This window comes from Xenopus laevis, chromosome 9_10S (assembly GCF_017654675.1).
Source record: "Xenopus laevis strain J_2021 chromosome 9_10S, Xenopus_laevis_v10.1, whole genome shotgun sequence".
In the NCBI taxonomy this organism is placed as follows: Eukaryota; Metazoa; Chordata; class Amphibia; order Anura; family Pipidae; genus Xenopus; species Xenopus laevis.
This window is the reverse complement of record NC_054388.1, coordinates 104236938-104309026: the sequence shown is the minus strand read 5'-3', so window position 1 is coordinate 104309026 and position 72089 is coordinate 104236938. Positions and strand designations below refer to the sequence as shown.

Genomic DNA, 72089 nt, shown 5'->3' with positions numbered 1-72089 from the left:
GCCAGTAAAACACCTGCCATGGCCAGAGCCGATATTACAAATTTACCGGCAATGCAGTTGCCGGTAAATTTGTAATACCCTTAAAAAAAAGCCCTCGGCCCACCCCCAATTCATTTCGAACGTACCTTTTTTTTCGGCCTTCTGGCCATCGTGCGACCTGGCTCCGCCGCCTTTTGCGGCACTGCACGTGGCTCCGCACCCTTTGCATCATGGAACACCCATTTTGTTCCCGCCCCCCCACCGGCCTGCCTTTGAGAAAAGGTGGCAACCCTACTAATCGCTGATTGCCACATCATCAGTCCAGCTTCCAGCCCCTCGATGCCCCCACGACTCTGACATCATCCACCCTGCTACTTTTTCTGGCCCCAGAAAAGGTGCCAACCCAAGCAAAGCCCCCACTCCAGTCTATAAATTTATCTCTGATAATTAACAGCGAGTAGAGAATAAATCACTTTAGTAAGCCTAAACTGAAATATGTACCCAGCCAAATCATTGCTGAGTGGCCGTCGCCGGCACGAAAAAACTTTGATGACGGCGTCAAAACCACCAGCGAATTTTCACTGCAAATTCTCAAATTTATTTGCCGGCGGTGGGACAGGCATATTTGCTGCGAATTTGCACCTGCCGAATAAATTTGCCACTCACTATTTTTATAACTTTTCTGATGTAACGAGCGACTGGTCATGTGACATAAATCTATTCATTAGCCGGTGGACTAGGCAAGTCTGCTTTGGGCTTTTGTCGCAAGGTTATTTGAGTCCATAGCAGGAATCAGGTTGTTATTTCTGGGATTAAAAGTACAAATATTTTATTTAAAAAAGTAAGAGGAAAATAAATGGGGGCAGTGGTGGAGTGAGCGCAGGAGTTGTGCTGTTTGCAGTGGGGGAGCTAATGCGCCGACTATAAACCCTGGATCAAAAGATCAAGTTGGCGGCAGAAATGCACATGATAAAGATAAAGACACTTCACCCGGGTGCACCTCTCAGAGACATGGGATTAGACTCTAGAGGATGAAACAAACAGGCCAGAACATGGGCCCAGGAACTCCATCTTTTATTAACCATACGGTGGGGCGAGTATTGGGGGAGAAGAGCCAATGGTGGGCTTCCTCTGTGCAGGGAAAGGCTACTAAAAAAGTTTGGGGGTGCAACAGGGGGCAGCGTCCCAGCAGCAAAAAGTGGGGTTGAGCAACAGCGTTTAGATCCCTTTAATTGTACAGTGGTGATTTAGCCTCTGACAACATGCTGCAGAATAGTGGGAGTTGTAGTTCAGCAACATTAGTATGTATGGAAGGCCAGCATCCCAGCTATGTATGTAGTATGTAAGGCCAGTATCCCAGCTATGTATGTAGTATGTAAGGCCAGTATCCCAGCTATGTATGTAGTATGTAAGGCCAGCATCCCAGCTGATGCAAGAACAACCTCCAGTGAGATTCCTGCCTGATCTGTGCAATGCTGCGACTCTATCCATGCAACTGTAGCTGAAAGCTTTAACCCCTGATAATATGTTGGAGTACGGAGTATTGCCAAAGCAACAACACCTGTCCCTTCTTAACCCAGAGCCTACCCAGCCCAAGTCCAGGAAGAGACTCAAAATCCCAAGCCCAACCCACCCTAAACGTCAGAAATGCCAGTAAATCCACTATAGAAAATGGGTACTGAGCACTGCATTAACCCAAGACATACCAGTAAGATCACTGCAGACAATGGATAATGAGCAGTGCACAAACCACATAAAGGCCAGTAGAAAATGATACATTAACTCTATACATACCTGTAATATCACTGCAGAAAATGATACATTAACCCTAGACATACCAGTAAAATCACTAAAGAAAATGATACATTAACCCTAGACATACCAGTAAAATCACTAAAGAAAATGATACATTAACCCTAGACATACCAGTAAAATCACTAAAGAAAATGATACATTAACCCTAGACATACCAGTAAAATCACTGCAAAAAATGATACATTAACCCTAGACATACCAGTAAAACCACTGCAAAAATGATACATTAACCCTAGACATACCAGTAAAATCACTGCAGAAAATGATACATTAACCCTAGACATACTGTACCAGTAAAATCACTGCAGAAAATGATACATTAACCCTAGACATACTGTAACAGTAAAATCACAGCAGAAAATTAAACATTAACCCTAGACATACCAGTAAAACCACTGCAAAAAATGATACATTAACTCTAGACATACCAGTAAAATAAAATCACTGCATAATATTATACATTAACTCTAGACATACCAGTTAAATCACTGCAGAAAATGATACCTTAACCCTAGACATACCAGTAAAACCACTGCAAAAATGATACATTAACCCTAGACATACCAGTAAAATAAAATCACTGCAGAATATTATACATTAACTCTAGACATACTCTAGACATACCAGTTAAATGATACATTGACTCTAGACATATCAGTAAAATAAAATCACTGCAGAATATTATACATTAACTCTAGACATACCAGGTAAATCACTGCAGAAAATGATAGGGCCATTCAAATCATTTAGAAAATAGTTCTCCATCATAATCATCATGTTTATTAAACCAACTGGCGCAGGACAGGGGAATAAACCAGAGACATTGGAGACCAGAACAAATACTGGGGCCTAAGGTGGCCACCTTGCCCTTGAGCCGGCCCAATATGAGAGCACAATTGTCATTATAGGCCGTGGTGGGCCATACTGAGCCACACCCAAGCTGAATCTGAATATTGGTGCCCATTTTCAAATTAAAACCATGTAAAGAGGAATGCTGGGATTAGCCAAGACTTGTGGTTTAGGCAAAGGTCACACATGGAATTCTCCACTAACATCAGCGTCCACCAGAATTTTCATGCACATTAAAGTGCAGACGCCATTGGAGTGAATTTCAGCAGAAGTCGGCAGTCACAGGTGGCAGTAGCAGTTTCTCCACCAGCATTTTTGTGATAAAATTGATTTGGGCAACATTAGCCTTATTCCCCTTTTATTAGTCCAACAGAAGAGGTAACGTACAGTTGTACAAGTCAAGTATTGGGCGGCTGTCAATGTGCAAACACCAAGCCAAGGACAGTGACTCACCAAAGGCAACTGCTTAATAAGCGGGTTTAACGCTGCCCATTGCTTTGTATCAGGCCCTTGTGCTGACCGCTAGTTTTTTATCCCTCCATATGGATTATCCACTATTTACATGCTAGAGGCAGTTTATAAACATCTCCAAATGGCATCTCTTTGTCCAATTAAACCGTTAAGGGGGAACCACATGTTCACAATGAAAAAGCGCAGAAGGTAATCAGAGCGCGGACATCTGTGCCGGAGAGATACACAACTCTGAGCGAGTGAAGCCATTAATCAAAGTCTGAATTGCTCCATATTTACATGCGTGATAATTACCTTGCAGGAGGGGAGGCTAAATGGAAATATTGGGGGGGGGATGAAGCTCTCAGATGCACTATGGAATCATATATATTCCAGAATGTTCATTTTTACTAAGTTTCCCAAAGGCTCTAAGGGGGCAAAATAATGATCCTTAGGGCTTATTCAATAAAGGCTTCTGTCCATGGTCGGGCTGCATTGTGCACCAAACGGCGGATAAAATGTAGGGCCTGTCGGTGCTCCCAAACTTGTGCATTTGACTTACTTGTCTCCACCTGCCCAAACTTTACTAAGTTGTTGCTGGTAGTGATGGGCTGCACCATTCAGGAAAAGGTGACATTTTTTTTCGAAACGGCGAAAAAATTTGCGAAACTATGAAAAATTTGCGAAACACATTGAAGTCAATGGGTATCAAAATTATTTTGATGTGAAACAATTTTTACACGAGCATGACTATTTTGTCCAAATGCATTAAAGTCAATGGGCGTCCGAACAATTTTGACGCGCACCAAATTTTTTTGTGTTTTGCAGTGAATTTTTGCCTCAGTTTTGCGAAAACACTTGCAGGCAGTGAAACACAAAAATTCACTAGTGATGGGCGAATTTGCGCCAGCGAAAAATTTGCGAAACGGCAAAAATTCGCCCATCACTAGTGAATTTTTGTGTTTCACTGCCTGCAAGTGTTTTCGAAAAACTGAGGCAAAAATTCACTGCAAAACACAAAAAAATTTGGTGCGCGTCAAAATTGTTTCACATCAAAATAATTTTGACACCCATTGACTTCGATGTGTTTCGCAAATTTTTCATCTTTCCGCAAATTTTTCATCTTTCCGCAAATTTTTTCATGGTTTCGAAATTGTTCGGACGCCCATTGACTTTAATGCATTTGGACAAAATAGTCACGCGTATAAAAATGGTTGCATTCGTTTTTGGTGCCGGTGTCCGTTTTTGTTGCTGGACGCTGGTGCACATTCACTGGCGAAAATGATCTGGTGTCCCTTTTTTTTTTTGGACGCCGGAGCATTTTTACCGCAAATTCGCGCCCGCCGAATAAATTTGCCCATCACTAAAATTCGTCCATCACTAGTTGCTGGACTATAAATCTCAGAATAATATAACATATGGTAATGGTTGGGACATGCTGGGAGCTGTAGTCCAGCAATATTGAGGTTATATTCTTAAAGGGACACTCAACCCAACCATTAATGTGTCCCACTGCGCCCCCTAGTTTTCTATAGAATTTGAGAAAAAAAACATAATTACACATGGAAACCAATTCACCAATGAGAATTCTACTCACCAAAAACTTCATCACAGATGCAAGAGAATCAACCAATGAGAATGCTGAGTCCAATCACTATGTCAGGCATGTTGTTGTTATCTTACATATACAGATAATCGTGTCTCTTTTTTTCTTCATTATATGACACTGGAATCAAACATGGGGATAAAGGACGGACTTGTTCAGTGCTGGGAAACTCTGCTTTAGGACAGACACACACTCAGATTTGGGGAGATTTAGTCGCCCGGCGATAAATCGCCTCATCTTCGGTGCGACTAATCTCCTCAAACTGTCTTCTCCCTGTTTGAATTGAATTTGCCGGCGTGATGGCACTCGGATCGCTTCGTTTTCCGAAGTCGTCCCAAAGCTTCCTCATGAGGCAACTTCGGGCGACTACCGATTGCCACCCCGCCGGCGATTTACATTCTAGCCAGCAAGAGCCAGTTCGGGGAGATTTAGTCGCCACGAAGAAGAGAAGATTTGTTGATGGATGACTAATCTCCTAAGCGTGTGCCCTTAAGCTTCCAACTCCAGTTGCAGGAACAAAGAACATGGAGCCAGATTGATACAGATCAGCTGCGATTCTCATTGGATGATTTTTTCGCATTTAAGGGCGTGTAGGCGCCGAACGCAGGTTGAGACGCAACATGCTGCATTTTTCCTGCGTTTGGTGCCTACAGGGCCGGCCTTAGGCCAATTGGACCAATTGGGCACAATTGGGCCCCGCACCTCTGAGGGCCCCGCACTGCCCCTTTCCTTTCTATTTTGTGCCTGTATGCCCTTATTTTCCTAAATACTTGCTGTGTCAGTAGCCAGCAACACTTTGTCTAGGGGCCCCGCCAACATGGTCCCAATTGGGCCCCACATTTGATAGGACCAGCCCTGGGTGCCTACATGCGCCTGTGGAGTACAGCCCCATTGGAAAAAATGTAATGCGTCTATTCCTGCGCTCCCCTGCGGCTGAACGCAGAAAAACGGAACGCAGGTAAAAACGCTCGTCAGTAAGAGCCCTTAATGCTGCCCTGGGTTCCAGAGAGCTGGGGGACAGTTTTATTGTGCAATATTGCTTTAAGAATACAACCCTGATGTTGCTAGACTACAGCTCCCAGCATGTATTAACCTTTATAATACGTTCAAGTTTTCTGGGATTTGAAGTCCAGCAACAACTGAGTAAAGCGTTGTTTTGTGGCCCTTAAAGGGGAAATAATATTTTGTCAACTCGTTTGTAAGATGTAAGAATCCTAACCTTAATTACGGATGCAAGACATTTACCCATAGGGGACCTGAGAGGATTATAAATGCCAAGGGACATTCTCCCATTTTTTAAAGGGCCATTATGCCCTTTCATTTTACTGCAAAATTCTGCTTAGCAAAGGGGAATACCAGCGCTCCCATAGATTTACAGTATTTTCTCTTATTAGATGTTGGGAGAATAACATTGGGCATTGTTTCTGCTATGGAGAGCGCCAATGGCAGCCCCTTCCAGCTAGCCACTCCCCCACTGATGTTATACTGCCACGCCCACTTCTGTCTTATTGCTATAGGATTATAAACACAATAGAAGTTCAATGGCAATAAGAAACTTGCGGCCAACAAGCCACCAAGGCAACTTCTGCTTAGGAAAAGCTAAAACCGAAGGGCCAAGCCTGGAATATCACATAAGCTTAGGGATATAAATATGCCCTCAGCTCTCAGTATTTCCATTAGGCAAATCCACGGGGAAGAAAAAAAATGCAGGTGAAGTGGCCTTTCAAAACCCGATAAAAGCAGCACAGAACGTGCATTTGATTGCCCTATAATACAGTAACATATATATAGATATACATAGGAACCGTGCATGTGTCATATCCAAGTAGCTGCCCCATTTTCAACAGTAAAGAAATAACTGAAAAAGAGAATAAGAGATAGGAATATAATATACTACATCCACTTTATGTAACAGTCTGCAATCTAACAGCAGTAATTCATTTGAGAAAACACAATTTATTTCTCTATGGCAACCCAATTAAATCCATCGCTCAGCAGAGGTAAGCTTCAAGTCAGGGGGACAAAGCAGAATATATCTGAGCTGATAAGGATCCAGCTGTTTGGTTTTTATTAGACAGATATAGGAGGCTAGTGAAACTGCTCGGCTCTCTGACATTGGAATTGTATTTGCTCCCATCCAGCATCTATTTGCTTCGAAAGTGGCGTAACTACATGATATTGGGACCCACAGCTAATTCATTTTAGGGCCCCCAACATATCCAGAGGTTAATCTTATTTACCAATATATGTTGAACCTGCTCTTTATTTGTACCATCTGGGGCCCCTGTTTCCTCTGTAGTTTCACCCCTGCTTAGTAATCTGGAACAGCAAAAGGACGGAACTGATATTTCAGCTGATCTGTGGGGGCCCCTGGAAATGATGGGTCCTCTGTTGTCCTAATGGTAATCCACCAATGATCAAGCCTATAATTTAAGAAGATAAAGAAGCAGGGCTGACTGGCACTCAAACGGATCCACAAGACCAGAGATATTCATTCATTCGAGCCCATGACTAAGCACCCTGAAGGGTGCGAAACGCGTAGGGTGGATGGAGATGAAGCTATATTTTTAATTTTTCTACCAATAAATGTATCTTTTAACTGAATATCTCTGGTCTTGTAGATCCGTTTAAGTGCCGGTCAGCCCTGCTTCTTTATCTTCTGCTGTACCGCTCCCCGAAGCTGGGGGTCTCGGGCTGGTGCACCTGGACCACTTTCACTGTTTGGTGAGTAACCTTACAACTAATTCTGGAGCACCTTGTCGTCCTCTAACCATTTGAATTGAATAAAGCCTATAACGTAACATCTTTATATGGGCATCCATAATGGATTCACCTCACACATTTAACCTTAAGTCCCCTTTAAAATGAGTCCTTCTAGAAGAAGCCCATAAACTCCACCAAATATTCATCATTCAGTTTCAGTTCTAATTTCAGTTTTCTAAATGGAAGTGCCGTAAAAGTCCACTATGCACATTCAAATTGTGTTCATAATTCCCTGTCCCTACAGGAGATGTAACCTGCCCAAAATGTTTTCCATTTGGTCTTCAAACGTAACTACAAAATACAAGAGGATTCACCAATAAGAATAAACCATAAGACCAAAAGTATGTGGACACCTGTCTCTCCAACAACTAATTCCCCCATGACCCTCTACTTTTTAAGAAGTCTTTCCACTAGGTGATGGATCATTGTTGGTGGGATTTGCTTTCACACTGTATGGTCAGTGGTGCATTAATGACATGTGGGGCCCCTAGGCTATATCAACACAGGGCCCCCTTCTAGGATACTGCTGGGTCCAGATGGTCCATCCGAGCACCCAGAAAGTGTGCCAGACTGAACCCAGCAGCCCAAATAAAATTGAATATTAAAAGAAAGAAAATAGAAACGGGCCCCCTGATCACATAGGGCCCCTAGGATACAGACTAGGGTAACCTATGCACTAATCCACCCTGCATATAGTATTTAAGAGGTTGAGCACTGATGTTGTGGATCAGGCCTGGCTCAGTTGGGTTGAGGTCAGGGTTTAGTCCAGTCAACTCAAGTTCCAATATCAGAAAAACTCATTCTATATGGACCTGGCTTTGTGCATTGGGGCATTGTTGTAAGAGCCTCCACAAACTGTTACCAGTATTTGCCAAGAATGTCATGATATAAAGTGCCGGCATATGTGCCAGCAAGGGGTGTGGCTTTAATAGTCAATTCCAATAACTAGCGTCCATATAGTTTTGGCCATATATCGTAAGCTGAAGTATGGTGCTAAGTTTGAATGGAGTACCTGTAACAATTTGATTACTTTTAGCTATGAAAGCCCAAAAGTTAGGCATTATTTTGGTAAAAGTATGGGACCAGGATGCTAGGGAGATAACGGATCTTTCTGTAATTTGGATCTTCATACCTTAAGTCTACTAGAAAATCATGTAAGCATTAAATAACTGCAATAGGCTGGTTTTGCTTCCAATAAGGATTAATTATATCTTACTTTTTGACAAAGTTCATATTTGGTGAACGAAACGCGCGTCAGGCGCATATTGATCATTTCTTTTAACTTTGTTAGGCAGGGCACCGTGATACACCAGAAAAATTGGGGCAATCACCACCACTGGGAGTGTGACACATTGTGGGTGAAGGGGTTGGTGCGGCTGTGGTGCTGGCATTGGCGGCTCTCTAACTCACGACGCTTTCAGTGGCATTTCCACTTGATAGAACTACGCTCATAACAGAGACCAGTGGGTGAAGGGGTTGTCCTGGCAAGGTCTGGAAAACTGCGCCGAGTTACCATGTACTATTACCGCAGGCAGCCTGGGTGCTGCACTAGCTAAACACAATTTTTGGGTCTATGCACAGTAGCTAACTAGAATTTAAGTGTAAAATACACTGTGCACAGCAGTCATCATTACACATGCGTTTAAGACGCTATGTATAGCAGATTACAACAATAATTTTTGCACAGTTATACGCTGATACCAGTACCCAACACACCACTTTTTTTTATTGTGGAATTGCCACATATATTTAATACCAACCCGCTACCTCTTGGTATTCAGCCTCCCTGTATTTTTAATGGTGGCATACTGGACCTTTACTTATTTTATTCGTATATAATAAAAGTTATGTTTTATATTCGCCATGTATACACACACCACTGGGTTTCTGGACAAGGGTGGATGGGAAGGTGCAACTTATAAGGTCATTTCTTTTTCTCTTCCTTCTCCATAATGATTTAAATTCTGAGTTTGCACACCATCCATTGTTTATCATTTGATGGTAGGTGCTCCCCAACACTACTTACTACTTAATTATATCTTAGTTTGGATCAAGTACAAGGTACTGTTTTATTATTAGGGCTCTTACACACGGCCGTTCCGACCTGCGCTCCCCTGCGTTCCGTTTTTTGGCGTTCAGCCGCAGGGGAGCGCAGGAATAGACGCAAGTCATTATTTGAAATGGGGCTGTACTCACTAAGGCGCGTGTAGGCGCCGAACGCAGTAAAAATGCAGCATGTTGCGTCTGAACCTGCGTTCGGCGCCTACACGCGCCTGAGTGAGTACAGCCCCATTTCAAATAATGACTTGTTTGAATGAATGTTTGATGCAAGTGACATCAATATGATGTTTATAAACTATGACATCACTAAGCAGCATTTATATGGAAAACAATAGGTTCTATATGGCTCTCATCAGAAATGTGGGTTGTTTGGACACCTAACTAGGGATGTAGCGAACCGCCGATAATGTGTTCGCGAACGATCGAAGGATTTTAATCGTTCGATTTTAGCGATCGAATGGTCGAACGATTTTGACGCGAACGCCTATTGGCGAACGTCGCGCGACGTTCGCGAACTTGCGGCGGACGCGAACAGCCGATGTTCGCGCGAACAAGTTCGCCGGCGAACAGTCCGCGACATCCCTACACCTAACGATGTTGTGTCAGGGTTCCTAGGGTTTACTAGAGAACCTGTAATCTAGGGCCCCCTGTAAGAACCATTAGATAAAATCTAACTTTAATGCTAACTTTATTAGCATGACATGGAAAATACAAGAGGACGGAGATGGGACTTGTCTTATCTGATGGGACTGAATCTCTCTCAGGCCAGTCTGACTGTCACCCCAGAACAGGGAATTGTTGACTAAGTAACTCATAAAACCAATATTGATGGGGTAATTGTTGTTTTGTTGCAACAGAGATAATATAAGAACATTTCCAGCAAATTCTAATCGTATGTGATGTCACAGACTGGCAGAAAGGGGTTCTGGACAGCTTGATAGACAGGCTATGGTGATGGCAAGCTTTTAGAGAATAGTATTAAAGGGATACTGTCATGGGGAAAAAAAATTTTTTTTTGCAGCTCCAGCAGAATTGTGCACTGAAATCCATTTCTCAAAAGAGCAAACAGATTTTTTTTATATTCAATATTGAAATCTGACATGGGGCTAGACATATTGTCAGTTTCCCAGCTGCCCCAAGTCATGTGACTTGTGCTCTGATAAACTTCAATCACTCTTTACTACTGTACTGCAAGTTGGAGTGATATCACCCCCCTCCCTTTTTCCCCCCAGCAGCCAAACAAAAGAACAATGGGAAGGTAACCAGATAGCAGCTCCCTAACACAAGATAACAGCTGCCTGGTAGATCTAACACTCAATAGTAAAAACCCATGTCTCACTGAGACACATTCAATTACATTGAGAAGGAAAAACAGCAGCCTGCCAGAAAGCATTTCTCTCCTAAAGTGCAGGCACAAGTCACATGACTGGGGGCAGCTGGGAAATTGACAAAATGTCTAGCCCCATGTCAGATTTCAAAATTGAATATAAAAAAATCTGCTCTTTTGAGAAACAGATTTCAGTGCAGAATTCTGCTGGAGCAGCACTATTAACTGATGGGTTTTGAAAAAAAAAAATTTTTCCCATGACAGTATCCCTTTAAGGACAGTTTCCTTTAACACATCTGCTGTTTGCATTACAGACCAAGATGGTAGCAAATGTGGATAGGAGAGGACTGATCATTTGCATGTTGCTCTGGGGCCCGTATAATTATCAGATAATGCTTTAATTAGCAGGGACACTTTGCAGATTGTAGAGGTTAAATGGCTAAACTGTTGGGTTGGATACAGATGGGATAGTTTCACATGCTACAATATACATGTTATAGTGGCAATTAAATGGTTCATCCATGTCCATCTTGCCAGATGCTGCTGGGAATCACACACCTTTGTTCCACTATCCTATACACGGCTCCATCCAGTCTTGCCTTCTCTCTGAGGGTGATGGAGTATATCATGGAGTATATCATTAGATGTGATTGTTACCAAAATAAATGTGTTTTGTTGGGTTTTCCAAAGAAGTATAACAAAGCTGCTTCCGGTCAGGACCCAGCAAGACTCTTATGAAACGGGGAGCTCGTTTTGTCTCATTAATGTGCAAATTATATATTTACGTGTCTGCGCTGAAGAGCGCGTGGGATGCAGGAGGGGCTGTTTCAGGGTCAGCGGCAGCCATAGTTTATTTCATTGTCAGATGAACAAAATAAGGAGAAAAAAGGGATCCAGACAAAAGAACATAAGCCTTTACATTACTTTTACACTGCACTGGTGTGTTTGCTTCAGCAATTCTAATATAGTTAAATAAACCAGCTGCTGTGTAGCCAATGGGGCAGCCATTAGAGTTGCCACCTTTCCACGCTGGGAGATCCAGGCAGGGGGTGGACCAATGACATCAAGGGGGTGGAATGACAATATTTGGGCGGGGCAGTGGCGCCACAAAGGCAGGTTGGTGGGCGGAGCCATGATGTAGTGATTGGTCAATCGCTGTGTCCATCTTAGGGAATCCAAATTAGGAAAACTGGGCAGGCAGTTTTTACCTGGGCAGCCCTCCCAAAAACCGGACTGTCCAGGTCAAATCTGGACAGGTGGCAACCCTAGCAGCCATTCAGTCTGCAAAAAGGAGAAAAGGTACAGGATGCATAGTAGATAACAGAAAATATCTGTAGTATACAATGGGATTCTGTCTGCTTATCTGTGTATGCTGTGCTTGAATGGCTGCCCCCATGGCTACACAGCAGCTTGTTTATATAAACTATAGTAGTACTTATCTGTTATCTACTGTGTATCCTGTGCTTGAATGGCTGCCCCCATGGCTACACAGCAGCTTGTTTATATAAACTATAGTAGTACTTATCTGTTATCTACTGTGTATCCTGTGCTTGAATGGCTGCCCCCATGGCTACACAGCAGCTTGTTTATATAAACTATAGTAGTACTTATCTGTTATCTACTGTGTATCCTGTGCTTGAATGGCTGCCCCCATGGCTACACAGCAGCTTGTTTATATAAACTATAGTAGTACTTACCTGTTATCTACTGTGTATCCTGTGCTTGAATGGCTGCCCCCATGGCTACACAGCAGCTTGTTTATATAAACTATAGTAGTACTTATCTGTTATCTACTGTGTATCCTGTGCTTGAATGGCTGCCCCCATGGCTACACAGCAGCTTGTTTATATAAACTATAGTAGTACTTATCTGTTATCTACTGTGTATCCTGTGCTTGAATGGCTGCCCCCATGGCTACACAGCAGCTTGTTTATATAAACTATAGTAGTACTTATCTGTTATCTACTGTGTATCCTGTGCTTGAATGGCTGCCCCATGGCTACACAGCAACTTGTTTGTATAAACTATATTAGAATTTCTGAAGCAAACACACCAGTTTTACCAGTGCACATCAACAGTACTGTATATTTTTAATACTTTAAAACACTTCCATATTTTGGCATTATTCATCCTAATGATGTTTTTGGCTGGACTCTAGAGGCTCCACCAGAGGACCTCAAGAGGTGGCAAAATGTTACTGTTCCCCATCACAAAATATTTAAGCGACCCCGTTTCCAAAAAAAATAAAAAACATGTTGAAGATTAACTTTATTCCACTGCCATGAGGCCTCATATACTCATATACTCCATGAACCCCTCCAGGGACAGCCTCTGGGTCTGTTAAATCTATTCTTATGCATGTATGGGATCCATTATCCAGAAACCCATTATCTACAAAGGTCTGAATTAAAGAAAGGCTGCCTCCATAGACTCCAGTATAATCTTAAAGATTTTTAAAGATTATTTCCTTTTTCTCTGTAATAATAAACAGTACCTTGTACTTGATTCAAGCTAAATTGTAATTAATCCTTATTGGAAGCTAAACCAGCCTATTGGGTTTATTTAATGTTTACATGATTTTCTAGTAGACTTAAAGTATGAAATCCAAATTATAGAAAGATCCATTATCCAGAAAAACCCCAGGTCCCAAGCATTCTGGATAACAGGTCCCATACCTGTGCTCTTTTGCCTAACATTAGTGGGGAAAGTGCTTAGGGCTTCATGGTGGGACATATCACATAATATAAGAGAAGTCGTGTGGGTGGTGGAGCAGGGGTTTAGGTTCGGGTCATCACCATCATCATTATTAATAGGCTTTCACTATGTATTACTATAGGAGTAAAAGTGAAATACTGGAAGACAGGATATTGCAAACTATTAGAACTAAAAACTTTTTTTTAGAAATGTGTTTTTGGATGATGAACTTTGGTTGGTGGAGATGAGTCTTTTCCAGCTTTCAGAGATCAGTTAAAACCTTGACATATCCCTTCCACCCAGGTCCGGACTGAGAATTAAAATTGGCCCTGGCATATACAGATATACAGAGGCCCAATCAGCCCACACAGAGGCCCAAATAGCCCCCACCAGCCCACTAAATACTGACTTTCTATGGCACCTTATAGCAGCCCATCTGGCATTTGCCAGAACCCACAGATTGCCAGTCCGGGCCTGCTTCCACCTGATCCTATTTACTGAGTGCTTGAGTGCTAATTCCATAAGAAAGTCAGCAGTCACAAATTTCTTCAAAACTCCTGAACTGTGCACTTTATGGATAAATGGACACCATTGTGAACCCCTATCTTGACCACCTACGCCACAGATTCACAAAAAGAGAAATTCTATAAACTAACCATAAAAAGCATTTTCAAATCAAATTCGGTTATAATCTCAACTTGCAGAAGAATGAAGACAGGTGACTCGGTTTATGTAAAACTTGGTTGTAATGACGAATTACACAAAGTTATCGCCTTCCCGAGATTTGTCTTTGTTCCCTGTTCAATAGGCAGAAGAAACTTCTCCACTTGTGATTATGGTCTTGTCAATGTCCTTATTTAGATGTGCAGCCTTGGTTCTATTATTTCTCAAAATTATACCTTCTCTGAGATTTCTGGAAGAATAAAGGCTTTCTTTAATGTTGAAAAAAAATTGTATTTTACACAAAAGTTTTAATTATGTGCCAAAATTTCTGTTTTTGCCTACAGCTCTGGCAATCTTAAATACTGTTTTATGTAGACAAAGAGCTACAACAATAGAATCAACAAGGTTTTGCAGTAGCTTTAGTGGATAGAGGACCTTTCTACAAGTGGCAGCATTCCTGGTCGTCCCAGTTACTGTGTCTTTATCATCAAAAAGAACAAAGTTTGTTCTTGTGCCTGAAAACAATGGACCACACACACTCACAATGCAGAATATTTTTCAACAATTTCAGCGTCATTTTGACTACCTCTAAATCTAACACATACTCCTATGTGATTATATGAAAACAATTCTTGTACCCAAATTTAAATCTTGCATAGGTTGTATGTTACAACAGAAGTCACTGTCAGGTCATGGTAGAGGTAGGGTTGCTAGCCAGCCAGTATTTCAATAGTCTAACTGGCAAATCACAAGTAATATATTTAATGGTAACCCTACCTTTAAATCCCTCCCTCCACTGCCCCTCTCCATGTCCAATCATTCCCTTTAGTCCATCTGTAGCTCTATCCACCCATTCTCACGTCTAATCCTGGCCCTGTAGTATCATCACCCTGACGATATCACCGCCGCCCCTAAATCCAAAGGCCGGTATTGCCAGCACAAAAAGGTGGCAACTGTAGGTGGAGCACCAAGTAAACCCTGAACTTGATGCTAAGGGAAGTTTTCTTAAATATCCAATTCAATTTTTTTTATCCCTTAGGAACACTGAAAATGTGCACTGGAGGAATAAGTGCTTGGAATCCTGCAAGACAATAGATTGAGACCTCCTTCCAGTCCATCACTAGAGACAATAACTTTAGCTCCAGCCTCAGTCCCAGGAGTTTCTAAATCTTGTAGGCCTGGGACACTTCATTGGATGAATGGCTCAAATATAATAATATGGAGGAGACCTAAAGGGTTACCAATTCACTACTAACCATAGTAACCGCTATGCTCTGTGGACCGATGGTATTCCCATTAACCCAGGAGTAGTTTAGCAGTTGCTGATTCTCAGAGGGGACAGGTGTTTAATCTTTTTCTTAGAAGGGAGGTGAATGTGCAATAGGTTCTGAGGTGAAGGTATGAGAAGAATCTAAGCCCTAAAGTAATCACCTTAGTGAAGCTGGAAATACTGGGACCCTTTGAACAAGACTTTGCAAATGACAGAGACTGTGCCCAGTGGTGTAAAATAGTCAGGGCTAGTGGGCAATAGCAGTCCTGTGCTCCACCAAAGAGAATAGTGAGGAGTTGGTATTCCCCAGGAGACACCACCTTAGTGCAGGGACCACAGCTGGAGTGTGTCTCATCATTGTGGTCCCCATCCAGTTGGTAAGACTATACCTTCTATCTATCATCTAATTGTACCAAGGCGTACCTTTTTCAGGACTATGCAGATTTTCATTCATCCAGGTCATGGTATATCTAGTATAGGTAATTCTAAAAACAACTGGACTTGTAATTATTGAAGTTATAGGAGTTGCATGACACATTGGGGCTAGACATTTTCTCAATTTCCCAGCTGCCCCAAGTCATGTGACTTGTGCTCTGATAAACGTCAATCACTCTTTACTGCTGTACTGCAAGTTGGAGTGATATTACCCCCTCCCTTCCCCCCCCAGCAGCCAAACAAAAGAACAATGGGAAGGTAACCAGATAGCAGCTCCCTAACACAAGATAACAGCTGCCTGGTAGATCTAAGAACAACACTCAATAGTAAAATCCCATGTCCCACTGAGACACATTCAGTTACATTGAGAAGGAAAAACAGCAGCCTGCCAGAAAGCATTTATCTCCTAAAGTGCAGGCACAAGTCACATGACCAGGGGCAGCTGGGAAATTGACAAAATGTCTAGCCCCATGTCAGATTTCAAAACAGAATATAAAAAAATCTGTTTGCTCTTTTGAGAAATGGATTTCAGTGCAGAATTCTGCTGGAGTAGCACTATTAACTGATGCATTTTGAAAAAAACATGCTTTCCGATGACAGGATCCCTTTAAAATATAAAAAGATGAAATTGATATATTTGATATGCGGAACACTTAACTTGCTTTTTGTCATAAACTATTGATAGGATATAGGGCTCCATTTCATGTTTGTTAATTAGATCAATACATCTGGTTGTTGTGCCACACACACATATCAATATTTGCCTCATAAGCTTTACAGGGTCCCTCTGCCGGAACACTTCATTCTGTCCCTGCAGATATTCAATACTCAGGGTCAGCTCGTGACTGTCACTTACTTAGCGTTCCTGCCAGAGTCTCTCATCTGTCCTGAAAGCACAATGTTTTTGAAAAGAAAACGAAATAAAGTGAACTCTGAAGGGCGCCGTACGCAACCCACAACATTGTCTGGAATTGTGGAATAAAAAGGAACCGAGTTAAATAGTCTAGACCTTTTGTAAGTACTTGTACCATCCGCTTTTGTTGTGAGCAAATGAAAGAAGCGCGTAGGCACCTGAAGGCCCCAGACAAACAAGAATATTTCTGTTATGTGCACATACCAAACTTTAAACAAAACCAGAAGGGAAAATGGTCACAAAATATGTTTTTATGTATGAAGGATTTTTACTTCCATAAACCTCTCCTCCCTTACTAACTTGTAGGGGGGTCCTGACCACCAATGTTGTTTGGGATTTTTTTTCACTACCATCGAAGGCCCTGACCACCCTACCAAGTTTTTTTTTTCACTTTCATCGAGGGCCCTGACCACCCTACACCCTACCAAGTTTTTTTTTTCACTTTCATCGAGGGCCCTGACCACCAATGATTTTTTAAACTTTAACGGGGCTTTGGCCTCCAATATTTTCTTTAACTTGAGGGGGAGGATGGCCATCAGTGGGGTTTTTTTAATTGTAGGGGAGGAGACCCTATCCAACAATGGGTTTTTAAACTTTGGATGGGACCCTGGCCACACATGGTTTTTTTTAACTTTTTGGGGAGGACCCTGGCCACTAATTTTTTCTTACTTGAAGGGAGAGGGTGCTGGCCACTAGCGATGGATGAATAAATACACCAGACACAAGTTCGTGGTGGATTTCCGCATTTCGCGCAAGCAAATTAATTTGCAAAACTGAGGCGACAATTCGTCAGGGAAAAATTGTCCATGTCAAAAAAAATTATTGACACACATCAAAATTGACGTGTGCATGAAAATTGCTGAATAAGCAATTGAATAAATTCGCCAGACACGAATTTGAGGCAAATTTCAGTGTTTCGCTGAAAGTGAATTAATTTGGAAAACTATGGCGTCCAAAAAAAATGGCGTGCATCAAACTTGTCACGCACATAAAAATAGTTTCACGGAAAATTCTCTCATCACTACTGGCCACCAATGTTTTTTTTAACTTTTGGGGGGGCTGACCACCAGTGGGGTTTTACCCAGTAATTTTACTGTATTTGTACTTTTGTTGTGCGGGGACCCATGAGGGTTTGCCACTAGTGATGGATGAATAAAAAGTTTGTCGTGAATTTCCGCATTTCGCGCAAGCAAATTAAGTTGCAAAACTGAGAGTACAAGTCGTCAGGGAAAAATTATCCATGTCAAAAAAAATTATTGACGCGCATCAAAATTGACGTGTGCATGAAAATTGCTGCACGTTATTATTATTCTGATGCCCATTGACTTTAATACATTTGGATCACATAATCTCAAAATAGCTGCTCGCGTCAAAATTGAATTGCGTCAAAATTATTTTGACGCCCATTGACTTCAATGCATTTCGCAATTTTTTTCGAATTTCACGGTAAATTTGCCCATCACTACTGGCCACCAATGTTTTTTTTTTTAATTAAGGGGGGGCTCACCACCAGTGGGGTTTTACCCAGTGATTTTACTGTTTTTGTACTTTTGTTGTGCGGGGCCCCATGGCAGCCCTAGAGGAAACAGTAGTTTTTTTTAAATAGCACTCTATTGAGTGATCTGCCCCTCCCCCACACTGGCAGCCCCCTCCTGGTATGGGCAGTCATGTTGGTGCACGTACCCCAGGGGCAGTCCTGTTCTCCACTAATGAGATATAGCGAGAGACCAGGCAACACCTACTTTAGTGTAGGGACCGCAGCTGAAAAGGGACTCAGACTACACTTATCCCTGAGAATCTTCCAATGAAGGGGGTCCTTGAGCGCTGTTATCCTGTCAATGAAACACCTTTGGTCTATAATCTATGCAAGCAGGGCTGCCATACAACAAAATTTTCAGGGCCCCCTTGACCCTGCCCACCCTGGCGCCTAAGCTCCACCCCAGACCCCGCCCACTCCACATCACAGTTAAAAGACCACACAGACATCAGCGCTAAAAAACTAACCCTCCCACACACACAAGCAGTGTCGGACTGGGACACCAGGGGCCCGCCTAAAAAACCTTTGACCAGGGGCCCACCAATTATTTCTAGACAAGTGGCCCACTCTTAGTAGTATTATTCTTCCTCTCCTATTCTCTTAGTCTCTTTTATTTAACATACTTTAATATATTATTTCATGTATTTAGCCTCTTTGTTCTCATAGAAATAGGGAATGACCATGAAATAGGCCAAATGTTTAGCAGCATGAGGGCCCACTGACACCTGGGCCCGCCGGGACTTTTCCTGGTATCCCTATGGGCCAGTCCGACACTGCAAACAAGTTATAAAAAGCTATCGATGGTCAGGCCCCCTAAAAACATTGGTGCCAGGGCCCCCCATAAAAGTTTTTTTTAAAAAATCATTGGTGCCAGGGCCTCCCCTTACAAGTTATAAAAAAAATTGGGGCCCAAAGAATATTTTTTAAAAAAATTTGGCGCCAGGGCCCCCCTTACAAGTCAAAAAAAATTGGGGCCCCAAAATTTTTTTTTTAAAAAACATTGGAGGTAGGGGCCTATAGAATATTAAAATAATACATTGGTGGCCACGGGATTAAAAAAAAAAAAACCACACATACTGGTGTTCAGTAGAATTGAACTCATGGCTTCAGGACTTCAGCTTCGCCTCCTTTCGTGACTTTGGGTCTTTTCTCCGCTTCAGGACTTCAATTTCGGCTGTTTTCATGACTTCAGGTCGTCTCGTCGCTCCGGGACTTCGGCTATTTTCGTGGCTTCAGGTCTTTTCGCCGCTTTGGGACTTCGGCTGTTCGGCTTTTCTGCACTTCCGCATTTCGGCTGTTTGGGACTTCAAAAATGGCCCCAAAGCTTCGGCGCTCTCAAGGGGGGCCCAGATCTTTCAAAAGTGCAGCACTGCCGGGCCCCCCCTTCATGCCCGGGCCTGGGACACTTATCTCTCCTGTCCCCCCTGTATGCAAGTAAAGATCAGCAAAAAGTCCTCTACTAACTCTATCATACTACAATATTTTCAGACTGACCATAAATTTTATCATTCTTTGGAGCCTTTTGCTTTTTCCATCCAATCAACCAAATAGTCAATGTAAATTGTAAAGGAATATTGAGTCATTCGCTATAGACTGTAAGTCTGTAGCCACCCTAATTTTTCAGTTGGGGCTGATCTGGAATAGCATTGGCCAGTGAAAAACACAATTGCCATGAGGTAAATAAATAGACACTTCTTTATCATTTATACATTATAAAAAGTCATGTTTATGCTGCGTGGTGTGAAATAGGAAATAATAGATCCACAAGACACAGATCGATTGGACTCGTTCCCAGGTCCATTTATGCTTTCCAGGTAATCATATTGACAAGAGAAAGGTGACAAGCCTATTTCACTTATAATGCATGAGTCACATTCTTGACCTGCCTACTTTGAGTAGAACTTCGTTTTCCGAATTTGCCTCACGAGGAGACTTCGGAAAACGAATCGCTCCGAGTGCCATCCCACCGGCAATTTAGATTCTAGCCGGCGGGAAGGCTTTTCGGTGAGATTAGTCGCCCGAAGAATAGGCGACTAAATCTCCCCGAATCTCCACATCTGTCTCTGCCCTTAGGGTAGACACACACCGGCAATTTGGGGAGATTAGTTGCTCAGCAACAAATCACTTCTTCTTCAGGTGACTAATCCCACCGAACTGCCTTGTTCCATTAGGATAAGGGCACACGTGAAGATTTGGGGAGATTTAGTCACCCTGCGGCTAATCACCTCTTCTTCGGGCAACTCATTTCCCTGAAAAGCCTCTCCACCGGTTAGAATCTAAATCCCCGGCAGGATGCCACTCGGAAAGTTACGTTTTTGGGCGACTTTGGAAAGTCGAAACGTTCCGAGTGCCATCCCACCGGCACTTTACATTCTAGCTGGCGGGAAGGCAGTTCGGGGAGATTAGTCGCCTGAAGAAGAAGCGATTTTTCGATGGGCAACTATTCTCCTGTAATAGCAACGTGTGTCTCTGCCCTTATGTCAATAAAAGCTGATTACTGGGTAGAAATATGTACCTACAAAGTTGCTTCCCCTACCAGCCATCAAGCTCAGGGGCCACCCTGCTTTCTAAAAGGTAAAGATATTTTTGTTATTCCAGCTGCAGTAAACAAATAACTGCCATCTTTTATACTGATAGCAATTGGCTACTAGAGATAAAGCCATCTTTGTACCCATTGCCAGAACAAATATTGGCTCAATCACCACACAACGCGAGTTTTCATCTTGGCCAATGATCCAGATAAGGTGAGAATTGGTCCGTTCTCATGTGGAGCGAAATTCAAAAGATTAAATTCCAACACCAATGGCCATTTTCTGGTTGTAGGACCTCCTGCCTGTTTCTTTGTGTGTTTACATGTTCAGATGCCTGTACTTGCTCAAAGTTACTTGATTCTTGAGCTTGAGCTTTTTAAAGGAACAATAACACAAAAAAATTAAAGTGGTTTAAAGGAATGTAGTGTTGCCCTGCACTGGTAAACTGGTGTGTTTGCTTCAGAAACTCTACATGGCTACACAGCAGCTTCTTTATATAAACTATAGTAGTACTTATCTGTTATCTACTGTGTATCCTGTGCTTGAATGGCTGCCCCCATGGCTACACAGCAGCTTGTTTATATAAACTATAGTAGTACTTATCTGTTATCTACTGTGTATCCTGTGCTTGAATGGCTGCCCCCATGGATACACAGCAGCTTGTTTATATAAACTATAGTAGTACTTATCTGTTATCTACTGTGTATCCTGTGCTTGAATGGCTGCCCCCATGGCTACACAGCAGCTTGTTTATATAAACTATAGTAGTACTTATTTGTTATCTACTGTGTATCCTGTGCTTGAATGGCTGTCCCCATGGCTACACATTAGCTTGTTTATATAAACTATAGTAGTACTTATTTGTTATCTACTGTGTATCCTGTGCTTGAATGGCTGCCCCCATGGCTACACAGCAGCTTGTTTATATAAACTATAGTAGTACTTATCTGTTATCTACTGTGTATCCTGTGCTTGAATGGCTGCCCCCATGGCTACACAGCAGCTTGTTTATATAAACTATAGTAGTACTTATCTGTTATCTACTGTGTATCCTGTGCTTGAATGGCTGCCCCCATGGCTACACAGCAGCTTGTTTATATAAACTATAGTAGTATTTATCTGTTATCTACTGTGTATCCTGTGCTTGAATGGCTGCCCCCATGGCTACACAGCAGCTTGTTTATATAAACTATAGTAGTACTTATTTGTTATCTACTGTGTATCCTGTGCTTGAATGGCTGCCCCCGTGGCTACACAGCAGCTTGTTTATATAAACTATAGTATTACTTATCTGTTATCTACTGTGTATCCTGTGCTTGAATGGCTGCCCCCATGGCTACACATTAACTTGTTTATATAAACTATAGTAGTACTTATCTGTTATCTACTGTGTATCCTGTGCTTGAATGGCTGCCCCCATGGCTGCTTGTTTATATAAACTATAGTATTACTTATCTGTTATCTACTGTGTATCCTGTGCTTGAATGGCTGCCCCCATGGCTACACAGCAGCTTGTTTATATAAACTATAGTAGTACTTATCTGTTATCTACTGTGTATTCTGTGCTTGAATGGCTGCCCCCATGGCTACACAGCAGCTTGTTTATATAAACTATAGTAGTACTTATCTGTTATCTACTGTGTATCCTGTGCTTGAATGGCTGCCCCCATGGCTACACAGCAGCTTGTTTATATAAAACTATAGTAGTACTTATCTGTTATCTACTGTGTATCCTGTGCTTGAATGGCTGCCCCCATGGCTACACAACAGCTTGTTTATATAAACTATAGTAGTACTTATCTGTTATCTACTGTGTATCCTGTGCTTGAATGGCTGCCCCCATGGCTACACAGCAGCTTGTTTATATAAACTATAGTAGTACTTATCTGTTATCTACTGTCTATCCTGTGCTTGAATGGCTGCCCCCATGGCTACACAGCAGCTTGTTTATATAAACTATAGTAGTATTTATCTGTTATCTACTGTGTATCCTGTGCTTGAATGGCTGCCCCCATGGCTACACAGCAGCTTGTTTATTATAAACTATAGTAGTACTTATTTGTTATCTACTGTGTATCCTGTGCTTGAATGGCTGCCCCCATGGCTACACAGCAGCTTGTTATATAAACTATAGTAGTACTTATTTGTTTATCTACTGTGTATCCTGTGCTTGAATGGCTGCCCCCATGGCTACACAGCAGCTTGTTTATATAAACTATAGTAGTACTTATCTGTTATCTACTGTGTATCCTGTGCTTGAATGGCTGCCCCCATGGCTACACAGCAGCTTGTTTTATATAAACTATAGTAGTATTTATCTGTTATCTACTGTGTATCCTGTGCTTGAATGGCTGCCCCCATGGCTACACAGCAGCTTGTTTATATAAACTATAGTAGTACTTATTTTTATCTACTGTGTATCCTGTGCTTGAATGGCTGCCCCCATGGCTACACAGCAGCTTGTTTATATAAACTATAGTAGTACTTATTTGTTATCTACTGTGTATCCTGTGCTTGAATGGCTGCCCCCATGGCTACACAGCAGCTTGTTTATATAAACTATAGTAGTACTTATTTGTTATCTACTGTGTATCCTGTGCTTGAATGGCTGCCCCACGTGGCTACACAGCAGCTTGTTTATAAAAACTATAGTATACTATAGTTTTCTGAAGCAAACACACTCGTTGTACTAGTGCAGAGCAAAAGTACATTATATTTTCATTACTTTAAAATGCTTAAAATTTTTGTTGTTACTGTTCCTTTAACCACTCTTGAAACCTTGGTTAAATTTTTTACCAATTTTGCCTGTACCTACCTTACCTGGGCCACTTATTCTAGTGTACCTACCTTCTCTGCCTGTACCGGAATAATTTACCAGCCTCTTTTCACACATCCAATATTTGGGCCAGAGGCTTTGACAATAATCCCAGTTATATTAAAGGTGTTGATTCTGTGTTTAAATTTACACACATACGTATTTGTTCCATTTGATGTATACTAGTGATGGGCGAATTTGTCCAAACTTAAAATTTTCGCGAAACTTGAATTTTGACGCCCACGTCACTGACACTCGCGTCAATTTTGATGCTGGCGTTAAAGTCAATGGGCATTGTAATAATGTTGATATGCAACGGTTTTGATGCGAGCGACTTTTCTGCCGGCGAAATTTCGCAGCAGTTTCTTGAATGTGGAAATTTGTCGCAAATTCACGCCTGGCGAATTTATTCGCCCATCACTAGTGCATAATAAATTCATGAATGAGTGGGCAAATAGTCCACTCTTGACCTAGACGCCAGTCATTTTGAATCCATCTTTACTCTGCCTATCAAATTTTCGATTTTTTTTCCCTTCAAATAATTCCTTATAATACACAAAAGCCGTGAATATCTTGTAAATTATATCCTTATAAACGGTGAGTAGTGATGTCATCAGTTATAAACGGTGAGTAGTGATGTAATTTCTGTCACATGACTCACTAAAATTTGTGTATTATAATTAATAAAGTACCCCCAGTTGTAAAATATGAGGATATTATAAGTTACCTCGGAGTTCCATGACCTGTATAAAAACACTCGGCCTTCGGCCTCGTGTTTTTATATGGTCATGAAACTCCTCGGTAACTTATAATATCCTTATATTTTATAAGAGGGGGTACTTTATTCACTATATAATACACAAAAGCCATGAATATCTTGTAAATTATATCCTTATAAACGGTGAGTAGTGATGTCATCAGTTATAAACGGTGAGTAGTGATGTAATTTCTGTCACATGACTCACTAAAATTTGTGTATTATAATTAATAAAGTACCCCCAGTTGTAAAATATGAGGATATTATAAGTTACCTCGGAGTTCCATGACCTGTATAAAAACACTCGGCCTTCGGCCTCGTGTTTTTATATGGTCATGAAACTCCTCGGTAACTTATAATATCCTTATATTTTATAAGAGGGGGTACTTTATTCACTATATAATACACAAAAGCCATGAATATCTTGTAAATTATATCCTTATAAACGGTGAGTTCTGATGTCATCAGTTATAAACGGTGAGTAGTGATGTAATTTCTGTCACATGACTCACTAAAACTTGTGTATTATAATAAATAAATTGCCCCCAATTGTAAAATATGAGGATATTAGAAGTTACCTCGGAGTTCCATGACCTTTATAAAAACACTCGGCCTTCGTCCTCGTGTTTTTATATGGTCATGAAACCCCTCGGTAACTTATAATATCCTTATATTTTACAAGAGGGGGTACTTTATTCACTATATAAAATCAAAGCTACGAAAGTTAGAAAGGCTCGTTCTTAGTGATGGGCGAATTTGTGGAGTTTCGATTCTCAGAAAAAATTTCCAAAACTGCACCGGCGTCTCGTTTTTGATGCCAGCGTCTGTAACTTGACGCCGGCGTTCATTTTTTTGACGCCGGTGCCCGGTCTTTTTTACGCCAGAGAAAAAACGCCAGCGACCAAAAAAACTTCCATTTTCACTGGCGAATTTTTGTGGCGGTTTCGCAAATTTATTCGCCGGCGGCAAATCATGGGAAATCGCCATGAATTTGCACCTGGCGAATAAATTCGCCCATCACTACTCGTTCTTGAAGCCAAACTTATTTTTGTTATGTATAACGCTGCCGTTAAAAGAGCTATAGCTATGTTCTGGTTATTGATCCCCAGCTGGTAAAGGCTGTAATTGCACAAGTTCCTGTAGAGACTCCCACTGCTATTAATCAATGGAAAGCAAATCAATGTTGTTAGAGCCTTGCTGGAAGATACAAAGATGCATTAGACTTTAGCTTCAAGTGGCGACATGATTGCATCTCACTACAGGACAGCAGATGTTCCACTCTCTCATATCCTTCAGCAGCAGGTCCTTTACTAGTTGGACCACAGAAGCCCATGATGCAGGAATCACTTAAATCCATATTAATCCTTTCATTTCCTAGACTTGTTAATCATCTAACTCTCCTTTTTTATATGCTGCTCCATGATCCCTCCATAAAGGCATATTACATACCAATGAAGAGAACAATTAAGGAAGCCTTGACTCCGTGAATGCAATGAATGCGGTAAATGTTTTATGACGGGCGTATTGTGATCAGAATGAAATGTTCTTTCCTTTCTCAGCTGCTGTATGAAAATCTTTGTTTTAAAATGCCGGTGTTAAAAAATTTCACTAGTTGGAAGGCCGGTCAACATCATTCTATGGCCCTCAAGCTGAGACGTTAGAAAACCTACTATTGTATTTGTATCAGTTTACTGTTTAAGGCTTTTTTTTAACAGAATATAAATTCTGCTTAGTTTGTTAGATAAAGTTTAGTTTCCATTTGTAGAAAATTGCTTTTATTTATATTTTGTACATGACAATGTTCAGATAATCAGAATTAGCAGAATAGGACAGAACATGTATTTTTTGGTCCATATAATGCAATTTTTGTCAATGAAAATCAACTAAATATGGTAAATAAATGTAACTACCTGTGTTGTACCAACACTCCAATGGCTCACTGAGAGTTAATAAGTGGTATATGTCCATTAGAGTCATGGCAGCAACTGCATCTGGTCAAGCAATGACTTAGAGAAATAAATTTTTCAGGATTCATTGTGGTCTGGCATGGTGCAGAGAGACTGGTGAATTGCTAATTCAAAAAGGATCCCGTTCTCAGCTTCAAAACTATAGGCCAGTTAGTCTGACATCTGTGGTAGGAAAGCTTTTCGAAGGGTTAATAAAGGATAAGATACTGGACTTCATAGCAAATCAGAATACTATGAGTTTGTGTCAGTTTTATGCGTAATAGATCTTGCCAGACTAAAGTTATTTCTTTTTATGAAAAGGCGAGCAGGCACCTTGATTCTGGGATGGCAGTGGATGTGATTTACTTAGACTTTGCTAAAGCATTTGATACAGTGTCACACAGAAGGTTACTGGTTAAATTAAGGAATGTTGGCCTGGAACATAGTATTTGTACCTGGATAGAGAACTGGCTAAAAGATAGACTACAAAGAGTGGTAGTAAATGGAACATTTTCTAATTGGACCAGTGTTTTTAGTGGAGTACCGCAGGGCTCTGTACTAGGTCCCTTGCTTTTCAACTTGTTTATTAATGACCTGGAGGTGGCCATTGAAAGTACTGTTTCTATTTTTGCAGATGATACTAAATTGTGCAGAACTATAGGTTCCATGCAGGATGCTGCCACTTTGCACAGTGGTTTGTCTAAACTGGAAAACTGGGCAGCAAACTGGAAAATGAGGTTCAATGTTGATAAATGCAGGTTATGCACTTTGGCAAAAATAATATAAATGCAAGTTATACACTAAATGGCAGTGTGTTGGGAGTTTCCTTAAATGAGAAGGATCTTGGGGTCTTTGTAGATAACAAGTTGTCTAATTCTGGGCAGTGTCATTCTGTGGCTACTAAAGCAAATAAAGTTCTGTCTTGTATAAAAAAGGGCATTAACTCAAGGGATGAAAACATAATTCTGCCTCTTTCTAGGTCCCTGGTGAGGCCTCATCTGGAGTATGGGGGGCAGTTTTGGACTCCAGTTCTTAAGAGGGATATAAATGAGCTGGAGAGAGTGCAGAGACTAAGTGCAACTAAACTGGTTAGTGGGATGGAAGAGTTAAATTATGAGGGGAGACTGTCAAGGTTGGGGTTGTTTTCTCTGGAAAAAAGGCACTTGCGAGGGGACATGATTAGACTTTACAAGTACATTAGAGGACATTATAGACAAATAGCAGGGGACCTTTTTACCCATAAAGTGGATCACCGTACCAGAGGCCTCCCCTTTAGACTAGAAGAAAAGAACTTTCATTTGAAGCAACGTAGGGGGTTCTTCACAGTCAGGACAGTGAGGTTGTGGAATGCACTGCCGGGTGATGTTGTGATGCTGATTCAGTTAATGACTATAAGAGGGACTTGGATTATTTTTTGGACAGACATAATATTAAAGGCTATTGTGATACTAAACTCTATAGTTAGTATAGATATGGGTATATAGAATTTAATTAAAAGTAGGGAGGGGTGTGTGTATGGATGCTGGGTTTTCATTTGGAGGGGTTGAACTTGATGGACTTTGTCTTTTTTCAACCCAATTTAACTATGTAACTATGTAAAATTATGTTGGAAAAAAGATTTGAAAATGGGGCAGTGGGGCAGCAGATAGTTCCCCAAGCCCAGTAATTAAATGAAGGAGAAGGATGCACACAGTCTGTGGGGCAAATTCACTAAGATGCGAAGTTGGGCCAGGCGCAACTTCGCCGCACTTCGCGCACTTCACCAGGCGTAGTTTCGCCAGCGATCCGCAAATTCACTAAAATCCGAAGTTGCGCTCAGGGGTACCGTAAGGTTGCGAAGTTGCGCTAGCGTTGATTCGCTATGTAAAGCGAAGTTACGCTAGCGAAGGCTAATTTGCATACGGCGCCAAATTCAAATTTCAATGGAGGAACACGTATCTGCACTACAAATGCCAAGAAAACCTTCAAATCATCAAATATAAATTTTATTTTGCCCTACACATGTGCCCACTGTCTAGGTAAGTTGCCATGAGTCAGGAAATGTAGGGGGGAAGGAGGGGAGCCCCAAAAAAAATTTTGATCTTTTTCAGCCTATCACCCATAATGTAGAAAACACGCCAGCGTTTATGGGGACTTAGAAAAAATTTTGACATTTTTTGAAACAATCCCTATCTACTCTATTGCGCTTCGCCTGGTCTGAGGTGGCGAAGGAAGTCTAGCGTAAAAGGTAGCGTTCACTACACTGCGCAAGTTAGTGAATTTGCGTAGTTACGTCGCTAGCGAAAATTCGCCTGGCGTAAGGGTGCGAAGTAACACTAGCGAAACTACGCCAGTGTTCGTTAGTGAATTTGCGCAGTAACGAAAATGCCAAACGCTAGCGAATTAACGCTAGCGTTCGGCGCTTCGGCGCTTAGTGAATTTGCCCCTATGAGAGAGCAAAAGAAATAAGGGGAAAGAATAAGAGAAAACAACACAAATTATAGAAAAGAAGTTGTTGATAGTATAGGGAGACCCCCAGGGAGAACAAAGTGTAGAAATAACGTGGGAACTGTCTCTTGAGAAGGAAATAGAAAGTAACAAAAAGGCACTAAGTATGAAAGAAGACTTGACATAGAACTCAAGAGTGAATACATGGGCTAAAAAAAAAAAACATGGTAGAAGAACAGGAGAGAAGATGGCAGAAGATTAGTTGGTTGGTGAGCACCATGTGAGGGTATAGCAGAGCAATCCCAAAGTGATACACTGGACTATCACCAAAATGAACATCTGCGCTCATTATCAAGCTTACTTCCATGTGTAATTCATGTTATTTGCATCAAGATAAACTGAGTTTCCTTTACTATACTTCTAAACAAATAGAAGGCAGTTAACTAGCCTTAGTAGACAAGAATAGTATTGCATCTAGTGATCAGAAATGGATGATCCTATTGCACTTTCCCCTCTTTCAAGAATCTGCCAAGACAAGAAATATATGTAAAAAAATATGTAGAAAAGCAATGTTTTTGCACAATGAACTTGGACCTATTAAGGAAAGTAATGGAATGGTAACTCTGTTCTGCCTACATTTCCCGTATGAATTTTGCTGTTTATTCTGTATCTGGTCGTATCAGGTATCCATTGAAGATGATGTAGACATCAGTGTCATCATTATATATGGCATTCTCTCTTTCCCGTTTAAACATTCGCACCCACACCTCGTCTTGGTCTTGCAAGTCTAACATGATGCTTTGGCTCTGCATAAGGCTACGGTCACTGGGCTGAGCATACAAGATGGCCACCTCCTGGCTGTTCTTCATAATGTGCAAATAGGTCTCCTTGAGGTTCCATGTGTGTACGTTCAGGTTAAAGAAGTAAATCCCAGGAACGTAGCAGAAAAAAATCCCTGAGAACATGTTAAAGTGCTCAAACAAGTTCACAAACACTGTGTCAAATACTACAGGCTGGTAATATTCAGTGCTGTGAAGGGATTTCCGACGAGCCACGGAAAATGCAGCATATTGGTTCTTGCAGGAATTTCCTGATGGACCTCTTTGACCCTTTTGGCCTTTTTCTCCTGAAGGTCCTTGTGGTCCAGGATCACCATCTTTTCCTGAAACCCCTGTGTGTCCTTCTCCACCATTTTCACCTTTTTCACCTGATGCAAAATAACATATTTACAATACTTATGTTTACATATTAATTCTTACTACCAAGTATTACTACTAACTACTTAAGAGGAGTTGGTGTTGCCAGAAACAATGCACAACCTTCAACTTAGGGATGCACCAAATACATATTTTTGGATTTGTCCAACTACAAAATTCTGCAAAGGAACTTTGTCTAACTACCGCCCTGAATCTGTACCCTAATTTGCATAGCCAATGTAAATAAAATTGCATCTTCTTAGAAAATACTCCGAGACTAGGTGCATCCCTACCCCATTTTGTAGCCCTGTGCATTAATATGGTCAAACAACTCCCCGGTGACTTCTAATATCCTTATAATTTACAGTAGGGGGTATATTATTTTTTATAATACTGTACATGAATGATACTCAGAGTTCCCTGTATAACTCAGCCTGCAGCCTTGTGCCTTTATATGGTCACAGAACAACCCCTCAGTGACTTCTAATATCCTTATCATTTACAGTAGGGGGTACATTATCCCTTATAATACATGAGTGATACTCAGAGTTCCCTGAATAACTCAGCCTGCAGTCTTGTGCCTTTATATGGTCACAGAACCCCTCAGTGACTTCTAATATCCTTATCATTTACAGTAGGGGGTACATCATCCCTTATAATACATGAGTGATACTCAGAGTTCCCTGTATAACTCAGCCTGCAGCCTTGTGCCTTTATATGGTCACAGAACAACCCCTCAGTGACTTCTAATATCCTTATCATTTACAGTAGGTGGTACATTATCCCTTATAATACATGAGTGATACTCAGAGTTCCCTGTATAACTCAGCCTGTAGCCTTGTGCCTTTATATGGTCACAGACCCCCTCAGTGACTTCTAATATCCTTATCATTTACAGTAGGGGGTACATTATCCCTTATAATACATGAGTGATACTCAGAGTTCCCTATATAACTCAGCCTGCCACCTTGTGCCTTTATATGGTCACAGAACCCCTCAGTGACTTCTAATTAGGGATGTAGCGAACGTCGGAAAAAAAGTTTGCGAAAATATTCAGTTTTTTTTGGTCGCAGCCACTGAAGCACAGAGGCCAGAAAAAATATGCCATATAAATGCTGAAAATATTCATTTTTTTGTCACAGCCACTGAAGCACAGAGGCCAGAAAAAATATGCCATATAAATGCTGAAAATATTCTGTTGTTTTTTGGTCGCAGCCACTGAAGCACAGAGGCCAGAAAAAATATGCCATATAAATGCTGAAAATATTCAGTTTTTTTTGGTCGCAGCCACTGAAGCACAGAGGCCAGAAAAAATATGCCATATAAATGCTGAAAATATTCATTTTTTTGTCACAGCCACTGAAGCACAGAGGCCAGAAAAAATATGCCATATAAATGCTGAAAATATTCTGTTTTTTTTGGTCGCAGCCACTGAAGCACAGAGGCCAGAAAAAATATGCCATATAAATGCTGAAAATATTCATTTATTTTTGTCGCAGCCACTGAAGCACAGAGGCCGAAACAATATGCCATATAAATGCTGAAAATATTCATTTTTTTGTCGCAGCCACTGAAGCACAGAGGCCAGAAAAAATATGCCATATTAATGCTGAAAATATTCTGGTTTTTTTGGTCGCAGCCACTGAAGCACAGAGGCCAGAAAAAATATGCCATATAAATGCTGAAAATATTCATTTTTTTGTCACAGCCACTGAAGCACAGAGGCCAGAAAAAATATGCCATATAAATGCTGAAAATATTCTGTTTTTTTTGGTCGCAGCCACTGAAGCACAGAGGCCAGAAAAAATATGCCATATAAATGCTGAAAATATTCTGTTTTTTTTGGTCGCAGCCACTGAAGCACAGAGGCCAGAAAAACTCAGGATTTACCTGGATTCAAATTAAACCAGTAGGGTTAGCACCCTAGTTTGTAACGGTGGTGGAGGGAGGAGGACGCTAAAGGACAGCTGTATGTGGAATCATGAGGCGTGCAGAGAAGGACAGCTGCATGGGGAGTCAGAATCAGAAACTCAGAACAAGTCTTCCGGCGTGCAGTAACCCTCCGAGATCCACCCTCATTCATTTTAATAAAGGTCAGGTAATCCACACTTTTGTGACCTAGGCGAGTTCTCTTCTCAGTTACAATCCCTCCTGCTGCACTGAAGGTCCTTTCTGAGAGGACACTTGAGGCGGGGCAAGAAAAGAGGTTCATGGCAAATTGTGACAGCTCTGGCCACAGATCAAGCCTGCGCACCCAGTAGTCCAGGGGTTCATCGCTCCTCAGAGTGTCGATATCTGCAGTTAATGCCAGGTAGTCTGCTACCTGCCGGTCGAGGCGTTCTTTGAGGGTGGATCCCGAAGGGTTCTGCCGCTGCCTTGGACTGAAAAACATTTGCATGTCTGACGTTACAGAGTGGCCAAAGTGCTTTGTCCTTGCAGGTGTGCTCGTGGCAGGATTACTGGCACCTCTGCCCCTGGAATGTTGATGAGTTCCTGAAGTGACATCACCCTTAAAAGCATTGTACAACATGTTTTGCAGGCTGGTTTGTAAATGCCGCATCCTTTCAGACTTGTGGTATGTTGGTAACATTTCTGCCACTTTATGCTTGTACCGAGGGTCTAGTAGCGTTGCGACCCAGTACAGGTCCTTCTCCTTAAGCCTCTTGATACGGGGGTCCTTCAACAGGCATGACAGCATGAAAGACCCCATTCTCACAAGGTTGGATGCAGAGGTATCCATCTCCGCTTCCTCGTTATCAAGGACTGCATCATCCACGGTCTTCTCCCCCAGCCACGTACAAGACCAGGGGTCCCCAAAAGGTCACCACTAGCCCCCTGGGAAGCCTGCTCCTGTTGGTCCTCCTCCTCCACAAAGCCACCTTCCTCCTCTGACTCCACTTCTGACACCTCTCCCTGCGTTGCAGCAGGTGCCTGGGTTCGTTCTGGTGATTCCGACCAGAAATCGTGCGCTTCCTGCTCCTCGTCACGCTGGTCTACAGCCTCATCTGTCACTCGTCGCACGGCACGCTCCAGGAATAAAGCGAAGGGTATTAGGTCGCTGATGGTGCCTTCGGTGCGACTGACCATATTTGTAACCTCTTCAAAAGGGCGCATGAGCCTGCAGGCATCGCGCATAAGCACCCAGTAACGGGGGAAAAAAATCCCCAGCTCTGCAGATCCAGTCCTACCACCCAGTTCAAACAGGTATTCGTTGACGGCTCTTTGTTGTTGCAGCAGACGTTCCAACATGAGGAGCGTTGAATTCCAGCGAGTCTGGCTGTCGCAAATCAAACGCCTGACTGGCATGTTGTACCGCTGCTGAATGTCAGCAAGGCGTGCCATGGCTGTATAGGAACGTCTGAAATGGGCCGACACCTTCCTGGACTGCCTGAGAACGTCCTGGAATCCTGGGTACTTCGAGACAAAACGTTGGACTATTAAATTCAGAACATGTGCCATGCAGGGCACATGTGTTAAATTGCCCAGTCTCAGTGCTGCCAACAGATTGCTTCCATTGTCACACACCACTTTTCCGATCTTCAGTTGGTGTGGGGTCAGCCACCGATCGGCCTGTGACTGCAGAGATGACAGGAGTACAGATCCGGTATGGTTTTTGCTTTCCAGGCACGTCATCCCCAAGACAGCATGACAACGGCGTACCTGGCACGGTCGAATAGCCTAGGGGGAGCTGGGGGTGCACAGGTGTGGAGGAGGAGGACCCAGCAGCAGAGGACGAAGAAGAGGAAGAAGACGAGGTAGAGAGCGAAGGAGGAGTAGAGGTGGTGGCAGAACCGCGTGCAATCCGTGGCGGTGACACCAACTCCACTGTCGTTGTTGAGCCACACATTTCCTGCTTCCCAGCCATGACCAAGTTCACCCAGTGGGCAGTGTAGGTGACATACCTGCCCTGACCATGCTTGGAGGACCATGGGTCAGTAGTCATATGGACCTTTGGCCCAACACTAAGTGACAGAGATGCGGTGACTTGGCTCTGCACATGGTGGTACAGGTGTGGTATTCCCTTTTTTGAAAAAAAATTGCGGCTGGGTACCTTCCACTGCGGTGTCCCAATTGCTACAAATTTGCGGAAGGCCTCAGAGTCCACCAGCTGGTATGGTATGGTATGGCGGGCTAAGAGTGCGGACAAGCCAGCTGTCAGACGCCGGGCAAGGGGGTGACTCGCAGACATTGGCTTCTTACGCTCAAACATGGCCCTCACAGAAACTTGGCTGGGGGCAGATGACTGGGAATGGGAACTGGTGGTAAGGTGGAAGGCGGAGTGGAGGGTGGTTCAGACGGGTCAAGGACAGCAGAGGTAGAGCAGTAAGATGCTGGACCAGAAGGAGGGTGGCTTTTAGTTTGCCTGTTGCCTTTGAGGTGTTGCTCCCAAAGTGCTTTGTGCTTGCCGTTCATGTGCCTTCGCATAGAAGTTGTACCTATGTGGCTGTTGGGCTTCCCAAGACTCAGTTTCTGACTGCACTCATTGCAAATTACAACGCTTTTGTCAGAGGCACACACATTAAAAAAATCCCACACTGCTGACCTTTTTGAGGCTGGCAATCTGGCGGTAAAAGTAGAAGTCGCAGCGTTGGCGGCAATGGCGGGTGCGTTGGCCGGCTGACCACAGGTGCCGATACATGTTGTTGCCCTACTGTTCCCTGCGAGCTGTCCTCCCTGCTTCTTCTAAGTCTAATTCTCCTCCTGCCTCTCTGACTCTCCGTCTCTCCATCTGAACTATCCTCCTCTTGCTCTCTTCTACTGGGCACCCATAAAACATCAATCTCCTCATCCTCATTCTCCTCAGATGCATCAATTTCTTCTAACAGCTCACAGAAGGAAGCAGCAGCGGGGACCTCCTCGTCATCACTCATTATGTCCATCTCTGTTGTGTTCTCTGCCAGAATTAAATCTGGTGTAACGTCCTCATCTCCTTCATCTTCTTCTGCCAATAATGGTTGCGCATCACTCAGTTCAAGAAACTCATGTGAAAATAACTCCTCTGACTCCAGTGAAGAAGGGGCGCCGGTGGTGGAGGAAGTGTTACGTGGGGTGCCCATAGCAGTGGAGGATGAGGATGTTGTGGTAAAGTTAGAAACGGTAGAGGATGGGGTGTGCTGTGTAAGCCAGTCAACTACCTCTTCAGCATTTTGGGAGTTCAGGGTCATTGCCTTTTTAAAAACTGGGCAATTTCCTAGGGCCACAGGACAGCATAGCAGCACGGCCCCTAGTGCCTCTGCGTGGCGGCCTGCCTTTGCCTGGCATTATTTTTAAAACAAAAACAACAACAACTCAGGTGGTGTTTCTGGAGACGGTATTATTATTGATATTTAGACAGAATGTGAACAAGCTCACACAGCTAGATGGCAGTGGTTTGAAAATGAAGAACACACTGGGCAAATAATGCCTACAAGGTCAACGTATACACTACAGCAGTGGTGGATACGGAATATATTATTGCTGCTTGAAAAACGTCACTCAGGTGGTGTTTCTGGAGACGGTATTATTATTGATATTTAGACAGAATGTGAAAAAGCTCACACAGCTAAGTGGCAGTGGTTTGAAAATGAAGAACACACTGGGCAAATAATGCCTACAAGGTCAACGTATACACTACAGCAGTGGTGGATACGGAATATATTATTGCTGCTTGAAAAACGTCACTCAGGTGGTGTTTCTGGAGACGGTATTATTATTGATATTTAGACAGAATGTGAACAAGCTCACACAGCTAAGTGGCAGTGGTTTGAAAATGAAGAACACACTGGGCAAATAATGCCTACAAGGTCAACGTATACACTACAGCAGTGGTGGATACGGAATATATTATTGCTGCCTGAAAAACGTCACTCAGGTGGTGTTTCTGGAGACGGTATTATTATTGATATTTAGACAGAATGTGAAAAAGCTCACACAGCTAGATGGCAGTGGTTTGAAAATGAAGAACACACTGGGCAAATAATGCCTACAAGGTCAACGTATACACTACAGCAGTGGTGGATACGGAATATATTATTGCTGCTTGAAAAACGTCACTCAGGTGGTGTTTCTGGAGACGGTATTATTATTGATATTTAGACAGAATGTGAAAAAGCTCACACAGCTAGATGGCAGTGGTTTGAAAATGAAGAACACACTGGGCAAATAATGCCTACAAGGTCAACGTATACACTACAGCAGTGGTGGATACGGAATATATTATTGCTGCTTGAAAAACGTCACTCAGGTGGTGTTTCTGGAGACGGTATTATTATTGATATTTAGACAGAATGTGAAAAAGCTCACACAGCTAAGTGGCAGTGGTTTGAAAATGAAGAACACACTGGGCAAATAATGCCTTCAAGGTCAACGTATACACTACAGCAGTGGTGGATACGGAATATATTATTGCTGCTTGAAAAACGTCACTCAGGTGGTGTTTCTGGAGACGGTATTATTATTGATATTTAGACAGAATGTGAACAAGCTCACACAGCTAAGTGGCAGTGGTTTGAAAATGAAGAACACACACTGGGCAAATAATGCCTACAAGGTCAACGTATACACTACAGCAGTGGTGGATACGGAATATATTATTGCTGCTTGAAAAACGTCACTCAGGTGGTGTTTCTGGAGACGGTATTATTATTGATATTTAGACAGAATGTGAAAAAGCTCACACAGCTAGATGGCCACTGGGCAAATAATGCCTGCAAGTGCACTACTATTGGTGCACTACTATGAAGAACAGCAAACAGCACTGGACACCTTAAAGAACAGTAAGATAAGTAAAAAAAAAAAAAAATTATATGTATATTAAAAAAAAAAATATTCTCGGGTTGGTGCTGCTGAACTACTAGGAGCAGCACAGTAGCACACCAGTCCCACTCCCCAACACTGCTAGACTAATAGCACTTGGCTGTTAAAGTAGCAAAGTAAAACAACAAAAAAGAAAATAAAAGCAGTCCTTACAAGGACTATTGGGTTATTACAGCAGTCAGCAGATGAGATCAGAAGCAGTGCCCACAGCAGCTACATACAGAGCACTGCAGTAGAAGGTAGATTACTAGTCAGCAAAGCTACCCTAAAATGTCCCTCAAATCCCTGCAGACTTCTGTCCCTCCAATACAGAGCAGTGTCAAGTAGATTACTAGCCAGCAAACTTACTATCAACTGTCCCTCAAATCAGTGAAATCACTAGCAGCTCTCTCCCTACACTAGCTCTTCCAAGCACACACAGGCAGAAAAACGCTGCAGGGCTTCAGTTTATATATGGAAGGGGAGTGGTCCAGGGGGTGTGGGGGTGGTCCAGGAGGGAGAGCTTCCTGATTGGCTGCCATGTATCTGCTGGTCTGGGGTGAGAGGTCAAAAAAAAGCGCCAGGTAAGGCGAACCCAAAATGGCGAACGTCGCGCGACGTTCGCGAACATTCGGCGAGCGCGAACAGCCGATGTTCGCGCGAACAAGTTCGCCGGCGAACAGTCCGCGACATCCCTACTTCTAATATCCTTATCATTTACAGTAGGGGGTACATCATCCCTTATAATACATGAGTGATACTCAGAGTTCCCTGTATAACTCAGCCTGCAGGCTTGTGTCTTTATATGGTCACAGAACCCCTCAGTGACTTCTAATATCCTTATCATTTACAGTAGGGGGTACATCATCCCTTATAATACATGAGTGATACTCAGAGTTCCCTGTATAACTCAGCCTGCAGCCTTGTGCCTTTATATGGTCACAGAACCCCTCAGTGACTTCTAATATCCTTATCATTTACAGTAGGGGGTACATTATCCCTTATAATACATGAGTGATACTCAGAGTTCCCTGTATAACTCAGCCTGCAGCCTTGTGCCTTTATATGGTCACAGAACAACCCCTCAGTGACTTCTAATATCCTTATCATTTACAGTAGGGGGTACATTATCCCTTATAATACATGAGTGATACTCAGAGTTCCCTGTATAACTCAGCCTGCAGCCTTGTGCCTTTATATGGTCACAGGACAACCCCTCAGTGACTTCTAATATCCTTATCATTTACAGTAGGGGGTACATTATCCCTTATAATACATGAGTGATACTCAGAGTTCCCTGTATAACTCAGCCTGCAGCCTTGTGCCTTTATATGGTCACATAACTCCTCAGTGACTTCTAATATCCTTATCATTTACAGTAGGGGGTACATTATCCCTTATAATACATGAGTGATACTCAGAGTTCCCTGTATAACTCAGCCTGCAGCCTTGTGTCTTTATTTGGTCACAGAACCCATCAGTGACTTCTAATATCCTTATCATTTACAGTAGGGGGTACATTATCCCTTATAATACATGAGTGATACTCAGAGTTCCCTGTATAACTCAGCCTTCAGTCTTGTGCCTTTAAATGGTCACATAACTCCTCAGTGACTTCTAATATCCTGTGCCTTGTGCCTTTATATGGTCATGTAACACCATCCATTACCTGACTGGCCAAATTGGATAATGATCTTCTCATTTGATGACCTTCGCTATGGTAATCTTTAGTTACTGCTAAAGCTAATAAAGTACTATCTTTTATACAAAATGGGATGAAAGCATAATTGTGCCTGTTTATATATCTCTGGTAAGGCCTTACCATGAGTAGGTGTCAGCCCATAATAAGGATTTTAATAGACTTAGAAAGAGAGGCAGGAGGCCTCGGGAAGTAGGACACTGAGTGTCACGGTCGGCACCCTAAATCCAGAACCAATGCTAAGCACCCTGTTCTCGGCTCTTGCTTCTGCCTTTAACAGCCACCTTTCACCTCGGGAGGAGCCCTCGACTAATCGGATGCCGCCAGGTCTTATTAAGAGAGGTGCCAAGTGAAGGGTTCTGGAAGAGCAAAGGGGCAAAACGGTAAAGCAAAGTCTTTTGGGCAGAAGATCACAGTATAAAGCATAGGTAGAAAGCGTAGTCAGATCAGGCCGGATCGGGGCAGGCAGAGTGCAAACGGAGTCAAACAGGCAGGTGTCAAACCAGAAGATCAATCAGGAGGGTTACAGAGTCAGTAGAAGAGTCGGTTACCAGGCAGGGTCAGGATTTTGGAAGTCAAAATCGTCACAAAACAGGCAAGGGTCACACCAGGTATCAGAATCAGACAGGAATAAACTCGGAACCTATAACGGGCAGTGAGAAAATGTATACTGGCACTTTAAATACTTTAAACTTTTGCGCCAATGCGCACTGGCGTCAGCACACCAGCGCACATGTGCCAATAAATATAGGAGAGGCGCGGCGCGCCCTAGTTAACGGCGCATACAGGGGAGGCGGGCGTCCCCTCCGCACCACTGGACTACCAGAGAGGTAAGTTGTTACACTGAGGTAGGAGAACACTTCAAGATACATTGGATAGACGATAGAGAATACTCTGTAGGAGTGCAGAGAGGACAGTAACTTGGTTAGTTCCTCAGGTAATAATCTGACTGAAAACTTTATCCCCATTATGATTTTATGTTCAATATAAACCAAATGTAAGAGTTTAGGATGTGTATTTTCACTTTTAATACAGGTACTGGACCTGTTATCCAGAATGCTCAGGGGACCTGTGGTTTTCCAGATAACGGATTTTTCCGTAAGCTGCATCTTCATTCACAAGTCTACTAGAAAATCATGTAAACACTAAATAAACCCAATATTTGGATTATTTGGACAAAATGGAGTCTATGGGAAATATCCTTTATGTAATTTTGAGCTTCCTTGATAACAGGTTTCCAGATAATGGATCCCATACCTGTACTAGACATTCAGAACCCTGCCTCACCTTTCAAGATGGTCATATCTATCTGCGGTTGGAATTTTGGTGCTGGGTAGAGGATATATTGCTTCACCCTGCTCTTCGTAGGGTTGGGAACAGGTTTCTCTGAATCTCCACAGCATCTCACACACAAAGGGCTTCCTAACTCCTGGAAGGTCCTTTGGGCTAAGACTTCAACAGAAACAAGGGAGGACAAGAAGATGAGTGCGGGGAAATCCATCACTGATCTCCTGGGCTTAACTAAAAGCAAGAGAACATAAATATTAAAATAAAAATCACATTTCTAATCAGCTTTTCCCTTTTTAGAGCAACATGATACTGATAGACAAATATACAAAGTTAAGGCAGCAGGATTTGTGTTCTGATCATTTTGGGTTTTTATTCTTGAGTTTGATTTTCGTACAACTCCAGGTGTACAGTAGTGATGTGCGGGTCAGGGTTTTCCTGACCCGCGTCCGACCCTAACCCGCCCTGCTCCAACCCACGCCCGCCCGCAGCCACGCTTCCGAGGTCCTTTTATAGACCCGTTCCAATGACGTCACAATGACGTCACAAAAGGGGCGGGCAGACGCGAGACTATAAAACCGGAACCCGGAAGCTGGCATTTGAATGTGGGGGGTGGGGAGAGCAGGAGAAGAGCTCAACCCGCACTCGCCCGCCACCCGTGAGGAGCAGTGCGAGGTCGACCCGAACCCGCCCGACCCGGCGGCATAGCTAACGAGTCTCTGTGTTCTGCTCAAAGGTGCATCATTGTTCAAACACAACCACCCTGGGGCAGTTTTATCAACAGAGGAGCAAATGTTTTCTGCCCATGTCAAAATAACTTTACTTTCCTAATGTAGGAGCTGGATCACTAAGGGGTGCAAAATCATTCCCATTTTAGGCCGGAACACTCTTAGCAGTAGCATCTGAAAGTGTCGGAGCAAGCTCAAAGCTACACAAGGGAGTTCCAAATTGTCAACTTGATATTCTTTGTCTGTTGCAGATGAGAAGGAACAAAATAAATTAAAAAAAACAAAGAAATACAAAAAGTATTGTAGAAGTGATACCTATATCCGCTATAGGGGGCTGCTATAAGGTCCCATAGAAAGTCACTATTTAGTGGGCTGGTGGGAGATGTTTGGGCCTCTCTGTGGACTGATTGGGCCTCTGTGTACTTGAAATGCCAGGGCCTATTTTAATTCTCAGTCCGGACCTGACAGACATCCCTAGTTCAGTAACATAGATAATGGCATAGAGAGCTGCCTGGAAGGCGCCTCATCCCTCTGGTATAAATGATAGCCTGCTGTTGTCTATGTGAAATTCCCACCCCGAGGGGACAGAAAACATAATTCCGTGCCATTCTCAGCTCCCCCCCCCCCCCCGTGTCACCGCAGAATTAACTCACATTTCAGAGATAATCAGATTCTGGCACTGAAAGGGAAAGTAACACTGGAATGCCAAGCAGCATCAGCAGGCAGCAAATATGCGGTGGTCATTAATAGAGAGATGTGCTGCATTCCAATGGGGTCTGTTACTGAACGGAACATACAGAATCTTATAGGGGTTGTTCACCTTTGAGATCACTTTTAGTATGATATAGAGAGTGATATTCTGAGATCATTTGTAATTGGTTTTAATTTTTTATTATTTGTGGTTTTTGCGTTATTTAGCTTTCTATTTAGGCGCTCTCCAGTTTGCAATATCAGCAATCTTGCTGCTAGGGTCCAAATTCCCCTAGCAACCATGCATCGATTTGAATAAGAGACTGGAATATGAATAGGAGAGGCCTGAATAGAAAGATGAGGAATAAAAAGTAGCAATAACAATACATTTGTAGCCTTAGCCAGAGAATTTTTTTTTAGATGGGGTCAGTGACCCCCATTTGAATGCTGCAAAGAGGCAGAAGAAAAAGACAAATAGTTATAAAAATATAAAAAATGAATAATGAGGACCAATTGAAGTTGCTTAGAATTGGCCATTCTATAACACACTAAAAGTTAACTTAAAGGTGACCCACCTCTTTAATATAGATACTTTTCAGAGCAATGGGAATGGATGTCACCCTGGGCCAATGACAGCTTTAAAGGAGAACTAAACCCTAAAAATGAATGTGGCTAAAAATGCCATATTTTATATACTGAATTTATAGCACCAGCCTAAAGTTTCAGCTTGTCAATAGCAGCAATGATCCAGGACTTCAAACTTGTCACAGGGGGTCACCATCTTGGAAAGTGTCTGTGACACTCACATGCTCAGTGGGCTCTGATTGGCTGTTGAGAAGCTAAGCTTAGGGCTCGTCACTAATTATCAAGCAGAAAATGAGCTTCCCCTGTAATATAAGCTGATACTACAGGGCTGATTATTAAATTCTGATGCTAATTGCACTGGTTTCTGTGCTGCCATGTAGTAATTATCTGTATTAATTACTAATCAGCCTTATATTGTGGCATTTCTATTCTATGTGTACTGTATATTGTGAGTGGGTCCCTAAGCTCAGTAAGTGACAGCAGCACAGAGCATGTGCAGTGAATCAGCAGAAAAGAAGATGGGGAGCTACTGGGGCATCTTTGGAGACACAGATCTTTACTGCTAAAGGGCTGTAGTTGCCTTGGGCTGGTACAGAAGCACAAAACATAATGTACAACATTTCCAGCTTTAGTTCTGCTTTAACCTCACGCAGGGATAGATATACTGCAAGTCCGCAGAGTATCTCGCTGCCAACCCATAAGATGGGTATTGACTTTACAATGTAAAGTTCTGAGAGATGCCACTGAAAGTGGAAGGGTTGGGTGGAACATGTAAGATTTTTGGGATTCAGTGAAGCAGCATCTCATGATTGGCCAAATCGTTCCAGAAGCAGGGGACAGGCTTGACCTGTTTTCAGACTTTTGAAAACCGGGCAGACATCGGGTGTAAAAACCTGACTGTCGGGTTCAAAACTGGCAACCCTAATATTCACTCTGTACCTATATGGGTAGAGTTTGCCTTTTTTGGGGGGTAATCCTTCTATGCTGATGATGGTTTCTATTCTCTATTTCCCAGATTCCTATAAGGTCTTGTGATTTGCAAAAGACAGTTTAAAAGAACATTAACACTAAAAAATTAAAGTGTTAAAGTAATGAAAATGTACTGTTGCCCTGCCCTGAAGCAACGGGGGCAGCCATTAAAAGGAGAAAATGTTCAGGTTAAATAGTTGATAAAATATAACATTATGTTCTACAGAGCGTATCTGCTGTGTAACCTGAGCCTTTTCTGCTTTGAATGGCTGCCCCCATTTCTACACAGCAGCTTGTTTATATAAACTATAGTAGTACTTATCTGTTATCTACTGTGTATCCTGTGCTTGAATGGCTGCCCCCATGGCTACACAGCAGCTTGTTTATATGAACTATAGTAGTACTTATCTGTTATCTACTGTGTATCCTGTGCTTGAATGGCTGCCCCCATGGCTACACAGCAGCTTGTTTATATAAACTATAGTAGTACTTATCTGTTATCTACTGTGTATCCTGTGCTTGAATGGCTGCCCCCATCGCTACACAGCAGCTTGTTTATATAAACTATAGTAGTACTTATCTGTTATCTACTGTGTATCCTGTGCTTGAATGGCTGCCCCCATGGCTACACAGCAGCTTGTTTATATAAACTATAGTAGTACTTATCTGTTATCTACTGTGTATCCTGTGCTTGAATGGCTGCCCCCATGACTACACAGCAACTTGTTTATATAAACTATAGTAGTACTTATCTGTTATCTACTGTGTATCCTGTGCTTGAATGGCTGCCCCCGTGGCTACACAGCAGCTTATTTATATAAACTATAGTAGTACTTATCTGTTATCTACTGTGTATCCTGTGCTTGAATGGCTGCCCCCATGGCTACACAGCAGCTTGTTTATATAAACTATAGAAGTGCTTATCTGTTATCTACTGTGTATCCTGAGCTTGAATGGATGCCCCCATGGCTACACAGCAACTTGTTTATATAAACTATAGTAGTACTTATCTGTTATCTACTGTGTATCCTGTGCTTGATTGGCTGCCCCCATGGCAACACAGCAGCTTGTTTATATAAACTATAGTAGTACTTATCCGTTATCTACTGTGTATCCTGTGCTTGAATGACTGCCCCCGTGGCTACACAGCAGCTGGTTTATATAAACTATAGTAGTACTTATCTGTTATCTACTGTGTATCCTGTGCTTGAATGGCTGCCCCCATGGCTACACAGCAGCTTGTTTATATAAACTATACTAGTACTTATCTGTTATCTACTGTGTATCCTGTGCTTGAATGGCTGCCCCCATGACTACACAGCAGCTTGTTTATATAAACTATAGTAGTACTTATCTGTTATCTACTGTGTATCCTGTGCTTGAATGGCTGCCCCCGTGGCTACACAGCAGCTTATTTATATAAACTATAGTAGTACTTATCTGTTATCTACTGTGTATCCTGTGCTTGAATGGCTGCCCCCATGGCTACACAGCAGCTTGTTTATATAAACTATACTAGTACTTATCTGTTATCTACTGTGTATCCTGTGCTTGAATGGCTGCCCCCATGACTACACAGCAGCTTGTTTATATAAACTATAGTAGTACTTATCTGTTATCTACTGTGTATCCTGTGCTTGAATGGCTGCCCCCGTGGCTACACAGCAGCTTATTTATATAAACTATAGTAGTACTTATCTGTTATCTACTGTGTATCCTGTGCTTGAATGGCTGCCCCCATGGCTACACAGCAGCTTGTTTATATAAACTATAGAAGTGCGTATCTGTTATCTACTGTGTATCCTGAGCTTGAATGGATGCCCCCATGGCTACACAGCAACTTGTTTATATAAACTATAGTAGTACTTATCTGTTATCTACTGTGTATCCTGTGCTTGAATGGCTGCCCCCATGGCTACACAGCAGCTTATTTATATAAACTATAGTAGTACTTATCTGTTATCTACTGTGTATCCTGTGCTTGAATGGCTGCCCCCATGGCTACACAGCAGCTTGTTTATATAAACTATAGTAGTACTTATCTGTTATCTACTGTGTATCCTGTGCTTGAATGGCTGCCCCCGTGGCTACACAGCAGCTTATTTATATAAACTATAGTAGTACTTATCTGTTATCTACTGTGTATCCTGTGCTTGAATGGCTGCCCCCATGGCTACACAGCAGCTTGTTTATATAAACTATAGAAGTGCTTATCTGTTATCTACTGTGTATCCTGAGCTTGAATGGCTGCCCCCATGGCTACACAGCAACTTGTTTATATAAACTATAGTAGTACTTATCTGTTATCTACTGTGTATCCTGTGCTTGAATGGCTGCCCCCATGGCTACACAGCAGCTTGTTTATATAAATTATAGTAGTGTTTCTTAAGCAAACACATCAGTTTTACCAGTGCAGGGCAACAGTGCATTATATTTGTATTACTTTGAAACACTTTAATTTTTTGAGGATACTGTTCCTTTAAGCAATTTCATTCCTATGCATCAGTTCTACAAAGTCCAATAGGCGACATTTTCCAGGCAGCTCGTATGTTACGGATGACTTTCAGCCCACAGATACCACAGTAGGGAAACAGGGGGGGTCCTGTTAATCTCCCAAATGAAAACATGATTGAACGAGACCCGTCACACGCTGCATGTGATTAAAGGAGTTTTGGCGTGACTATTCTCATTGGCCAGCTTGAAGATCAGGGTCCTACAGGGCCAACTCCAGGCAGCAGCAATCTCCTACTGGGGCATCTGAGAACTTGTCTCCTGCCCATGTAATAATGACTAAATGTCCCACCGGGAGCTGCCAAGGGCACTGTTACATTCCTAAAGTACACGCGGCACTGGCTTGATTATTTAGCCACACTCAGCACTCCATTTCCATTACACAACAGAATATTCTAGCAAAATATGAAGGCACACAGACAAAAGACATACAAATTCAAGACAGACTTGCAGACAGGGCTACCCAAATACAAGGGACTGAAGTAGGCAGTGTCGGACTGGGATGCCAGGGGCCCACCAGAGACCTTAGGCTGAGGGCCCACTTTCGAAACTATTATACCTCCTCTCCTCACTAAATCTCTTTATTCTCATAGTCTCTACATAATATACTCTATTCTTCCATTATTAAGCCTCTTTTTCTCATAAATAAATAGGGAATGACCATGAAATAGGCTAAATGGTCAGAAGCAAGAGACCCACATACACCTGGGCCCACCGGGAGTTTTCCTGGTATCCCGGTGGGGACTATGGCAGGGAGGAAATGATTAAGTGATGCCCATAGAATTGGGTAAATCAAGTACTGATGGGCGAATAAATTCGCCTGGCACAAATTCCTGGTGAATCTCCGTGTTGCACCGTCGGCGAATAAATTCAAGAATCAGAATCAGTCAAATTTTTTTTGGATGCACATCCGAAAAGTGGTTTGCGTCAAACTCGCCGCGCATCAACACTATTCGGACGCCCATTGACTTTAACGCCAGCGTCAGCTTGGACGCAAGCATCAATTTCCGATTACGATTTTTCCGTGAAAATGCCAGAATTTTGCGGGAAACGGGAGAAATTCGCCCATCACTAATCAGAAGTTGTGGTTTCTTTCCAGTGGTGGCAACATTGGAAGAAGAACCTTCTTATGTGATGATCTATGGATGTAGAGGTTCTTAGTGGGGCTTATCTTGCTTGCCAACCTGAACACATGATGAGATGCGTGGCTGGCATGGATGGTGGCACCTCAACTCCTGTGGAATTCTGGGCAAGTAATCTTTTGGTGTCAGTTTCATATTGTTTAACCCTGTAACTTTTCCAGTCTGTTGATAAAACTGTGGCCTCATCACAATGATGGATTCTCTGTGTGTCCCACATTAGACATTGATAGTGGATTTGGGGAGCACATGTAGCTCTGAGCTTGTATCCTCTGATATTCTGGAAATACAAGGCAATACCCATATGGGCTGATCACGTACATGCTTACTTCATAATACTATTATTTATGGGACATTGGACCCATGTAGAATGTTTCAGTGGAATCACCAGTTTATCAAATTGCCTCTATTCTAACTGACCTTGAAAACCATCAGTCCATGCATGGGGCCTGGGAAGAGGGGGGTTCACCTTTTGGCCAATGACCCCCCCCCCCAGCTGATCCCAAATTAGGTGGGGGAGCAGTTTCATGGTTCTGTCTCCAAAGAGCCAGAGAGGCAAATTCTCAAATCTAAACAGATGGATTTGTTTTTGTATATTGGAAATATAACAGGCTGAAATATACTTAACTAGTACACTAGTGGGACCTGTTATCCAGAATACATGGGACCTGGGGTATTTCTGGATAACGTATCTTTCCGTAATTTGGATCTTCATACCTTAAGTCTACTAGAAAATCATGTAAACATTAAATAAACCCAATAGGCTGGTTTTGCTTCCAATAAGGATTAATTATATCTTAGTTGGGATCAAGTACAAGCGACTGTTTTGTTATTACAGAGAAAAAGGAAATCATTTTTAAAAATTTGGATTATTTTATTATAACGGAGTCTATGAGATACAGCCTTTCTGTAATTTGGAGCATTCTGGATAATGGGTTTCCGGATAATGGATCCCATGCCTGTAGCTGTAGTTCCTTTCCCTTTGCATTTTTACCCCTCTCTCCATCAAGGTATTACAGGTCAAGTTTGCAGTTTCTTAGGTGCCATTGTCTCTCATACAGCCCAACCTTCCTTACCATCACCTCTTACTGCATTATACTCCCCCAAGGTAGAGGGGGCAAATTTTTCGGGGGAGGCTACCCTTAGAATTTATAGGTGTATATGAATATATATATATATCTCTGTATGGGGCAGATTTACTAAAGCGCCAGCGTTACCATTTTCAGGCACGATTTAGTAACAAGCGCAGGCATAACTTCGCTAGCGAAAGAGACAGACGCTAGCGGTCATTTGCAAATTTTCGCTGGCGAATGGACGTTATTCCGCAAATTCACTAAGATGCAGATTTTACTGAATGTTACCTCTTTCACCAGACTTGCCTTTGCCAGCTCAGACCAGGCGAAGTGCATTGGAGTGCATAGATCTTCTTCAATCTTCAGTCACTTACATCATATTTTTAGTGGAAAAACTTTCTAAGTCCCAAAAAACGCTGGCGTCTTTTCCTTTTTTCAGAGTGATAGGCTTCAAAAGTCCTTATATTTTTTTTTGGGTAACCGGGTTCCCCCCACATTTTCTAACATATGGCACATAAACTATACACTGGGCTCATGTGTAGGGCAATATAACAACTTTATTTTATTTTATTAAGGTTCCCTGGACTTGTGTAATGTAATTTATTTGCTGCAACATATACGTCCATTCAACTTTAAATTTCCTGCCGTATGCAAATTAGCCTGAGCGAAGACCTCTAAGGAAATTGCACTAGGCATGATTGAACGCTTGCGCATCTTCGCTTTGATTGCCGAAGTAATGCTAGCGAAAAGTGGCCAGCATTCGGCGCCCTGGACGTAACTTCGCATTTTAGTAAATAAGTGTTGTCTGAGTGAATTTTGGCCTGGCAAAGTGTTTCAATGTCTACGAAGCCACCGCTGACAAATTTTTGCCGCTTAGTAAATGTACCCCTATGTCTCTTGTTATGGATGATAAGCATCACTAAATCTTCATTTTTCTCCTTCTATGTCTGGCACCATTAGGGGCGTGGTGTGTTGTTGGGGAGTGGCCAGCAGAGAGCATGGCTACAAATGGATCTCTCCATAGCAGGGAGAACTCTTGTTTTTTTCTTATTGTCTGTATAGAGATGTAACATTACTCTATGGCAGCATTGTTATTACTCTGTACTAAGCACAATGCTGTGATAAAAAGTGGAGGGTATAGAGGTCCTTTAAATGTATACGCTTTTTTGATTTTTAAAAGCTGATTCCCCAATCGGGTATATTTGTCTATGGCCTGGCACCATAGGAAACAACAGGATGTCTCCTCCGTCCTGCTGAAAACAGTTTTAATTTAACTTTTTACGACACTATAAAAAAGTTCCATTGCAGAGCTTATAGCACTGCACACATACTTTTGTTTTGTTGTAATGTTCTAACTGCCAGCTCTGCATTAGGGAAATGATTGCATGACAGTGCAGGAACCGTATGGTTGTGTTTATCTCGGACACAGATGAGAAATCCGAAGATAACCCGGCCGACATCTTGGCACAACACGGTGCACGGACACTGCAATTGGGAATGTCCCGTGGAAAGTACTGAGCTGCCTGTAAACTGCCTGTACATTCTGGGATTCATATCCAGGGCAGTTGCAGCTTCCCCGCCTCATCTGAACAATAAATATATATATATCTTCCTCCCTTTGTGGAGACATTCCAGCAGAGCATTCCATGCAAGTAAATACACAGCCCATGGCACTGATTCCATCACAGTATTCCCTGTCTTCTTACCTTGTACTCTCTGGCTGGCTGCTCTCCTCCCTCTGCCTCGCTGGCACCACGTCTCTTGCTTTTCTAGAAAATTAGAAACTGTCCTCTAAGGATTCTCAGAGAGAGAGAGAGACATTGTGACAGTCTTCTGGGAGAGTTCCTGGGAATGGTGTTACATTTGGCTCTAAGCTGTGAACTCGCAGCTTCCCCGAGCACCTCGCTCCATGGAATCCTCGGGGCTAGAGATGGGAGATATAATCACAGATGAGTTATCAACAAATGTACTTGTATAGCAAACACCAACAGCCGCACAGGCTGCGTGTCACTCCCATTAGACTTACACATAGGGTTGCCACCTGGCCGGTATTAAACTGGCCCGGCCGGTAAAAATTATGGTTGATCCCAATATTATTAAAAGGGAAAAAAGATAAATATATAGGAAGGCCGGTATTTTTTTTCCAGAAAAGGTGGCAACCATACTTACATACAGTACCCAAAACTAAACTGTGACCAATCACAATGGCATAAGCAACAGCCAGAATCACAGATGAGATGGCAGTCGGGTTCTAAGTCCAAGTGGGGGCCCAGAAGATACTAAGGTCCAGTTTGCTGGGTCCCAAATAAGGTGAAACTTGCAGGGTGGGGGAAAGTATTTTTTTCTGTAAAATCAGGGTCCCATTAGAGCATTGGGCTAATAACCTTGGCCCCCTGGAAAGAAAGGGCCCTGCCAACTAATTACTATGAGACCCACTGATCAATGTTTCCTCTAAACCAGTGATCCCCAACCAGTAGCTCGTGAGTAAAATGTTGCCCACCAACCCCTTGGATGTTGCTCTCAGTGGCCTCAAAGCAGGGGCTTATTTTTGAATTCCAGGCTTGGAGGAAAGTTTTGGTTGTATAAAAACCAGGAGTACTGCAAAACAGAGTCTCCTGTAGTCTGCCAGTCCACATAGGGGCTACCAATAGCCAATTACAACCCTTATTTGGCACACAAGGAAGTTTTGGCATGCCCGTGTTGCTCCCCAAATCTTTTTATATTTGAATGTGGCTCAGGGATTAAAAAGGTTGGGGACTCCTGCTCTAAACTGTGCCCCGTGCATGTGCACATTAGTTTTGAGGCCAGTGCATGTACTTGATTAGCCAGGCCCCCCATCTTTCTGAGAGCTGCTGACTTCGGAAGGCATGGACGTTTAAGGGGCCCTGGCCACCAATTATGTGTGTGGGGGCCAATTTTGGCCACCGATTTTTTTTCTCATGTGGGGTCCTAGCCACCAATTTTTATTTTTATTTTTTATTAACATGTGGGAACCCTAGCCACCAATATTTTTTTGTTTTTTTACTGTGTGGTGGGGGGGGTGGACCTGTGGGTGGGGAGGGCAGACTTGTAGGTGGGGCTGGCGGTGGGAGCAGCCCAGGGGGCCCAGGCAATTTTGACGTACGGCGCCCTGCGATTTCTGATGGTGGTCCTGCCTATAGGCACCATCTCTCCCTACTATACCTGCTATCCCACAGTCACACTCCCTTCTCAGAGACTATTATCCACTGTTACTATAGACACCATCTCTCCCTTATACCTGCTATCCCACAGTCACACTCCCTTCCCAGAGACTATTATCCACTGTTACTATAGGCACCATCTCTCCCTACTATACCTGCTATCCTACAGTCACACTCCCTTCCCAGAGACTATTATCCACTGTTACTATAGACACCATCTCTCCCTACTATACCTGCTATCCCACAGTCACACTCCCTTCCCAGAGACTATTATCCCACTGTTACTATAGGCACCATCTCTCCCTACTATACCTGCTATCCCACAGTAACACCCCCTTCCCAGAGACTATTATCCACTGTTACTATAGACACCATCTCTCCCTACTATACCTGCTATCCCACAGTCACACTCCCTTCCCAGAGACTATTATCCCACTGTTACTATAGGCACCATCTCTCCCTACTATACCTGCTATCCCACAGTCACACTCCCTTCCCAGAGACTATTATCCCACTGTTACTATAGACACCATCTCTCCCTACTATACCTGCTATCCCACAGTCACACTCCCTTCCCAGAGACTATTATCCACTGTTACTATAGGCACCATCTCTCCCTACTATACCTGCTATCCCACAGTCACACTCCCTTCCCAGAGACTATTATCCACTGTTACTATAGGCACCATCTCTCCCTACTATACCTGCTATCCCACAGTCACACTCCCTTCCCAGAGACTATTTTAAATCTCCAGTGGCATTAACTTACTGTTCCTTTCTAGTTCATCTGAGTAATTTTGATACGATGAAAACACCATGTTTCATATTGTCAGCAAAAAACTGTAAGGCATTTAAATAACTGTAAAAGTGTCAAATTCTTTAAAAACCCCTTTGTGTTTTGCATTTGAACCTTTCATCTACAGAGGGACAGACACAGATCATTTCCCTTAAGCTTTCCTGCCTCAGTATCAAATGTATTTGCAACATCTAAACACCATTCAGCAGTCTACTGATGTTTAAATTACATATTTTATTTTGCTAAAAGACAGTTCAATGGGTTTGACATGATTTACCCTTGAATACAGATCGTGCTGACTCTTGCTGATAATAATAACTCTGAACTTGTGATGATTTTACAGTAGAATAAAACAAATTCAAGATGGATGGCCCTTGGATCTCTCTTTCTGGATAACTCCTTGATATCCATTACTTGTAGCGAAAGGGAGAGGAGATAAGGAGTAAAGGCTGAGATATGGAGGCACATTAGACACAAGTAACACCCCAAGAGAAGCTTTGGGAACCAACAGAAATATAATTATGCATCCACTTTTTAAAGGGGACATATATGATGGCATTGTTGCCATGCCCAGATATTGCCATGCATTTGGCAGTCAAAGCATTATAGGGACTTTAAGTGATGTAGCCCAGATTGCTTCTGGGGTATTTTGGTGCAAGCTAATGTGTCTCTTATATGATTCCTTTCCCTATTTAGAACTCCATTACACTCTGTCTGTTATAGCTGGAAAAGCAATAGCAAGCCTGTTTGCTGGCCAATAATTGCATAACGAAGCATTTTTTCCTGAATGCTAATTCTATGATCAAGGTAATGTGACTAATAAAGAATTTCCATCACTGTTCTCTGGGGTTTCTAGTTAGCTGCAGTGCCGTTAACCATTAGACGTTTGATACAAATTAAGGCAGATGTTCCTGATCTATGAAACGGGTGTCTCCTAGGAGGACCAAAACTGTTTGCTGTAGGAAAGAAAAATATGGTGATGATGAAGTTAATAGGAAAGAAGAGAATGACATTGAAAAACTACAAGTCTGTTGGGACAGAAGCTGCATTTAATGAATATAAACACTGTAATAAATGTTGTAAAATCGCAATCCAGAAGGCAAAGATAGGAAATAAGATGCACATTGCGGCTGAGGCTAAGACTAACCCCAAAAGTTTTTTAAGTAAATTAATAGTAAAAAGATATGGGTTGAGAGTGTTGCTCCTTTAAATAATGGTACCAGTATGTTGTAACAGATACAGAAAAGGCAAATGTGCTAAATCAGTTCTTTTCTTCAATGTATACAATATAATGAGTCTGAGTTCTCAGGGTCACTTCATAGCTGCATTGTTGGCTCAGCTCAATCTAGTCAGTGGCTGACTCAGGCGCCAGTGCAAGATGGCATACACCCCCGGGTTCTAAGAGAGCTTAGTTCAGTTTTAGACCAGCCCCTATTTCTGATCTAGTCATCTAGTATGGTGCCTATGGATTGGAGAAAAGCTGATGTCATTCCTATATTTTAAAAGGGATTATGATCTCAGCCTGGCAATTATAGGCCAGTAAGTTTGACATCTGTCGTGGGAAAATTATTTGAAGTCTTGTTAATGGATCGCATTCAAAATGTTGTCCTAGTGAATGGCATTATGAGCAACAATCAGCATGGCTTTATGAAGGATAGGTCATGTCAGACTAATTTAATTGCTTTTTATGATGAGGTAAGTAAGATGCTGAACAGTGGGGGGGGGGTAGTAGATGTGATCTATTTGGATTTTGCCAAAGCGTTTGATACTGTGCCCCACAAACGACTGCTTTCTAAACTAAGGTCTGTTGGGCTTAATGAAGTCGTTTGCACGTGGATAGGAAACTGGCTACAGGATCAGGTACAGAGGGTGGTTGTTAATGGGACATTCTCTACTTGGAGTAAGGTTCTTAGTGGGGTCCCTCAGGGCTCGGTGTTGGGTCCACTTTTGTTTAACTTGTTCATTAATGACTTAGGGGAGGTTTTTATAAGTAATGTACACTGTTTGCAGATGACACAAAATTATCCAGCCCAATTAATTCCATCCAGAATGTGGCACTTGCAACAGGATCTTCACAAACTGGCAATCTGAACAATACAAGGGGGGTTGTGGGAGCACTCCAAGGCTAAGTAAAAATGTGTTTAAATACAATGGAAGTGCAAATGATTTGGCCAATTAATCAATGCGCATTCCCAAGTCCCCTGTCTGATAAGTAATTCAGTATATATGCAAGTGCAGGTATTTACAAAAACAGGGGTTTTTAGTTACAAAGTTATGATCATAAAGTTGATAAGCCACCAATCTGGGCAGCTAAGTGGCAAATAAATAATAAATGTAAAGTCATACACCTGGGATGTAAAAATATCCACTTATACATTTAATGGGACTGCATTAGGCAAATCCATTATGGAAAAGGACCTTGGAGTCCTTGTAGATGATAAACTTGGCTGTAGCAAGCAATGTCAGTCAGCAGCATCAAGGGCAAATAAGGTCTTGATCTGTATTAAATGGGGCATAGAGTCACGGGAGGAGGGGGTCATTCTTCCACTGTATAGAGCACTTGTAAGGCCCCATCTAGAATATGCCGTACAGTTTTGGTCTCCATCACTCAAACAGGACATTATTGTATTAGAGAGGGTACAGAGAAGGGCAACTAAGCTGGTAATATGATAACTATGTATAAATATATAAGGGGATCATATAATAATCTCTCTAATGATTTATTTACCAGTAGATCTTTCCAGCTGACACAAGGTCACCCATTCCGATTAGAAGAAAAGAGGTTCCACCTAAATATTGGGAATAGTGAGAGCTGTGAAGATGTGGAATTGTCTCCCTGAATCAGTGGTACAGGCTGATACATTAGATAGGTATAAGAAGGGGTTGGATGGTGTTTAGCAAGTGAGGGAATACAGGGATATGGGAGATAGCTCATAGTACAAGTCGATCCAGGGACTGGGTCCCTCTGAGGACAATTGGAGAGGCTTCAAATGGGGATTTTTGCCTTCCTCTGGATAAACTAGGATATAGGCAGTTTATATTTAGAGTTAAAAGGTTTAACTTGATGGACTTTTTTCAACCTAACTCACTATGTTACTATGTTACTATGATGTTTGAGGTGAATCCTTATTTGACACTTGGACATTCTGGATGATGTTTAGGCTGGATATCAAGTAGATCAAACTTCTTTCTTGTTATGTAAGTGAGAGGTGATGGCTATGATTCAGTTGACCATACTGCAAACCTCAGTCGTCTGATTAGTGTATGATTTAATCTGCAGAGGAACCAGCATCAGCTCAAACAAATAGATCAATAGTAATTTGCCATCTGGTGTATAGTCTTTTTACTTAATATCTAACTGCTCAGATCACAGGCAGGTCTGTCAAATAAACCAAATGTTGGTCCTCATGTGGTTGTCTGTAAAGTTATGTTGGCTTACATCAGAAACCTTTAGCTTTGAGGCACCAAACAAAGCGCTGGCCTTCAAACTGAAAAATGAAACTCAAGAAATATGGAAATATCTGAGACATCAAAAACAAAGGGGATATTAAACTCACATTCTGCTGGACACATTGGTTCGCTCATGAAAGAAAAGGGTGGGAGGATAAAGTCTTCAGCACAGGGTGAAAGTTGCATGGGCCTATTTTCTATGGTAAGGGCTAGGGCTCTTAGTTCCATGCGACCAGTGGCGTAACTAGACATTACTGGGCCCCACAGCAAATATATTTTAGGTCCTCCAATATATCCAGAGGTTGTCCTGTTTTACCAATATGTGTTGAAATTTATCATGAATTAGGGCCTCATGGGGCCCCTATAACTCCTGGGCCCCCTGCAGCCACAGGGTCTGATTCCTCTGTAGTTACACCACTGCATGCGACCATTGGTTCCTAGTTTTGTGTTCAGCTCACCAATGCACAAAGCCTGGTCTATACAGAATGGGTTGGCTGAGATGGGAGTGAAAGAACTTGACTGAGGACGAGACCTGATCTCCACTATCAGTGATCAACAAAAGCTCTTGAGGCCAGGGCCGGAACTAGGGGTAGACAGAGTAGGCGCCCGCCTAGGGCGCAATCATGGGAGGGTGCACTTTTAAAGGAACAGTTTAGTATAAAAATACATATACATATTTGGGAGCAATATGATGGATTTTTGGCTCAATGGCACAAATAAATATTTGGGGGTATTATTGTGGATTTTTTGGCTGCTGCTGGCACAGGTACAGATTCGGGGCAATATGAGGGATTGGCTGCTGCTGGCTCAGGTACATGGGGCAATATGGTGTCTATTCGCACAGGTACACAGATGTTTGGGGCAATATGATGGATATTTGGCTCCTGCTGGCACAGGTACAAATTAGGGGCAATATGATGATTTTTTTTGGCTACCGCTGGGATAGATACAGATTGGGAGTAACAATATGATGAATGTTTTGTCTTATGCTGGCACAGGTACAGATTGGGGGCAACCTGAGGGATTGACTGCCATTGGCAGAGGTACAAATGGGGGCAATATGATAGGTGCTGGCACAGGTACAGGGGGCAATATGAATGGTAAGGTGGGAAATGGTAATGCAGGACCAGGTGAGGGGGGCACTGATGGAATCCCTTGCCTAGGGTGTCACCTTGACCTGGCCTTGCTTGAGGCTGAATGGAAGCAAATCTGACAATCCATATTCAAATATCTAGCGCATGGGTCCCCAACCTTTTCTACCTGTGAGCCACATTCAGCTGTAAAAACATGGAGAGCAAAACAAACATGAAGAAAATCCCTGGAGGATGTCAAATAAGTGCTGGGATGGGCTATTTGGTAACCCCTAAGTGGACTGGCAGCATTCAGGAGGATCTACTTGACAGTACACCAAGTTTTTATATAATTAAAACTTGCCTTCAAACCAGATATTCAAAAATAAGCACCTGCCTTGAGGCAACTAGAGCAACATCCAAAGATTTGGAGAGCAACATGTTGCTCGGGAGCCATTAGTTGGGGATCATTGATCTAGTGGAACTCCCCAGAAGAGTAGAGCAAGTTATGGCAGCAAAGGGAGGGCCAACTCCATCCTTGGTTTGGAAATAAAATGTTGTACAGGCAGGTGTCTAAATACTTTTGTCCATGTAGTGGTAAATCGATTTCATCAAAAAGTTTCCTACTAAACACAGCAGGCTGCATTCAGGCACAAATACAAACATTATATTGTCTATGATAGTGTCCCATTATTGTATTTATTTTTATTGCATTTAGCTTTAACCACCACTTGCTGTGATACCTGCCAGGAGACCCTCGCATTTATATGTCTCTTATTGCCTGACAATATAATATTCCAGCTCTTCTCTGTAAGTGATAGGATCTATTATAACATATGTTCCAGTAACACAATTTCCTCTGACACGGAGCATAGCCATTTAATAACATCACTTGTTTCCTCTTTCAAGACTAACAATTTATACCCGGCAACAATATCTTAGCTGGTGTTCCACAATGCAATAAATAGAGCAGATAAGGAATTGGATCTTTGTGTTCTCTCCGGTGGATACTGCTTAATGCTCAGTCACTACCTCTGAACCGCCCAGGCAACTAGGCCACTTGATCTGTAATACGGAGCGGCTAGTGGTAGATTGGTTTCCGTATAGTGAATAAACTCTGCTGTGTCTTGAATCACCGCTGAACCATTAACTATACTCCTGCCCCGACAAGTGGATTATTTATTATATAAAATGACACAGCCTAACCATTCTCTTTTGTAAGATTTATAAGGATGATTTGAGATAGAGAAAACTGTTTTCCAAGGTACAAAACCGTTAAGGTGGCATGCCATACCTCCCAACATTTTTGAAATAGAAAGAGGGAGAGAAAAAAAGAATTGCCGCGTATATTAATGTGAATCTTTTAGCCCACGCCCATTTTTGTGGCCACACCCCCAAATTACCATGTCCATTTTACAAAATTTGTCAGGTTATGAAAGTTTGAACACATTACTGTGGTTTTTATGTGTCATTACAGTTTTTCTAACCAAATTGCCCTTTATATTTCAATAATTTTTATTGGAATTTTCGAATAAACATACAGACATTTAGTAACATGTTATCTCAGGGTAGATATATCATAAATGCAGATTTTTAATATACAATAATATAACAATTGGACCTTTAGTGCAACATATTTCAAATAAAGAATAATTAGCATAAATCCGAAGCCTGCTTATCTTAAATTGTTACAATTAGTTATTTGCTTATCTTAAATTGTTACAAAAGTATCTAAGTGGCACCTGCCACATATTCTGGGCTCTCTGCCAAAAGCCAATAAGTTAGAACTTTGTATTTTTTTTCTGGCTGTTCAGTGCATGAGATCAAAAAGAAAGTCTGGACATTTCAGTAACAATCAGGGACTGTGGGCTAAGCTGTCAAAATCGGGACTGTCCAATGAAAAACGGGACAGCTAGTAGGTATGTCATGCTTATAATGTTTAATATGCCACATGGTCAAAAAGTATGTGTTCTCCTGCCTGTCCACCAACTAATTCCCAAACCAAGGATATAAATATGAAGATGTCCCACTCTTTGCTGCTTTAAAAGTCTTTACTCTTATGGGATGGGTTTTCACTAGATCAAGGGTCCCCAAGGTTTTTTTTCACCCTTGAGCCATATTCACGGGGGGGGGGGGTTCTGTAAATGAGACAAGATGAGTCCCCAAAAGTTACCAGGGATGGTAAAAAATTCTGCTCTAGTGATGCTGCCCCCCCCCCCGGAACCTGAGGTGTCGATGTAAAGGTTAGCACGGGGGAAGCATCAACCGACTTTAATGCCAGAAATGCCCCTGCATCAGTGTCATATAAATGACATGTAGGGTCGGACTGGTCCAGTGGGACACTGGTAAAATACCCGGTGGACCCTGGCCCTCATGGGCCCCCGCCAGCCCAGACCTGCTCTCCCAGCTGTCGCAGAAACTCAGGCTCCTGTGCCGCGCCAGCATTTGCGGCGTTCGTGCATACGTGTCACGGCAGTGTTTGCGCAGGAGCCGGTGAGAATTTGGAGGTCGGAAGGGGGCTGCCGTGGACTGCCAGGATGACCCTTAATTTTGCAGTCCCAGTGGGCCCCAAGGCTCCAGTCTGACCCTGATGACATGTGGGACCCCTAGGCTACATCCACATAGGCCCAGTCCTTTTAGGTCCAGATACATACATTCAAGCTCTCTACCCCGGGTTAGTGATATCACTGGATCTGCATGTATCAGGGCTCTTGCACATGGCTTGCCTGCTTTCTTCTCCCAGAAGGTTTGCCCAACTGGACCCAGCAGCGAAAAAAAAAAGTTATAATGAAAAAAAACCTAGATGGGAAGCTGACAATGATGAGTCCCTAGGCTATAACCTAGGGTAGCCTGTGCCCTGCATTTTCAATTGTAAATGAGCTGGGGTGCAACACAAGCATGAAAAAAGTTTGTAGGGTGCCAAATATGTGCTGTGGCTATTTGGTAGACCCTATGTGCACTTAGGGTTGACACCTAGTCAGTATCTTACCGTCCTAGCCGATAAAACACCTGCCAAGGCCGGGGCCGGTATTACAAATTTACCAGCATTGTAGTTGCCGATAAATTTGTAATACCCTTAAAAAAAGCCCTTGCCCCACCCCCAATACAGTCAAAACTTACCTTTTCTCCGTCTTCTGGCCATCAGCGTGACGTGGCTCCACCTATTTTATGTCACGGCCCGACCCTTTTACGGCATGACCTGGCCCTGTAACATCACTGCCCGCCCCTTTTGTTCCCGACCCCACCACCCGCTGGTGGAAACTTTATTAAAAGGCAGCAACTCTATGTGCACTGGCAGTTTAAAGAGGCTCTGTTTGGCAGTACACTTGGTTTTTATGCAACCATATCTTAAAGGGCACCTGTTGGGTAAAAATGTTATCCCCAATACGGGCTCTATTGAGCAAAGGGGGTTAAAAATCTTCCTGCAGCTGCAAGGCAGACAAGCAAATGTTTTATGATCTTAAATCTTAATAAAGATCTTGCCAAAATCTGTACTTATCTCCCTATATTCATGTGCTTCACAGTGATAAATCAATTCAGGCTTATCGACTGCATATCATTTGCATTTCATTCTTTTCCTGCCTTGATAATTCAGCACTATGTGTTTTTTTTTCACTGTACAGGTATGGGACCTGTTATTCAGTATGCTGGGGCCCTGGGGTTTTCCGGACAACGGATCTTTCTGTAATTTGGATCTTCATACATTAAGTCTACTAGAAAATCATGCAAATGTTAAATAAACCCAATAGGCTGGTTTTGCTTCCAATAAGGATTAATTATATCTTAGTTGGGATCAGGTACAAGCGACTGTTTTATTATTACATAGAAAAGGGAAATCATTTTTAAAAATCTGAATTATTTGATTTTAATGGAGTCTATGGGAGAAAGCTTCAGGGTCAGACTGGGCCGGTGGGATGACGGGAAAAAGCCCGGTGAGCCCCCGGCTCTTGTGGGCCCCACTGACCCAGATCCGCACCCACATCTGTGATACGCCCTTTGTTGGGTGGTCATTGATGGTCCGAACTTTGTCCTTGGTCCGACTGTTCCACCTGCATAATCATCAGTCTAACACAGAGGGTCAACCAGTCTACTGGCCTCCTTAAAGTGAAAAAATGCCCCCGTGTTAGATATGAGCTCAGCCTGTTGGGTAATAAAGGTTCTTATATACCTACAGGATTCCTCAGATTGAGAGGCAGCCATGATAGTCTTTCTATGACTCACAAGGAACATTCCCTCACCCCGCTTTCCCTGGTATATTTAGAGAGTGATGGATGCTGCCACTTGAAGACCCTCTGCTTTCCATGATGAGCAGTGCACAGGTTTTTGTGAAAACAGAGTCCCAGAATTCCTCACTTCAACATGGAATAAGTGAAGAGTGGGTTGATTGAAAGTGATTTTTCCTTGGAGGGTGAATCAGATTAAATGTCTTCACAACTGTTTAAAAATCATCTTTTTTCCCATCCAAGGCAAATTTCCCTGAATGTTACTTGACCTTTAAATGCCCTGTAAATATAAATGCCTTTTGACAGAGCATCTAAGTTCTAGCAATATCCAGAAGTCTCCTTTCTACTTGCTATTCCCATAGATGCTACAAAAGAACTAACTCCATTGAAACTCAGGATCTGTTTCCATTAAATGGAGAAAAAGCTGGACCAGTGGCCAAACCTAATCGTCACGCAATTGGCTGCCCGCGTGTGGCTCCATTTATCCTAAATGTGTTTCCAAGTGCCTAAATCTTGATGTTAAATGCAAATCTGTGCCTTTTCTCTCTTTTAAAGACCCCATAAAGATTGATTTGATGATGCGGGAGGTGGGGGAAACGCACGCTAAGGTCACACATCATGGTGAGATCTCGTTACTGAAATGGAATCACTTTCACAAAAAGAGCCGCATCGCTCAAGTCTCTCTCTGGGGCAAATTCACTAAGATGCGAAGTCGCGCCAGGCGCAACTTCGCCGCACTTCGCCACACTTCGCCAGGCGTAGTTTTGCCAGGGCTCTGCAAATTCACTAAAATCTGAAGTTGCGCACAGGGGTAGCGTAAGGTTGCGAAGTTGCGCTAGTGTTGATTCGCTATATAAAGCGAAGTTACGCTAGCGAAGGCTAATTTGCATACGGCGCCAAATTCAAATTTCAATGGAGGAATACGTATCTGCACTACAAATGCCTAGAAAACCTTCAAATCAGCAAATAAAAATGTTATTTTGCCCTACACATGTGCCCACTGTCTAGGTAAGTTGCCATGAGTCAGGAAATGTAGGGGGGAGGAAGGGGAGCCCCAAAAAATTTTCGATCTTTTTCAGCCTATCAGCCATCATGTAGAAAACACGCCAGCGTTTTTTGGGACTTAGAAAAAAAATTGACTTTTTTTTAAACAATCCCTATCTACTCTATTGCGCTTCGCCAGTTCTGAGGTGGCGAAGGAAGTCTAGCGTAAAAGGTACCGTTCACTACACTGCGAAAGTTAGTGAATTTGCGTAGTTTCATCGCTAGCGAAAATTCGCCTGGCGTAAGGTTGCGAAGTAACACTAGCGAAACTACGCCAGCGTTCGTTAGTGAATTTGCGCAGTAGCGAAAATGCCAAATGCTAGTGAATTAACGCTAGCGTTCGGCGCTTTGCGGCTTAGTGAATTTGCCCCCTTGTCTCTTTCTTACACCCCCTGCTGGAGACTGTTTATCACCCGTTTTTCCATTTAGATGACAGCTGAACAGTCTCTCCAATCGATATTTTGGAATCTGCCGATGGCAAAAAGATATTTCCTTTTACATTATTGTTAAAATTTGTGAAGTCTGTTAAAGAGCAGCCCGAATCACACCAGATACATATACAGAATTATCCACAATGGCAGAAAAAGCAGCTTTGCTTCGGTTTCATTCATTGGTTATCAATGGTTGCCTCTCTCAATAAGTGACAGTTCATTTTTCTATCAATGCAGTCTATTCCAGACTTAGGTTTTATGCTTCCCAATATCATTTGCTTGGGTGAAACTGCGTCAACGGGAACTTCTAGATCAGGGGTCCCCAAACCTTTTTTATCCATGAGCCACAATCAAATGAAAAAAGAGTTGGGGAGCAACAAAAACATGAAAAAGTCCCTTGGGATGCCAAATAAGGGCTGTGATTGGCTATATAGTAGCCCTGTGTGGACTGGCAGCCTACAGGAGACTCTACTTGGCACTTTAATTAGTTTCTATGCAATTAAAACTTGCTTTGAAGCCTGAAATTCAAAAATGGCACCTGTTTTGAGGACACTGAGAGATCAACATCCAAGGGGTTGGAGATCAACATGTTGCACACAAGCTACTGGTTGCGGATCATTGTTCTAGATGATACCAGTAGGGTTGCCTATCTTTTCTATTAATAATTTCTGTCAATGGTGTAAAGGGAGCAGAACTAGGGCAGATCAGGGGGAGCTTGCTGAGAAGGTACTGGGCAAGATGAAGAGTGTAAGACTGGAATAACAACAGGGGGAAAAGGATCATCCTGGGTTGGAGCCCACCAGGAGATCTACCGGTACAAGCAGGTTATGTCCTGCAACATAGTTTTGTTGGCACTAATGGGGACATTTGGCCATCTACTCACCCACAGTCATAGCAAATAGTGTATAGGGAGTCCCTACTAGCCAACTGGTGGCACAAGGGAGTGATGGGTGAAAAGTGCAGTGTCTCAGATATGCTCCAGATTTTCATCACTAGCACCTTTAAAGACTTGAATCTGCCAAGTTGAGTCTTAAAGGGCTTGTTCACCTTTAAGGTAACTTGTATTAGTTAGTTAGTTAGTTTTATAGTTATTTTCCTTTTCTTCTGACTCTTTGCAGCTTTCAAATGGGCGTGGCTGACTCCTTCTATAAAGCAAACACTCTGTAAGGCTACAAATGTGTTGTTATTGCTAATTTTTATTACTCATCTTTCTATTCAGACCATCTCATATTCATATTCTAGTCTCTTATTCAAATCAATGCATGGTTGCTAGGGGAATTTCAACCCTAGCTACCAGATTGCTTAAAATGTAGAGATGCACCGAATCCATTCGGTTCTGGATTCGGCCAGGATTCGGCCTTTTTCAGCAGGATTTGAATTTGGTGTAATCCTTCTGCCTGGCCGAACTGAATCCGAATCCTAATTTGCATATGCAAATTAGGGGCGGGAGGGAAATTGCGTGCCTGCGGATCCATAAGCGGATCCGTTTCGGTATTCGCCCGAATCTTTCATGAAGTATTCGGGGGTTCGTCCAAATCCAAATTAGTGGATTTGGTGCATCCCTATTAAAATGAAAATTGAAGAGCTGCTAAATAAAAAGCTAAATAACTCAAAAACCGTAAATAATACAAATGAAAACCAATTACAAATGGTCTCAGAATATCTCTCTCTCTACATCATCTTAAAGTTATCAAAAGGGTGAACAACCCCTTTAATCCTGTATGGGTACATCCACATAGATGCCTCTTTCAGAAGCAGAAGCTCCTACTAAGAAGTTCTAGAATCCCCGCTTGGTTCAGAGTGATTTAAGTTATTTTTGTCTGCCAGTAAATGGAATACACATTGGGGTAAATTTATTAATTTTAAGAGTGAAGTTCCGCCACTCGAGTGAAATTCCGCAGCTCTCAATTCATTTCTATGGGATTTTGAAAGGCGTATTTATCAATGGGTGAAAGTGAAAGTTCACCCTTTGATAAATACGCCTATAAAAATCCCATAGAAATGAATGGAGAGTGGCGGAATTTCACTCGAGTGGCGGAACTTCACTATTAATTTCACTCTTTGATAAATATACCCCATTGTCTTACACCGAGGCCTTCCATTGTCTTGTGTGACAGAAAATACTGATTATTCTGATGGGAATGTGTGTAGGTTCAACCACATAAGAGCACATTTTGACTAACCAAAGCACAGCCAAGCAAGGGTGCAATGTAATCTTGCCAAAACTTCACATTTTGTAATAAGTGCCACAAGTTCTTCACTAGAGATGATTCACATTATGGTTCAAGCCATAAAGCCCAGACAGGGTAGGTGTCTAAGCCATTACCTCGGTTCCATTCTGCACATTACATTTCTATAAAAATTGATGATCCGTGATTTTCTCCCCATTATGGTCCATTTTAGCTCTTTCTTCATGAGATATTTCTCAAGACCTTCTTTTTTTTCATTGTGGCATTGAAAGGATTGTGCAGCCATCTACTGTGATTAAATTCCGACATCTACAGGCTTCATATGGGTGGCTGTGAGGCGGCATGTGTCATTTGCTAAGAGCGCATTGTATTTCCAATGTGTAATTGCCATGGGTTTAGTTACACCTTTGCTTCAAATGTCACAGTGACCGCAGCAGAGCCATCAGGTGAAGAGCTTCTGGAGACAGGTGGGATGCTATGATGTGCAGCTCTACTATTATGATATAAAACTTTTATACACTAGGCTTATACTTCCTTTAAATTGAAATATTGTTTTGTATATATTTTAAAGCTGCGCTGTTTTTTGTATTAACGGTTTAACCTCCCATTTAAGATATGTAGAGAGGGTCAACCTACTCAAGGGAGGACGGTGACATGTTTGTTTGGAAAGGCTACCAACAGAAGGCATTCCATTGCCGAACTAAAAAGCTTTAATCTATACTGGTTTGAATGCAACATGTGATTGGTTACACACATATCTGGCAAAAACCGTCAGGCCCAGGAATGTGTTATCAAACCCATGGTCAGTGGTGCCAACTTGGCCCTTCCCTTTCATTCAGCACTCAAATTATCATACCCCTGTATCACAAGTAGCTGGTCCATGTGTCCACATGTTCTTCACTGACCAAGCTCTATGAGACAGGGCTTTGCCAAGTGACCAAATAAGTAATTATTATACATCTTGGGTCTAAGCTCCCCTCTGCGGTCAAGCCCATAAATGTGCTATCAAATAACACACTTGATATTAGGGGGGCCATTTACTTAGCTCGAGTGAAGGAATAGAAGAAAAAAAAACTTTGAATTTCGAATGTTTTTTTGGCTACTTCGACCATCGAATGGGCTACTTCGACCTTCAACTACGACTTCGACTTTGAATCGAACGATTCGAACTAAAAATCGTTCAACTATTCGACCATTCGATAGTCGAAGTACTGTCTCTTTAAAAAAAAACTTAGACCCCCAAGTTAGCTGCCTAAAACCTACCGAAGTCAATGTTAGCCTATGGGGAAGGTCCCCATAGGCTTTCTAAGCTTTTTTGGGTTGAAGAAAAATCGTTCAATCGATGGATTAAAATCCTTTGAATCGAACGATTCGAAGGATTTAATCATTTGATCGAACGATTTTTCGTTTGTTCGATCGTTCGATCGAACGTATTGCGGTAAATCCTTCGACTTCGATATTCAAAGTCGAAGGATTTCTATTCGGCAGTCAAATATCGAAGGTTAATTAACCCTCGATATTCGACCATAAGTAAATTTGCCCCTAATACTCAGACAGGGGAATGTGTTATCTAACCCATGGTCAGTGGTGTCGGCTCTAGGCTTCCTTTTCTTGGGGCTATTGAATTATCATCAGCTGGTTCACATGTTTTTCACCTGACCAACTATGAGACAGAATTTTGCAAAACAACTGATTAAATAATTCTTGGGTTCAAGCTCCACTTTGTGGTCAAGCCCTTAAATGTGTTAGCAAATCCATGGTTAGTTAGGTTTTCATTTGGAGGGGTTGAACTTGATGGACTTTGTCTTTTTTCAACCCGATTTAACTATGTAACTATAGACACCTGGGCCCACCGTGAATTTTCCTGGAATCATGGCGGGCCAGTCCGACACTGGGTATGCCACTTTATTGCCACTATTCGGCTAACATCAGCTTTATAGCCACATGTTCCTCATCTGAGATATTTGAGCGCTTTATGATAGTCTTTGCCATGTAATTTTCACACATTATGGGTTGAAGCTCCCCATTGTGGCCAAGAACTTGAATGTTTTAGTAATCCAGAGGTCACTTGCACCAACAATGGCCATAGAAGCCCTTGAATAATCAGGCTCCTGTTACACTACTAGTTGGCTAAACTCAACCCTACAGCCACATGTTCTTCACCTCAGCAAGCTCTATGATATTGTGCCTCTCTATAGCTCCCCTTTATGGCCAAGCACCTAAATATGTTACCAAACTGGTATGGGCTTCCATTTCTTCCAGCTCTTGATTAATCAGGATACATCAAAAGAGGCTAGCACAAGCCGAACCACACCAGGTAGAGAAGCAGAGGCCAGATGGTAAAAGTTAAAAATTTACATCTTATTTTCCATAATTAAAAGCAAAAATGTGTTTCATGTCTACTAGGAACACTTGAATAACCATCCTCAGTGTCACCACCAGTTGGCTAATCTCAGTTCTGTATTCACCTGTTCCTACCTGAGCCTCACCAAGTGACCAAGCTAGTAATTTGAACACTTATTGATTTCCTGCACCCTCTTTGTGATCAGGCACTTGATTCAATGCCCTTGATTTAGACAGAAATTATAATTTATAAAAAGGTTGCTGTGTCTGTAACCCAGCTATGACTCCCAGTGTTGAGCCCCCAGGTCTTGTGATTCTAGCCATGTTATTAACAGACACAATGCATTACAAAAGGTCATGAGAAGAACAATGTTCCTTTCTCTGAAAGCCTCATATTCATTTATTAATCGACATGGTAGGCTTTAACAAAATGAAGCACGTGAGCGCAACAGGCAATATCACATGGGGAGGTTCTCTAGATGAAGCTACTCACCAAGGAAATTAATTCCACAATAAAGCAGCTTTTATAGGGAACTTGTTCCCTGCCCCGATGCTACGGAGTCACAACATATTAAAATGTCCAGTTCTCTATGTAAATAATGGATTGCCCCAATATCAGTACACTGTTCTTGCTTCTTATTGCTTAATATAACCAGTGACCAGTTGCCCCTTTTTGATAACAAAGAGCACACAAAACCACTTTTGTATCCTCTCATTCAGTGTATTAGAGAGCCAGGGATTTATTTAGAGCCTATTGACAGTGAAGGCAGCAATCAATGAAATAACGACGTTATCCTACAGCACAATGTAGCCACCGACTAATATAAATCACAGTCTTGATGCGAGTCAGCTTTATGAATGAGTAAGAAAACACGTTCCTTTGAAGAGTAAGATCAGGTATAATTAGAGCTAATAGTGGCTCCCTGTTGTGCTGCTGTATCATTTGGGGACAAGGAAAAAAGCTTTCAGACCAGTTATATTGGTTGCCACGGGCCCAGAAAACTGCAAGCCAAAAACCACCTATTACTGCTGATTTCCATTAATATAAATGACAGGGGCAAATTTGTGCGTTTCGCCGCCAACGTAAAAAAAATATTTTTCCACGCATCGTAAAAGTCGATCGCATTAACACCGGAATCAATATTGACAAGAGCGTCAGAATTGACGTGGGTGTCAAAATTCAAGTTTTGTGAATTTCACAGGAAATTCGAAAATTTTTCGACTAACCAAAACGGGAGACATTCACACATCACTAGTCTTTGTTATATATTTGCCTTCTTTTTATGACCCTTTCCAGCTTTCAAATGGGTCACAGACCCCATCTAAAAAACAAATGCTCTGTAAGGCTACACATTTATAGTTATTGCTACTTTTTATTACTCAGGCCTCTCCTATTCATATTCAAGTCAATCAAATCAATGGTCCAAATTACCCTAGCAACCAGGTTGCTGAAATTGCAAACTGGAGAGCTGCTGAATAAAAAGCTAAATAAAACACAAATAATAAAAAAAATTCAAGCCAATTGCCCATTGTCTCAGAGCATCAGTTAATTTAAAGGTTAACAACCCCTTTAATGAATAGAGTTTTCACACCTACAAAGTCCCATAGGTTCTTTCACCTAGCCTTGCATCTGTAAATAAGGTCTTGGGTCTCTTGAATTTCTGACATAGGTGCTACATAGCAGGGAAATTAACTGATATGATCCTCCCCAATAATATAAAATGGAAATAGTAGAATGTTCTATTAGATATTATAGAAAGGGAACTCCACAGAGATCTTTAAGATTCATCACATCCATAAGATTCATCACAGAGCTTTGCATTCAAGCTGCCCTTTTCCAGTACAACATTTATTTAGACCGTCTTAGGCTGAGGTTAAGGGTTCAAAAAAGTTTCATAATAGCCACCATGCTATCATTGTCCTAGAATACCTACAATTTCACCCTAAATCTTATCCTGGTTACTTTTCAGCCTGATTCCCCATCCAATGCCTTGGGTCCCCAATGGTTGCCAGCCCTACAGTCTTTGAACCTCCACTCATCGTCATTATTTTCTACCCCTCCCTCAGTCAAATCCATGGCTTCCATCTTCAATGGACATGTCCTAAAAGCAAGTCAAAGTAGAAGCAAAGTAGAATCAAAAATAATCCACAAAAGGTTGAATACTGTTGTGAAGTCTCCAAATCTGCATTTTATAGAAGCTACCATAGTTTAAGTTCTTCTTTTCTTATTGGTCATTCTGTTTGGTCATCCTGTTGAACACTGGCACATAAAGCAGGATTATTGTTGTGGTTCTCCATTAAAGAAACATGAATGAGACCTATTACACCCTTGATTCACCCAAAACAACACCTACTTTCCTGTGAACCACCCTGGGTCTGTAACTCTGTCATCTTAATCAGGACTGTTTTGAGCTGGGAAAAAATCTCTAATTGCCTTAAATCATTTCCTATTCTAGTGAATAAGAAAGACACATTTTGTAATGAGCTGCAACACTGGAGAGTGTTGTGTTGCCAATGAGATGATGCAGATCACACAATTATGGTGCATACAGTCTAATTACTTCTGGTCTACTGGTATATTATGGACAACATGTTTTTGAAGACATGAGATGGGGTAACAGAAATGGTCATCAAACACAAAAGGCTTCTTATGTTTGTTACACACACTGTGTCAATAAATGTGGCTAGAAAAATGTCTCTAATCAGCCATTAGTCTTAAGCTCCAACGTGTCTTTATGCGCAGTGGTAAAGTGCTTTTAATGGGAGAAAGGTTTATAAACATGATAGACTATGGAAATTAATTGCATCTAAATGAGTTGTTTTCTACCTCCATAGCAACATCAATTACATTCAAATCAAAGCCATAGTGACAATTTAGGTGATTAAAAAACAGCACAAGGAATAAGCATTACGTCTGAATTAATGTGTTTAGAACAGTTGCAAATGGGTTCAGCAACATCGTGAGAAGGAAGTGCAGGTTATTTTATGTGAAGAAATATTATATTTTGGGGCTTTCTGAGGGCAGGGGTGAAAGCCTTGGAGTGTTTCTGTGCCTAAACACAAAGCCCTCAAGCCAACATATAAGGTGCAGACCATAGCACTCATGGGTGTAATTGTTACGTTTCAGATCTGTACAGACTGGAACAAAACAGACTGGAGGAGACCAGAGTGGAAATAACAAGATACACTGGAGCAGCCATAGAACAGGACAGACTGGAGAAGGACAGAATGAGACAGACTGAAGAAAAACAGAGTGGACATAGTATTGGACGGACTGGAGTAGGACGAAGGGGGTGTAGGACAGGACAAACTGGAGAAGGACAGAAAGGCATTAGAATGAGACAGACTGGAGGACAGAGAGGACATAGTATGGGAGTAGGACGGAGGGGGTTTAGGATAGGACAGAATGGGAATAGTATGAAACAGACTGGAGAAAAACTGCCAGGCTCTGCTGGGATTCAAGCCAGGAACTTTTGGGTTTCTGGCTCTGTACTTTAACCACTGGGCCAAGTGAGCAGCCTGTAGGGTTGCTCACTATATATTGACTGGCCGTTGCAGCCCCAGCCCAGCAGCAGCCTGATTGGTTGCAGTCAGCCAATCAGGGCTGACTCTGCCCTGGAGCATTATTGGCCTTCCTAATACTGTGACAGCGCACCTAGCTAGGTTGTTTCAGCTCTTGACCCTTTTACCTGTGATTCTTCCTTGCCTTGATCTGCTTTGTCCTTCCCTGTCTTGCCTTACCTTATCTTGTCTGAACCCTTCCCTGTCTTGTCCTGCCTTGTCCTGGACTTTGTCTTGTTTACCTTGCCCTGGTCTGCCTTGCCTTCCCCTTCTGGTTCTCCAGTCCTGCTTTTAATATTGCCTTGACCTTACCCTGCCATTTTTTTTCTTTGCTATTCTGTATCTTGCTCTGCTTTTCACACCAAACCTGCCTTGACCTTGTACCGACCTTGCCTTGCCTGTTCCTGATTCTTGCTTCTTGACACTGCCTTTTACATTGTACCCCCTCATCTGTATCTTGCTCTGCCTTTTACTCTCTCTCCTGCTATCCGCTCCAGTCCTCTCCTGCTATCTGCTCCAGTCCTCTCATGCTTTCCGCTCCAGCCCTCTCCTGCTTTCCACTCCAGCCCTCTCCTGCTTTCCGCTCCAGCCCTCTCCTGCTTTCCGCTCCAGCCCTCTCCTGCTTTCCGCTCCAGCCCTCTCCTGCTTTCCGCTCCAGCCCTCTCCTGCTTTCCACTCCCCAGTCCCCAGCCTGATCAGATCTTCACCCACACCGTCCTGTACTATCCTTTCAGTGAGCTCCCAATCTATGTCCGCACCGTCCTGTCCCATCCAGTCTGTTCATGTCCTGATCTTCACCCTCTCCATCCTGTTCTGCTCAGCTCCAGTCTGACTTATTGCCGTCGTCACCCCATTCCTGCCTTTCATTGCCGTTGTCCCTTTGGCACATACAGCCCCTGCCTCAAGGACTCACCCTTCCTCTCATCAGCCTCCACAGCACCCCCTAACTCTCTATTCACGGATCCGCACACACACACAAATTTTCTGCAGTGGGGAAAGTGCCCCTTCTTTTTATTTGTTTACACCATCAATATCAATGTTTCGGGGGGTACAACCTCCCTTCATCAGGATGTAACCCCCCCCCTTGAAATGTTGAATGTTGAGAGTTGTTGTTACTAACGGAGAATGGCGGGTCTACAGACTGGAGAAGGACAGAATAGGAATAGAATAAGACAGACTGGAGAAAAAAAAATGTATATAGTATGGGACAGACTGGAGAAGGACAGAATGGGAATAGAATGAGACAGACTGGAGAGGAACAGAGTGGACATAGTATGGGAGTAGAACAGAGGGGATGTAGGACAGCACAGACTGGAGAAGGACAGAATGGGAATAGAATGAGACAGACTGGAGAAAAACAAAGTGTATATAGTATGGGACAGATTGGAGTGGATGAACGGGGTGTAGGACAGGACAGACTGGAAAAGGATAGAACGAGAATAGAGTGAGACAGACTGGAGAAGGACAGAGTGGACATAGTATGGGAGTAGGACGGAAGGGTTGTATGACAGGACACACCAACAGATGAACGGCACTCCGATAAAAAACAGGCTTTTTATTACTGGGCAATGTGGAAATACATAGGCCTTACGCGTTTCGGGAACACCTTCCCTTAATCATAGGCTAGCCTATGATTAAGGGAAGGTGTTCCCGAAACGCGTAAGGCCTATGTATTTCCACATTGCCCAGTAATAAAAAGCCTGTTTTTTATCGGAGTGCCGTTCATCTGTTGGTGTATACATTTGCGGCAGTGGGGACACTGCGGACTGAGCACCCGACTTCAAAGGGAAGCAGCGAAGTGGTGGTGAGTTGGAGCGGTCCTAATTGGTGTTGTTGAGTTTACTGTAGGACAGGACAGACTAGAGAAGGACAGAATGGGAATTAATGAGACAGACTGGAGAAAGACAGACTGAGCATATAACAGGACAGATGGAAGAGAATGGAGTGGGTGTAGAACAAAACAGACTGGAGCAGGACAGAGGTCATGTAGGACAGACTGAGGGAAGGAAAGCTTTGCAGTAGGACATGACAGACTGGTGCAAGACTGAATAGGTGCAGAACAGGACAGACTGTAGTGGGACAAAGTTGCCAGTAGAACAGAGTAGACTGGAGCAAGACAAAGCAGGCATAGAAGAGGACAGACTAGAGAAGGGCAGAGTATGCATGGAACAGGACAGACTAAAGCTGAACAAAGTTGGCATAGAATGGGGCAGACCTAGTAATTGGTTGATAGCTGATGTAGAAACCCCTATGCCCACCTCTGCCCAGATCTGAGAAAGAAGAGGGGTAAGTGGAGAGGCAGTGTGGCTCT

General features: G+C 42.5%; 1 protein-coding gene across 1 annotated transcript; it reads right to left on the bottom strand.

Moving 5' to 3' along the window:
* Positions 1-28810: 28810 nt before the first annotated feature.
* c1qtnf1.S (C1q and TNF related 1 S homeolog) lies at positions 28811-40270 on the bottom strand. The gene is made up of 2 exons (XM_018239296.2): positions 39795-40270; positions 28811-30045 (listed from the first exon to the last, which is right to left on the bottom strand). Exons 1-2 carry the CDS (start codon positions 40006-40008, stop codon positions 29498-29500), a joined length of 762 nt encoding a protein of 253 aa, XP_018094785.1. The 5' UTR covers positions 40009-40270; the 3' UTR covers positions 28811-29497.
* Between the last annotated feature and the right edge of the window lie 31819 nt (positions 40271-72089).

Coding starts and splice junctions, on each gene's coding strand:
- c1qtnf1.S (XM_018239296.2), bottom strand. CDS start 40,008: ATGGATTTCCCCGCACTCATCTTCTTGTCCTCCCTTGTTTCTGTTGAA. Junction 30,046..39,794: donor AGATATGACCATCTTGAAAG/GTGAGGCAGGGT, acceptor ATTTTGCATCAG/GTGAAAAAGGTGAAAATGGT.